Source organism: Dermacentor variabilis, chromosome 3 (genome assembly GCF_050947875.1).
Source record: "Dermacentor variabilis isolate Ectoservices chromosome 3, ASM5094787v1, whole genome shotgun sequence".
Taxonomy (NCBI): Eukaryota; Metazoa; Arthropoda; class Arachnida; order Ixodida; family Ixodidae; genus Dermacentor; species Dermacentor variabilis.
The window spans coordinates 180547935-180620023 of record NC_134570.1 but is presented as its reverse complement, the minus strand read 5'-3'; the positions used below and the strand labels follow the sequence as shown (position 1 = coordinate 180620023).

At 46.1% G+C, this 72089-nt stretch overlaps 1 long non-coding RNA gene across 1 annotated transcript; it reads right to left on the bottom strand.

Annotated features, from left to right (window-relative positions):
- Positions 1 to 30192: 30192 nt before the first annotated feature.
- On the bottom strand, positions 30193 to 43084 carry LOC142576554 (uncharacterized). Its single transcript, XR_012826870.1, has 4 exons — positions 42947 to 43084; positions 36852 to 36949; positions 31191 to 31271; positions 30193 to 30342 (listed from the first exon to the last, which is right to left on the bottom strand). It is a non-coding gene; the product is annotated as an uncharacterized LOC142576554 (long non-coding RNA).
- Between the last annotated feature and the right edge of the window lie 29005 nt (positions 43085 to 72089).

The window sequence follows — 72089 nt, the reverse complement described above, 5'->3', positions numbered from 1 at the left end:
GAACTGAAGTTCCTTGGTCATGTCGTGAGCGCGGCAGGTGTTCGGCCCGATCCCGAGAAGACTGATTCCGTAGCTGCTTTTCCCACTCCAACCGACAAGAAAAATGTCCGACGGTTTTTGGGCTTGTGTGCCTATTATCGACGCTTCATTGAAAATTTTTCGAAGATTGCAGAGCCGCTATTTCGCCTTACACGTGACGACGTGCCATTCCTCTGGACTGATGAACAACAGACTGCCTTTGCGGAGCTACAACGTCGATTGTCTTCTCCTCCCGTGCTCGGTCACTTTGAGGATGCTGACACAGAAGTACGCACTGACGCCAGCAATATCGGTCTCGGAGCTATCCTGGTGCAACGGAAAGACGGAACTGAACGAGTTATCGCCTACCCGAGCCGCACCCTGTCACGGGCAGAGTCCAATTATTCCACCACAGAGAAGGAGTGCCTCGCGGTTATTTGGGCTACTACAAAGTTTAGGCCGTATCTCTATGGGCGACCATTTAAAGTTGTGACCGATCATCACCCTTTGTGCTGGTTGACCAACCTCCGAGACCCCTCTGGACGATTGGCACGTTGGAGTCTGCGACTCCAGGAATTTCACGTCACCATCGTATACAAGTCCGGTAGGAAACATGAAGATGCTGACACGCTATCAAGAGCACCTGTTGAATCTCAGAATGCTGACGAGGAAGACGACAGCGCCTTCCTGGGAGCCCTCAGCAGACCGGACCTGCTCGCTAAACAACTATCGGACGCTGAGTTAAGGCCCATCATTGATTACTTAGAAGTCGGCATCGCGCCCATTCCTCGCCCACTTTCGCGACGGTTGTCGTCATTTTGCCTTCGAGAGGGCATCTTATACAAAAGAAACACAGGTGCCGGCGACAAACCACATCTTCTAGTAGTGCCTCAAGCCCTTCGCGACGACATCCTTTTAGCCTGCCACGACGAGCCGACATCTGGTCACTTGGGTTACTCAAGGACTCTGGACACGGTACGGCCACCGTACTACTGGCCTAGACTGACTGCTTGCGTCAAACGCTACGTGAAAGGATGCCGTGAATGCCAGCGCCGAAAGTCACCACCCTTCAAGCATGCAGGCCTTCTACGACCCATCGACCCTCCGCGTACGCCGTTTGATCAAGTTGGAATGGACCTACTTGGACCATTTCCCTTGTCTTCCTCCGGCAATAAGTGGATCATTGTCGCAACTGATTACTTAACGCATTACGCTGAGACGAAGGCACTACCACGCGGGACAGCATCTGAAGGTGCCCAGTTTTTTATGCATCACATTGCGCTTCGGCATGGTGCACCATTATTCATCATCACTGACCGAGGGACGGCATTTACGGCGAAGCTTCTGGACAACATCTTGAAGTTGAGTTACACGAGTCATCGAAAGACCACTGCATACCACCCTCAGACTAACGGCTTGACAGAAAGACTAAACAAAACACTGGCAGACATGCTCTCTATGTACGTCGATATGCAGCACAAAATGTGGGACGAAATCCTGCCCTACGTAACGTTTGCGTACAACACTGCCACACAGGAAACTACACGATTTACGCCGTTTTGCCTCGTTTATGGTCGAGATGTTGAAACTAGGCTAGACACCATGATTCCATATGAAGATATCGATCAGCTCGACAGTTAGCTCCTTACGTCGAGGAGTACATTCAGCGTGCGGAGGAAGCACGTCAACTGGCCCGTGTCCACATAAGACAGCAGCAGTGTACAGATGCCATAAGGTACGATGGTACGACGACCGAACCCATTTTTTTGCCTGGTGTGCATACCCGTATGAGTGCTAGCGCGTTTCCCCCCTTTCTTATGTCTTACCTAATGTGCGTACTTTCCGTGTACGTCTTGTGTTTGAGCATCGAGTCGATGCTTCCTAGGGTGGGGGAATAATGGCACCTGGTGTTTTGAGCCAGCGAACATTCAGCATTGCGTGCCCAGCAAAACGGCGAAGAAGACGACGAAGTGAAAGATCCCGCGCCAGCTGGCGAACCGTCACTCTGCGCTTGGCATTTTTCGTCTCTCGCTGATCTTACTTTCACTTACTCTTGTGTTAGCGCGTGACAATATCATTAACTCGCGTTTGTTCTCTCACCCGATCTGCTCTTTTCTTATCCCTTAACGTTACACCTATCATTCTTCTTTCCATAGCTCTTTGCATCGTCTTCAATTTAGGTAGAACCCTTTTCGTAAGCCTCCAGCTATCTGCTCCGTAAGTTACTACTGGTAAGACACAGCTGTTATATGCTTTTCTCTTGAGGGATAATGGCAACCTGCTGTTCATGATCTGAGAATGCCTGCCAAACGTACCCCAGCCCACTTATTTTTCTGATTATTTCCGTCTCATGATCCGGATCCGCAGTCACTACCTGTCCTAAGTAGATGTATTCCCTTGCCACTTCCAGTGCCTCGCTACCTATCGTAAACGGCTGTTCTCTTCCGAGACTGTTAAGCATTACTTTAGTTTTCTGCAGATTAATTTTTTGACCCACACTTCGGCTTTGCCTCGCCAGGTCAGTGAGCATGCATTGCGGCTGGTCCTCTGAGTTACTAAGCAAGGCAATATCATCAGCGAATCGCAAGTTACTAAGTTATTCTCCATTAACTCTTATCCCCAATTCTTCCCAATCAAGGTCTCTGAATACCTCCTGTAAACACGCTGTGAATAACATTGGAGAGATCGTATCTCCCTGCCTGACGCCTTTCTTTATTGGGAGCTTGTTGCTTTCTTTATTGACTACTGTAGCTGTGGAGCCGCTATAGATATCTTTCAGTATTTTTACATACGGCTCGTCCACACCCTCATTCCGCTGTGCCTCCATGACTGCGAAGGTTTCGACTGAATGAAATGCTTTCTCGTAATCAAGGAAAGCTATATATAAGGGTTGGTTATATTCGCACATTTCTCTATCACCTGATTGATAGCGTGAATATGGTCTATTGTTGAGCAGCCTTTACGGAATCCTGCCTCGTCCTTTGGTTGACGGAAGTCTAAGGTGTTCCTGATTCTATTTGCCATTACCTTAGTAAATACTGTGTAGGCAACGGACAGTAAGTTGATCTGTCTATATTTTTTGAAGTCTTTGGCATCCCCTTTCTTATGGATTTGAATTATGTTAGCGTTTTTCCAAGATTCAGGTATGCTCGAAGTCATGAGGCATTGCGTATTCAGGGTTGCCAGTTTTTCTAGAACAATCTGCCCACCATCCTTTAACAAATCTACTTTTACTTGATCCTCCCCAGCTGCCTTCCCCCTTTGCATAGCTCCCAAGGCTTTCTTGACTTGTTCCGGCGTTACTTGTGGGATTGCAAATTCCTCTAGACTATTATTGTTGTGGTTGCCACTGGTACTGCATAAATCTCTATAGAACTCTTCAGCCACTTGAACGATTTCCTCCATATCAGTAATGATATTGCCGGCTTTGTCTCTTAACGTATACATTTGATTCTTGCCTATTCCTAGCTTCTTCTTGACTGCTTTTAGGCTTCCTCCATTCCTTAGAACGTGCTCAATTATATCCATATTATACTTCCTTATGTCAGCTGGATTACACTTGTTGATTAACTTCGAAAGTTCTGCCAGTTGTATTCTACCTGTATGGTTAGAGGCTTTCATACATTGACGATTCTTGATCAGATCTTTCCTCTCCTGCGATAGCTTACTGATAATTCTTCCTAACGGAGTTGCCACCGACTTCTATTGCAGATTTTTTAGTGATGCCCATAAGGTTATCGTTCATATCTTCAACACTAAACTCCTCTTCCTGTGTTAAAGCCGAATACCGGTTCTGTAGCTTGATCTAGAGTTCCTCTATTGTCCCTCTTACCGCTAACTCATTGATCGGCTTCTTATGTACCAGTTTCTTCCGTTCCCTCCTGAAGTCTAGGCTAATTCGAATTCTTACCATCCTACGGTCCCTGCAGCTCACCTTGCCGAGCACGTCCACATCTTGTATGAACCCAGGGTTAGCGCAGAGGATAAGGTCTACTTCATTTCTAGTCTTATCATTCGGGCTCCTCCACGTCCACTTTCGGCTATCCCGCTTGCGGAAGAAGGCATTGATTATCCGCGTATTATTCTGTTCCGCAAACTCTATTAATTGCTCCCCCGTGCTATTTCTAGTGCCTATGCCATATTCCCGCACTGCCTTCTATCCAGCCTCCTTCTTGCCTACCTAGGCATTGAAGTCGCCTATCAGCATAGTGTATTTTAAGGCGATAGCGTTAAGGAGCTCGTGTCGCAGAAAACCCGGTGGTGTCGGCATCCGCGGCGTTGAACGTGAGTGATAAATCCCAGAAGGCACTTCATAACTAAAAGAACATCTTGCAAGATGGGCTGGTGGGAATCGAACCCGGGTCTCCGGAGTGTGAAACGGAGACGCTACCACTCAGCCACGAGTTCGTTCCTTCAAAACGGGACAAAATCGCCTCTAGTCAATGCGGTGTTGCCTTCGAAACGTGCAGTAGAAAGTTATACTGCGGTTTATATCGGTAATTATGACCATGTAACTTACAAGAGTCGCAGTTTCAGGAGTAGCGGAGTACGTTTCCGCCAAATTTCTTCTGCGCTCTGCGCACACGCAGAGCCATCTTGCTGCAAAAACCGAAGACCCCCTCCTCGCAATGTACGGCGCTGCCCCGACACGCGGCGCGCCAATCCCCCCATGATCGCTTCCGCTTTCATGGCGCGTCGGGGCCCGCCTATCTGTGCCGATCGCGACGTTTGGCTGGCGTAGCGCGTTTGAGTAGGCGGTGCGAACGGGGTGCGATAACACTATCGCGTTCCACTCTTGAAGGCGAAGCTTAAGCGTCCTCCAATTTTTGTTTTCACTCTACCCATCACCGATTCCACGTCTTCATAGAAGCTTTCGACTTCCTGGTCATCATGACTGGATGTAGGGGCGTACACCTGTACAACCTTCAATTTGTGCTTCTTATTTAGGTCCACAACAAGATCTGCCACTCTCTCGTTAATATTATAGAATTCCTGTACATTACCAGCTATATTCTTATTAATAAGCAGTCCGACACCTAGTTTTCACCTCTCCGCTAAACCCCGGTAGCATAGGACGTGCCCGCTTTTTAGCACTGTATATGCTTCATCTGCCCTTAACTGAGCCCTATTATATCCCATTTACTGCCCTCTAATTCCTCCAATAGCACTGCCACACTCGCCTCACTAGATAACGTTCTAGCGTGAAACATTGCCAGGTTCAGATTCCAATGGCGGCCTGTCCGGATCCAGGGATTCTTAGCACCCTCTGCTGCGTCGCAGGTCTGACCGTCGCCGTGGTGAGTTGCTTCGGAGCTGCTGCGGACTGAGGGCCGGGGTTTGAATGTTGGGTTCATATGGTAGGTTGTGGCCAAGTGCTGCACCAGGGTGGCCAATTCTGCTCTGGTGAGGCAGTGTATTGCCGGATCTGGTCAACGGGATCGTACAGCACTCCAGGCCTGTTTGTGCAATTTTATCAGCACGCGGATTTTTTTTATCCAGTGAAAAATAGCGCGGCACCGGGATTCGAACCACGGTCCTCTTGAACGCGAGGCGGATGCTCTACCTCCACGCCACCGCTGCACCCTGCACGTCGGGCTCTCTTTTGCCTGACGTGAAAGCCTTCATTCGTGAAGAGGTGGCGTGCCAGGTCTCCCTGCTGCCCCTCACCCAGGAGCCTGGTCAACCATTGTCTTAGGCGCAGTAGCAGGCCTACCGCGAGCAGGCTGCAGAGGTTCTCCCACCGTTCCACCACCAAGCTCATATTACCGCACCGTTCACTTACGAGGTAGTCGCGTCACGTCCTAGACTGACGACGCTTCCCTACTCGATGCCACAGCTACGCTGCTCGACGTCACTGCTTCCGGCTCTACTCTCAGCATTTCGAATGCCCCGTGACTACTTCTGGCCGCAATATCTCTGACGCACGCTGGACAACCGGTCAGCATGTTTCGCCTGTGGTTTGTCGGGCCATTCGGCAGGCTTTTAATGCAATAGCTTTGAGGAGCCGATTGAAGAAATGTTTACTTCGACAAGCCTAATGAGAAAAATACATGTGCACGTCGTGTACAAAGAGAACATCAAAAACAATGTCACATTACATCAGCAGCTAGGGCCCATTACGATGAAACAACAAACGTTGAGGTTACATAAAAGTCTGACAGGTGTCAGCTAATAGTGTGCATCACGAGTACTTTCGGTTGGCGGACCAGACAACTGAATTCCTATGGCAGCAACAACTACGTAGACTCCGAGAACAGCAGCCACAAAAGAAGCGGTCGGCCCCGCAGAACCTCGTCCATATTCCAGAGTCTGTTGCTTTGCCTGAAGAGATTCGAGAGGTCCTATCTCTCGGGCCAAAGTTTGCCGTCCAAACCAAAAGGCCCCCCAGAGAACTTCTGTCCTACGTTCGAGATGTCTCAAGGCTTGTCCCAGACCACGAGGTAGGCCGTATCGTATCGGAAGGTGTGGATGCACTTCAAAGGTGCAAGCAACCGAAGGCGAGGATTTCGGTGAAACGGGTGGCCTCTTCACTCGTGGACAGTTCGCTGTGTGTAATTCCTGCCGATAAAGAAGGCAGTTTTGCTGTGTTACCTGCTGTAGACTTTAACGCCAAGGCTCTAGAGGCCATCAGTGCCACGTTTAACTGTCATAGGGAGGTGTCGCTGGCCAAGGTAAAGGCTGTGGCAAAGCGCATGTGCAACAGACTTAATCTGCAAAAATTAACCAAGGCCTTTGAAAACAGCAAGCGAAATCATCTACAAGTTTTCTTCAGTGCCAAAACGCATAAACCCGGTGCTCCGTTACGCGTTATTGTGTCAGAAATCGATACTTGGCAAAAGCCGTTGGGGGTGTTTTTACAACAAAAGTTGGGCCTTCTGCCTGTCAGCGACCCTTTCCTCGTTAAGAGCTCAGATACTGTGATTGATTTTTTGAAGTCACATTCTGACCGTGGTCTTCAGGCGTTTTCTATTGATGTAAAGGAGCTTTATTATTCCTTGCCGCATAGAAGCGTACTGTCCTGTGTCGAGCAATGTATTGATAAGTATGGTGCTGTTTCCTTCCAGAATGAGGCCGGCATGTCTTGCAGTCAATTTTTAGAACTTTTACAGATTTATCTTAATTCCACCTTTATCACTTGGGATAACCAATGTTTTTTGTAGAAGAGCGGAGTTTGTTTTGGCTCTTGCATTGCTCCCATTCTTAGTGACTTGTTTTTATCCTGTTTAGACCGTGACATTTCTTTACAAGTGCAAGGCACTGCAGTTTTTAAAACATTTAGATACGTTGATGACTTTTTAATTTTCATTGACTGCTCTTCTGATGCCTTCATTCTGGAAAGTAAGAAAGCGTTAGAAACGTTTCAGAAGTGCTTACTCGTGAGATGCCGGTAGATAGGTCTCTTCGTTTTCTTGATCTTCGCCTGAACTTTCAGGACAGCCACACGTGTTGGTCGTATGAGCCGCGAGCCAACAAACCACTTCTGCCGTATACGTCCGCACATTCTAAGCTTGTTAAGCGGGCCATTATCAGCTTGTGCTTCAAGAATACCCTTAGCAAGTCTTGCTGTCATGTTGTGGACGCAAGCTTAGCAGCGCAAACTTTATGGTTGTCCCTGGCTGGATATCCTAGGGTGGTGCTAGTGTCTGTCGCGGAACGCATCTTAAGAGAAACGCGATCCAGCACGCAGAAGTCAGTTGCCGATGCCCCTTCTGGCATACGTCCTAAAGTAAGTGCCATACCATACATACACGGGATATCCCACAACTTGAAAAAGATTGCCCAAAGGGCGAACGTAAGAGTTGTTTTTTCTGCTCCCGATAAGCTCGGCAAGCTTTGCAGGCTGACTGATCCAAATGCCGTCCCTTCCGATAAGTGCAGAAAGCATCACCGAAAAAAGTATGTCGAGTGTGTACACCGGGTGGTGTACAACCTCCCGCTTTCATGTGGGAAGATATATATCGGACAAACTGGGCGTTGCCTCAATGATCGGCTCCGCGAACACAGCAACTATGTAAAAAACGGCTCAGGTGGTTTCTTGGCGATCCGCTGTCGCGATCATGGGTGCAAGCCTCTTGAGGATCAATGCACGATTGTTTCCCGTGGCAGAACGCAGCTCATCCGTGAGATATCTGAAGCGCAGATGATCGCGAAATTGGGTGATGCGTGTGTTAGCTTCCCGTCTCTGGCTCTCACAGAAAAAGAATTACGTTACTTGGACGCGGCGTCACATGACACGTAACCATGTTACATGACTTCGCACTTCATTTCCGTGTAAGCGCATGCGCGATCTACGTTGCCTGCCATGTATAAAATGACGCAGTGGCACAATAAACTTAGTTGAAAGTTTGCGCTTGGTGTGTCGTCTTCTTTCACGTCCGTGTCGTTTTTTATGTCGCGCAATATCATTTAAGCAATGGATTACCAACTTGCCCGGAATGCTGCTCTCATTAATTGGACTGGCATGCGAGTGCATATATCAGTAGTGCCCTAGCCCGTATCGCGCTCATCAGAAAATTGACTGATAACGTGCGGCCGTCTAAACCGTACGTACAGTGCGCTCCCTTCCTCAAACGATGGTTTAAAAACACCTCTCCCACGCCATAAAACACAGCATTTGTCAGGGAAAAGGCATCAAACGCAAAACTAGCCTTAAAATTTGACATGTCAAGGCATGACCAGAAATTACATTCTTTCAACAAAAGCAGGTCGACGCCCCGTGCTCGCGCGAACTGCAGCACCTCGTTCGGTTTGACGACAGACTGGAATTCTGCGAGAGGAAATTCTACGAGAGGAAATGCACCGTCTCCATGGTGCAAGCGTAAAATGTCATGTTTACAGGCCTAATTAAAGGGTTCCGCGCACGCTGGAACCTCATGCGTGCAACATTTTCGGGTGTTTTCATTTGCTCTCTTTATGCCAGCTGCTCCGGTCCGTTTCTGTCTCGTGCGCTCTCTTTATCTCCTGCTCATTAAGGTCCATTGCTACTGCCATGAGGAGAAGGTCGGCAGCTTGACTCACTGGATCCTTTAACAACGAGTCCGTTCTTCGCGGTATACGAAATCCGCTAGCTTGAGCAAGTAGTCTCTCGTGTGGTGCCCGGTGTCCGCATCTGCCGGAGCTGGGGGCGGTGGCCACGGTCTTCCGGATAATATAGCCATGCGGTGAGCTCTCCGCCTGGCACGCCGTCTTCGTGCGCTGCCAAATCCGCTGACTCGTCGATAAGGAGTTGTAGGCAATAGGCTGTGTCGCTTGAGCTTGCCTCGGTTGCGCGGACTTCGGTAGTGCTCTTCTCAGAAGAGGGGAGTGATGAAAACTGGTCATCTTCCTAGGATTCTGAAGCCTCCTAGGAAGACAAGGGTTCGGAACGTTCGTTGCGGCATGGTTCTTCAGGCGAAACCTGTAGATCGGGGTACCGGTAGCCTTGAATTGTACTTTTGGGAGCTTATCATGCTCTTGTTAGTCGCCGTCTTCTCCTTCGCTGCTGACAGAGGTGTTAGTGTTTCAGGGAACCGCGGCATAGCATCTGGGCAAGAAGCAGTACGTGGTGACGTGGTTCCCGGCGACAAGGGGACGTGCACTTGACTGTCTCGTGACCAAAGACTTCGCACCTTTCGCAACGTGGTGTCCGCATGCCTTTCCTAGGTGTCCTTCAGTCTGACACCATGAGCACACCTTCCAAATTTTTCGGTAGTCGAACATCATGCGATGGCCTTGTACTGACATAAAACTTCCCACTGGCTTCGCTATTTCCATGCGAATGACCCTTGCACCGGTAGTGATCTTGGGTGTTCCTTTGAACTGTGATTCTTGAATTCCAAGAACTATTCCATTCGGTGAGAGAACTGTCGCATGTGTGGCGCCTCCCCTGCACGGTGGGACACGGAAGCAGGAAATGTAGAGGGCTCGTGGTCCGACTTGGGCGACTGGGACCGAGGCGCCATTCAGAACGAAGGAGGCCCGGGACGATAGTTTGGCAGTGGCTTCTGCGAAAGCGACAGCTGCGCTGAACTTCACTTCTCCCATGTGTTGCAGGGTCTTAAAGTTCTGCGCCTACGGTTTCTTAGATGGCGCCGATTATTTCATCAATGCTGCTGCTCGTTGGCGCGCTCAAAGTGAAGCAGTGCGCCTTAGGTGGCCGTTTACGGAACGACATCCTGGTTGAGTTAGATGGCTAGGTGTAGCCCTGACTATAACGGCGGTACGCGCGACGCCTGTGTGTTGTTCACGTTGCTAGATCGCGCGAAAGTCACCCTCATCGTGCGCGAGCTTATCACTGGACAAAACTTTCGTCGCAGAAAATCCGGTATCGGTGTGGAACGTCGTTTCGGCAAAACGATTTTTGAACCACCCATACCGAGGCCTTCCATATGCCGCGAGAAATGGACTGGACTAATACACATTCTGACAATAATATGCGTGGAATGATCGTAAACTACGAATTACACACAACTTACAGACACGGTGGCTCCCGGATTGTAATTTGAATATATGAGAAAACATAATTTTGTTACGAAAAAACTCAAACAATCCCCTTTTCCAGCGTTTCTACCATGCATAGACCGCAGACGGCGACTGCCAATCGCGTCCGCCGGCGCTTCAATATCTCTGAGTCCACGGAGCGGCGCGCCCGCTTGCTTTATGCACTTCCAGATGGCGCTCGCCTCTGCCGCGTCGCGGCCGATGCAAGAGGCCGCATCTCTACCAGAAAGCCCGCCTTGTTACATAGCCTTCGCCGCGAGCGTTTCCCGGGAAACATTGCGCTTAAGCGCCCTCCAAATGTTTTGTCGCCGCCGCCATCCGCAATCGGACGTCATGACTGGACCGCATGTAACTGCAGCCCACTGCGATGCCGATTAGAACCAACCGCCGAACTTTCGGAACGCTCGTGAAAACTTCAGCAGCCGTGCTTCTACATTACCGCGTCAACGCTCGGTATCACCGCTGCGTCGTCGCCCTCCTTCAAACGGGAGAAACTGAGGGTTGCAGTTCCGGAAGCGCAAGCTGCAAGCTTTTCGAAGTGCCGAAGGCCTGCACACATGCCGCAAAATGTTATATGAGTCGAAGGAGTCGCTGTTTGCCTTAGTCGATACGAGCGCAGCAGTTCTTGTTATATGTGAGACGCTATGCCGACGACTCTGTGAGGTCATGACGGCTCTTACTGGCATTGTACTTCACACAACCAGCACTCAGCCCAACCAATCGTCTGCTGCTTCCACTGCAAGACTGATTATATAGACTATTCTCTATAACATCGAGTTTGTTCTGCTGCCTTCTTTCTCTCACGATGTAACTTAGGGTGGGACTTCTGTCGCATCATAGTGCTGTAATTGACTGCGCCCATGCTGAAGTCGCGCTGTGTGTCCTCTTACACACTGCACCGGATATTGTGGCCGCTAAAAGAAGGGATTGTTGGCACCACCAATGCGGGTCCCTACAGAAGGTGCGGTGCTCGTCGATTTGTCGTGTTCACCTGTGCTGATGCTCCTGTCCTGTTCACGCCGCTATCACTGTTAGTACTGCTCAGACTTTTGCCGCTTCCATTTCCCATTCTAAACGTTAGCCCTGGTTCCGCCACTATGCTCCTTCATGGTTAGTCTGTCTGTTGTATCTATGTCATTGATGTTCTTCAGGCACTGAAACTTCCTGGTTCCTCTTCTGCCGTACCGCTCAAGGTCACTTCTTTTGCATTGACATTGTAAATTTTGTTCTACTAGAGCAGCGTTTTCTTCTCATTATGTCTATTAGCTGGAAGTGCCTTTATTGTTTCTTAATTTTGCCTTTTTTCGTCCATAACAGACGTATTTTCTTGTATTGTTATGCGCTTGTTAGAGTTTCAAAACTGAAACAAATGAAAGTAATGTTCAGTGTACCACCTGCTTTATGCCCATTCCTGTGAAAGACTGAATGGAATTGACAGTATTGTGAAATAAATACGTAACTTCTCCTTCCACTGGCCATCTGTTGGTGCCGAAGTGTAATTCTTCTGTTGATGCCGTCCTTTCCACAGAACACCGCGAGCAGCTTCTTTTTCTACGTGACCAGTTCCCCACTTCCTGCGATTGTACCTCGCAGACCTTCGGTTGTCCTGGGCAATATTGACACTGGATCACCACGTCCGCTACGGCAACGCCCATATGCTGTCTCGGCAGCAGAACGGCGGCTAACCATTGACGAGGTGGTAGGCATGCTTCAACCTGCCGTCATTCAGCCGTCCCGTAGTCTGTGGTCGTCCCTAGTAGTTAGTGCTCGTGCGAAAAAAAGGTGGCTCTATTCAATTGCCCGTTGGTTACCGTCGCCTCAGTAAAATTACATTGAAGAAAGTCCATCCCTTCCACGTATTGACGATGCCCTTGATTTTTTTCCACCATTTGAATAATTTTTGCCGTTAAACGTGTGGTCTTGCAACTGATAAGTTCCTGTAGGCGCGTCTAAACATCCTAAGACTGCATTCGTAACACCTGACGGGTTCTATGAATTTGCCGTTACGCTGTTTGGTCTCTGCAATGCGCCTGCCACTATTGAGCACATGTTGAACAACACCCTTCGAGGCGTAAGGCGAAACGTCTGCCCATCCTATAACAATAACATCGTTGTATTTTCTCTGAATCTTCCGATTCTTCTTACCCGTCTCCATGAGACTGTGACGTGCGACAAAACGTCTGGCCTTCAGCTTACCAAGATGTGTTGCTATGCTGCCCGCAAATTAAGTCCATGCTCGCGCCAACTTCTTGAAACCAACGTCACTTTTATGCGGCCCTGTTCCTACATCCGTCGTTTTCTGCGCAATTTCGCCACCATCATTGCACCTTTGACGAAGCTTCTAAGCGCTGGCACCGACATCTCCACTTGGTCGTTTGAATGTTATGTCGCCTTCCAGACTCTTCGACACATGTTAACATCTCCTCCCATCCGCCGTCACTACGATCCCTAGGCCCCTGAGAAAGTACCTACTCATGCCAGTGGTGTCGGCCTTTGTGCAGTACTATGCAGACTATGTTGTCGCCAACGCGAGTCGCCCACTCGCAAAGGGCGATACCAAGTATTCTGTCACTGAAGAAGAGTGTCTGGCCATCGTATAGGCTCCAATGTAGTTGCAACCTTACCTCTATGGCCGTCCTCGCTACCTAATCACGGACCATCACGCTCTGTGCCGGTTGTCGTTCCTAAAGGATCCCTCTGGCCGTCTTCGCTCTGCACTTTGGCTGCAAGGGTATGATATACAAGTACTGTACAGAACTGGCCGGAAGCACACTGACACGGATGCCCTTTCTCGATTTGCGCTACTATATGATGCTTCGTCAGTCTCGGCGCTCGACTTCGATTCTATGTCGTCGAAGCAGCTGAAGGATTCCTGAATTGTTAGCGTCATTAATATCCTGTTCACCCCAACTGCCGCCTCGTCTTCCCTAGCGCTCTGCCGTCAAGCCGCTAATTTTCCTGCGCTCCAAAACTTGTTCTATTGCCGGAATTATGCTCATGCCGTCCAAAGTGGCTCTTGGTAGTACCGCGTCACATGTACGTGTGCTGCCAACCCACAGAGTAGTCAACCCACAGAGTGCTCATGCGAGAACGTTGAAGACATATGCGAGGTTGCACCGGTGCGTTTACTGGCGTGAACTGTACACCTTGGTTCGCAAGTACGTTCGTAGTTGCGCCGCTTCCAAGTGATGCAAGGCGCCTCCTAAGCTTTCGGCCGGCACACTAAAACCTCTACATTGCCCAGAACTTGCTTTCCACTGCTCGACATTGACATTATGGTCTACTTCCGCCCATTACCTCGGGGAACAGATGAATAATTAATGGTGCCGACTAGGTCACCCACTCTCTGAGACAGCATCCCCTCCTGCCGCAACAGCACGTGAGGTTGGTTTCATCGCTCTACGCAATTTCGTGCTTCGACGCGGTGCCCGTCGTGAACTTCCCAGGCCTTCTGTGTTTGCCTAAGTTATCGAAGCCCTCGTTATCGAGCGTACGTAACTCACCGCACGTTGACGGCCGACCACCCACAAACTAACGGGTTAACTGAGTTCTTCAATCGCAGTATTGGCGAAATACTCCCTACGTACGTCGCGTCCAACCATTTTAATTGCGACATGGTTCACCCTTTTGCACCGTGCGCTTATAACCCCGCAACGCAAGCGGCTACTGGCTTCTCACCATTTTTTTCTATTGTATGGAAGAGTACCATCGTGCACGTTGTACAATAAACTGCTATACCATCCTCATGCCTCCCAATGGCGGCCCATTTCAGAACTCGCCAAGTACGCAGAATAGTGTAGGGAACTTGCGCGCATTTTGGCAACGGAATATGAAGCACACACGACAATGGCTTAACCCCTACAACATTCCGCACCGGCTCTGTTGCTAAGCTATGAATTCCAACCAACGTCCTGGGCGTTCCGTGTAAACATTTGGCCCAGTGTCATAGACCCTACCGCATCATCTACCGTACGTCTCCAGTGAACTATACGATCGGGCCTCTCATGCCATTTGAAGACATGCGCCATCGTGGCCGGGACAGCGTACACGTCAGCTATCTCAAACCGTACTACTATGGTTAAAACACGTTGGCGGGTTAGTTGCTTAGAATCCATGGTAAAGTCCATAAGCGCGACAGAACGAGGACGTAGAAAGAAACAGATTCACAGTTTCTGTGTATCTGTTTCTTTCTACGTCCTCGTTCTGTCGCGCTTATACACTCTACCACGGATGCGTACTACTATCCCGTTATCATACCTTCGCCATAAATCGCCAGGACGGCTCCTTTTCTCTTCCAGGGCCATTTCAATGAATAACACCTTGACAATCTCTCCTGCGGCTTATCCACCGAAGAGTGCAAGGGCGCATGCAATGGCGCTGCAGCTGGCGCTTGCGTTCACCTGGGTCTGCTCAGCTGCTCTGCGCTGGACCCTACGTGGCTGTGCCTACGGCTTCCTAGTAACCGTCAATAAAACCAGCAGCGTTACCAATATTATCGCAAAACAGGAACAATTAGCAGCTAAATGCTTAAAAAGTGAATAACAAAGAAAATCCCAGACAATACAACAACGTTGAGAAGAAAACAGAAGCACTTCCAACAAAGGTATGTGAAACTACTGAACTGCAAGATCTTGTGCAGCAGGAGAAAGACAGACACGGCAGAAATTGCTGTATTAGAAAGAGGGAACCAAACTAGTAGTAGGACAATGAAACAAAGCACGCTATAGAATAGCGCAAGCAGGTGTCTAGGCATCGTTGTGAAGCCAAAAAGTCGGAATTACACACAAAGAACAAGTGCTTCTTAAATGGAACAAGCACCGAGAAAACAAAACAGTGGCGACCTAGCTCATGCCAGAAAAAAAAACATACAAGTGAAATATGGGTGCATAACATTCGCAAAAGCGACAGAGACGCACCAAAATGATTCTGCAACCATGTAATAACACGTGGAGCTCCAACCAGAAATTCGTCAACGGTTACAAGGGATGAAGTCGGTAACGTCTTCGAAAGCGGCTGTGCGCTGCGGAACTTCAGCGATGTCAAGACCGTTAACGTCGGCAAGAAACAACGCGCAGACCCTGATCAAACAGATCCAAGAATAACCGAGAACTATCATAGATAAAAGCTTATCGTAAGAAACCTTTACTGGAACGAAGCAAACGAAAATGTCCCTAACAATTTGGCTCCAGGGCCCGTTGAAGTGCCAATACATCTAAGAAGCTGCGCTCAAAGAGCGAGACCCTGCTTAATAGTGCCATAGCGCAAGAAATTAAAACAAAATAATTCGGTTACATAGGCGATGTTTATACAGTGCTGACTAACTCCCAGGTCCTCTGCCATAGAGGAATCCCAGATAAGAAGCAGTAGGATTCCAAACCCATTAGGGCATAGCGGGCAAGATTGGGGAATTGTGCAGCATCATAGAGAGCGTAGCAGCAGTCGTAACCAAACAATAAGAGGTAGTGATAAAGGTAGTACAAGCCTAGCCTCCAACATGTAGTCATGATAATAATGAATTATAAAGTTTTATGACGATGCTGTATAAGCGATGAGAAAAGTGCAAACTCAGTATACTGTAGTATTGGGCGACTTCAATGCAAACGTGGGGGAAAATCTGACTGGTGAACAACTAGTTGGCAACTACGGCGTCGATTTTAGGATAGCTAAAGGAGTTATGCTGGTACAATTTGCGGAAAAGGATAAGCTACGAATAATAAAAACATCTTGAGGAACCGTAGGAACAAAAAGTGGAGCTGGAAAAGCCTTAATGGTGAAACAAGAACTGAAATAGATTTCATACTTTCTGCCCATCCCAGTATAATGAAGGGTGCTCAATTGTCAGTTGAGTAAAATGCAGTGATCATAGGTTGCTGAAGTATGGGATTCACCTCAATTTGACGAAAGAAAGAGTAAAATTGGTCAGGAAGAAACAGGTCAACCTAGACGCTGTGGGGGTAAAAGCAGACCAATTCAGCCTGCTACTTGAAAAACAAATATGCAGCCCTAGAACAGAGAGATGAAGGTGACATTGAGGTAATTAATGAAACCGCAGCTAGGCTGACTTAAGAGATAGCAACTGAAGGGGGACGTAAGGCGCCAAGGCGATCAGTAGGCAAGTTCTCCCATGAAACGGACCTAATCAAGAAACAACAAAAAAGGAAAGTTTCCAACTGAACAGATAATATATATTTTTCGGAACTGTGAAAACTTATCAACATGAAAATAAGGCATATTCAAAATTATTACTTGAGAAAGACTGAGAAAGCCGTAAAACACAGACGCAGCATGAAATCAGCGAAAATCAAACTTGGCAAATGACAAAGATGTGTGCATTGAAACATAAGCAGGGTAATATCACAGCAATCTCTAAGATATTGTGAAAGCAGCGGAAGAATTCTATATTAACCTGTACAGGACCCAGAGGAGCAAGATACCTCCATTCAAAGCAGTAATGAACATGTTATGGATATTCCTTCTATATCTAGCGAATTGGTTAGACGGACCTTGCAAGACATGAAGCAGAGAAAAGTGGCCGGAGAACATGGACTACCAGTCGATTTAATCAAAGTTGGAGGCGACTTAATGCTTGAAAAACCAGCCGCTCTTTATACGAACTATCTATCGACTCCAAGGGTCCCAGAGAACTGGAAGAATAGCAACATTATACTAGTCCACAAAAATGAATGAATGTTTGATGTTTTATGGCGCAAGGGCCAAATATGGCCAAAGAGCGCCATGTCCGTGTTAATGAGTTTGCAGTGAAATCATGAGTTCGATGAAGTTGTTGTGACGTGGCTGCAGAGGGGCCTTAAAAATGGTCGCGCTAAAGTGCGCAAAATCTGTATAATAAGATTGTGTCGATGACTTATGACGTGTACTATGAACATTAAGATGCATTTAAATAGAATGATACGATGCGTAAAAAATATATAAGGTTATAAGATATGCTAGAGCACTACTGCCTCCTTAGAGCCCTTGAAAAACAAGGGCCTGGAGGCATGTTATCGTAGCGTTATCGTAGTTATCGTAGTTATATTAACTGTTATCGTAGCGGCATCCTCTGGAGCGAGGATGCTCTACAAATTTAATGGGCATATAACGTGTAGTATGACATCATTTAAGAAGGCAAGGACAGCCTTGGTGTCAAAAAGCGGTTCCTTACCAAGAAACATAGCCGGGTGTAGGGGGATGTGATGTTTGTAAGCAAGCGGAAAATGTTTCTTTCTCTCCGTTTCGGCTTCCCGACACTCCAGGAGCACGTGGAGGACGGTAAGCCTCTCACCGCATCTACCACAGATTGGAGGTTCACTTCCAGTAAGCAGATAATTATGGGTGCCAAATGTGTGTCCTATTCTGAGGCGACAGAATAGGACATCTGTTCGCCGAGATTTTGTTGGGGAGGGCCAAAAACCTAACTGTGGCTTTATAACGTGCAGTTTATTATTTATCTCTGCGTCCCACATGCGTTGCCAGTGGTTTCGCAGTTTCTTTCGTATGTAAGGTTTCAAATCTGTGAGAGGCACCAAAGCAGTATTATTAACAGCAGGGAGTGCAATTGACGTAGCCATCTGGTCTGCCAAAACGTTTCCTTCAATTCCCCTGTGGCCGGGTACCCAGCATATGATGATTTGCTGGTTAGATAGATAAGCTTTGCACATGTCGGAATAGACCTCAGTAAGTACAGGATTTTTATGTTTGTGGGGTGACATTAAGGCCTTCACCAGACTTAGGGAGTCTGTATATGTAACGGCTTTTTGGAGTTTTGCTTTCTTTATATGCTTTACAGCCGACCATATAGCGTAGGCCTCTGCCGTAAAGGTACTTGTTTCTGGATGCAGTACATCGGATTCCGAAAAAGAAGGACCGACGGCTGCATAGGATACTCCGGCATGTGACTTGGAAGCGTCCGCGTAGAACTCTGCACAGGAATGCTTGTGCTGGAGTTCTAGGAAATGCATTCTGATTTCGATCTCGGGTGCATGTTTTGTTACTTCTAGAAAGGATATGTCACATTCTACGATCTGCCACTTCCAAGGTGGTAACAACTTGGATGGATGCGTTATGCGAAGCTCGAGGAGTGGGACATGCATTTCATGACCAAGCTCCCTCAGACGAAGCGAGAAAGGTGGTCTTATGGAGGGACGACTGCTCAAAAGTGTAGCGCACGTCATATCGGTAACGGTATTAAAACATGGGTGTTCAGGAATGGAATGCCCTTTAAGGAAATAAGTAAAGTAAAGCCGACGTATGATCTCTGTAAGTGGAGCGGCCACTCATTCGATTCGGCATATAGGCTTTCGATCGGGCTTGTTCTGAAAGCACCAGTGGCTAGGCGGATACCTAGATGGTGGACAGGATCTAGCATCCTTAGCGCGCTCGGGGCGGCTGAGTTATACACTACGGCCCCATAATCCAATCGTGACCGTATTAGGCTCTTGTAGAGATTCATTAGACACTTTCTGTCACTACCCCACGTAGTCTTGGATAGAAGTTTCATTAGGTTCATTGTTTTTAGACATTTTTCTTTGAGATATTTGATGTGTGGAATGAAAGTGAGTCTATCGTCAAGTATAATACCTCGGAATTTGTGCTCTTTGTTGATAGGAATTTGTTGTCCACACAGTTCTAAGCAAGGATCCGGGACCAGGCATCTCTTTCTTGTAAACAAAACACCAGAACTCTTGTGAGGATTGATTTTAAATCCATATTTCTCTGCCCATCCTGACACCTTGTTCAAACCATGCTGTACCTGTCTCTCGCACACTGCGAGGTTACAGGATTTGGAACCTATTTGAATGTCGTCCACATAGACGGAATACAAATGGCCGGTGGTAAGGATGCACGAAGTGTTGTCATCTTAACAATAAAGAGTGTACAACTGAGCACGCCACCCTGGGCTACACCAGTTTCTTGTGTAAAAGGACGTGACAGAACATTACCAACTTTTACCCGGAAAGTGCGATTGGACAAGTCGCTTTTTATAAGGTTTAGCATGTTACCATGAATGCCCATTTCCGATAAGTCTCGCAAGATCCCGTATCGCCACGTTGTGTCATACGCCTTTTACATATCGAGAAATATCGATAAGAAGAACTGTTTATGTATAAAGGCGTCCCGGATATTTCCTTCAATACGTACTAGATGGTCAGTTGTGGAGCGCCCTTCTCGGAAGCCACACTGATAGGGATCAAGTATTTTGTTCTGTTCAAGGAAATGGATGAGTCGTCGATTTATCATTTTTTCAAATACCTTACACATGCAACTTGTGAGGGCTATCGGGCGGTAGCTTGCCACTGAGGAAGGATCTTGAGGAAGGCCTTGTTTTAAAACCGGGACCACAATGGCTTCTTTCCATGCGGTCGGGAGGTACCCTGCGTCCCAGATAGTGTTGAAAAGTGTAAGTAGTGTAACTTGCGTGTCATTGTGTAAGTTTTTAAGCATTTCATACATGATTCTATCAGATCCCTGTGCAGAGCTCTTGCATGCGCTCAAGGCAGCTCTCAACTCTGCAATAGTCCACAAAAAGGGAGACGTTAAAGAATTGAAAAATAATAGGCCATTAGCTTACTTCCAATATTATATAAAATATTCACCAAGGTAATCGCCATTAATATAAGGGAAACACCGGACTCTAGTCAACCAAGGTTAGGGGCAGGTTTCAGGAAGGGATACTCTACAATGAATCACAGCCATGTCATCGAAGAGGTAATCGAGAAATCCGAAGAGTACAATCAGCCTCTTTATATGGCTTTCATAGATTACGAAAAGGCATATGATTCAGTTGAGATACGAGCAGTCCTAGAGGCATTACGTAATCAAGGAGTACAGAACGCTCACGTAAATATCTTGGAAAATATCTACAGGTATTCCACAGCTGCCTCAAGTCTGCACAAGAAAAGTAGAAAGATAACTGTAAAGAAAGGTGTCACAGAAGGAGACAAACATCTATCCAATGTTATTCACTGCGTGCTTGGAAGATGTATGCAATCTAATGATGTGGGAAGGCTCAGGAACAAGGATCAACGGCGAATATCTCAGCAACCTTCTATTTGCAGATCACATTGGCCTGTTGAGCAACACTGTAGACGAGTTAGAACAAATGAATGAGCACCTTAACAGAGGAATTGTAAGAGTGGGGTTGAAGATTATTATGTAGAAGACAAAAATAATGAGGAATAGCCTGCCAAGGGAACAATAGTTCAGGACCACCAGCAAATCTCTAGAGTCTGTGAAGGAGTACGTTTTCCTAGGTCATGAACTCACAGGGATCCCTGATGAATAAAAGTAGATTTACAGAAGAATAAAAATGGGTTGGATCGCATACGGCATACATTTTCAGCTCTTCGCTGGACACTTACTATTATCATTGAAAAGGAAGGCGTTCAATCACTGCATTTTTCCGGCGCTGACTTGTAGGGCAGAAACTTAGAGCCTGACAAAGAAGCATAAACACAAGTTAAGGACCTGGCAAAAAGCGATGGAACGAAGAGTGGTAGGCATAACGTTAGCAGACAGAACAAAAGCAGTTTAGATCAGAGAGAAACGGGTATAGCCGATATTCGAATTGGCATTAAGAGAAAAATTAAAACCATTCTACTCTATGAAGATGGAATGGCAACAAAAACTGACGACAGTCGAAGCTCTCAAACGGCAAGCAAAGTTCTTTCGCTGCCACTAGATCTTGGCAATGGAATGGGTGTCATTTTTTACGTCTCGAGTGTGACGTCGTTGCCCGTTCGGAGGTGCCCGGGCTCGTGACTGTCGTTTTTACTCAGCATTGCGGAAACGTTCTTCATCGGTGGTCGTTTCGCGCCGCGCCCTTTACATTCTCGTTACTGATCCCTCCAGCGCTCCTCGTGCACATGTTGTTCTTCTGGTGTGCCAACTATACGTGTCCACTCCATCAATCACGCAGCTGTTTTTAGCGCCGATACCACTCTTGCTTATATACTGCCATAACCTTAACATCACGGCGAGCGATCTAATTTGTTCTATGTTTTGACATCTGCGCCGCCACACTACACCTGCATTAGTTTGTTAGAAATCACTGTCCATTTCTGTTTGCGAGGCGTCGAAAGAAATCTACAGAAGGGTATTCATATACAGCTTTTGCTGTACAAAATGGAGCTGGGCAAGTCATGCAATGCGTAAGTTATATAACAGGCGGACCATCAGAGTTACAGAATGGGACAGCAGAAGACTATGTGGGGCGATGAAATTAGTCAATTCGCGGACGCTAGTTGGAATCGGTTGGCGCACGACAGGGGTAATTGGAGATCACGGGGAGAGTCTTTTGTCCTGCAGTGGGCATAAAATAGACTGATGATGAGCATGATGAGCATGAAAGCAACATGAAGCTCATATACAGAGGGAAATGAGATAAGCTGAAGTCGCACGGGCCACTGACGGTAACGTCAGTGGCCCGTGCAAATGTGCAATATGCAAATGTCACGTAGCTGGAGAGAACCAAGGTAAAATACGTAGATAACTTCTTGCATTCTGCCTAACAATATAATTAGTCTTAATTTGTTATTACGCTTCCCAAATATCCGAATTGGATTAATATTGCAAAAGCGAAAATTATACAGCAGCATAAAAAACTCCTGAGAAAGCTTTTTGTCGCCCAATACGTCCTACATAAAAGTGTTTTTGCGTGCCTGATAGAAGCCGGCGCATGCACGCAGAATTGCCGCGTGACTACCCATACGGGGCACTTTGCGCGTATTCGCGGATGTCTTTCACGCTCGCAAAAACACAGTTATGTACCACGTATTGATCGACATAGTGGAAAAGTATAGTCTGAGTATCTCCAAGCGACGGAAAACAGCGTTATTTGGTTCTTTCGGGCTACGTGGTACATGCATATATCTAGGTCTTCGTGCATGATAGTTGGGATGCCCTGTAGGCAATGACAACGCAAGCCATAAAAGTAGAACTATCGAAGTGGGCAGGAAAAAATGAGAGGGAGAACTGCCGAATGCATTCAGGCCTGGCAGACGCTAAGAATTTAATATCGTTGTACAAAATCAGTGCATAGACATTTCAATAGCGAATAGACATTTATGGGTAGCATTTCTAGATATTAAAGGAGCATACAACATCGTAAGCACGGAATTATAAGATATTCGCAAGTTCGAAGGCAAAGATGACGATTTGCTACAGCTGCTTAGGAACATATATAGGGGAACCAGACTATAAATTTCATGGGAAGGCTGGACATGCATTTAGGATGTGGACACTCACCGAGGACCGAAGCAAGGATGTCCTCTGCCGCCGTTGTTAGCCGCGTATTATTTTAGGTGTATAGTAAGATGACTGACAAACAGTAAATTAGGCTTTCATTTGTCGACAAGGACTCGCGGATATGATGGGCAACGGAACGACAAATTTAGGCCACAAGTTTAGCGCAAAGGTATTGAGAATTATAAGCTTTAATAAAAATGCGAGTAATTAGGAAATATCAATTCATCAGTATGACATAGCCATAGCCAGGCAGTATAAATGTATGCGCATATATATAAAGGTGAGAAAGACTTACTCAAGCACCTATCAAGCAATATTAATATCAACGGCAAGAGGAATGTAGCAAAAGGAGACAGACAGCACAAACAGACAGATGTTAGGCCGCGGGTGGAATCTGCAAAGGAATAACGGCACCAGTACGAGCGTAAACGAATTCTATTATTTGGTTAAAGACGGATACCTTGTCATGGTTGCATGTTAATCAAAATATCGGTAGGCCGGTTGGTTTTGGGAGTCCTTGGCCAATCCATAAATGAGGCAGCACTGGTGACATGCGTTGGGCCTTATTTGAAGTAACAGAACTGCAGAGGAATGTTATTTATGGAGAAAGACGCAGGAACGTGGGTGAAAATATATGGGCATCGAAAGCGCACAAAGATATGTGCCTCAAAAGCATGGACAAATAATGGAGGGAGAGGTGAAGAACTTTGGCAACCAAGTTCAGGGTAATTGAAACTGTAAATACACGAAGAGTCATAAAAATAACGGGAGGGAAGCAGAGATAATAAAGTTGATACAAGAAATGGAAATAAAAACATAAGATAGACTTACAAGAACCTCAAGGAATAAATAATAAAGGAAAATCTGTTGATAACAAACAGGGAAGGGCCTTGTTATTTTAGGCTCGAGGTCGCAGCCTAAAGACGAAAACATACCCGAACAAACATTAGCAACAATATGAGTCATGCATCTGCTGCAGAGAAATACCGAAGGCCATTCAGCGCATCATAATGCAACGCGAAACTATTCACTCAGTCAGACCTAGAGCTACCGTAGGCCTCGCAGAAGCGCTTGCATTCAAAGTGGATGGAAGCATCAGCCCGCTAGCAGTCAAGGTAAACAAGAGCCACTTGGAATATTGTGGAAGAAATCCGAGAGAAGAGATTGATAAAACCGGGTTCTTAACAGTCACAGGTAGCAGTACAAGGTAGATATTGTTACGGTGGCAAAAGAGGAAAAGGTCGTCGATGGTGAAGACGAAGAAGTGGCAATAACCTCTCGGGATTCTCGGCTGCTGTTTGTAAATACATCTTGTAAATAGTTCTATACCCGCGACATTTTGGTGAAGGTGCGGGGTACGCGTCTTCGCCAAGGAGCTCCGCAGCGGACATCTCACCCATCCTGGGACCATGCTTCCAGTGGAAGGCACCGCGTCTGTAGCTGCAGTGCCGACTACGCATACCCAGTACGTGGTTCTACCTCAGCCGCAGGACCCCGACAAGTTCACTGGCCTCGATGGTGTTGACCTTGAAGAATGGTTGAAGATGTGTGAGCGCGTCAGCAAGGTGAACAGGTGGAATCCGACCCTAATGCTAACTAATGTCGTGTTCTACCTCGACGGAACACCGCGAATGTGGTTTTACACACATGTGGAAGAGCTAACCAGCTGGGACTTGTTCAACGAAAATCTGTATGACGTTTTTGGCAATCCGACCGGTCGACCACTAGCCGCCAAGCAACAACTCGCCACACGTGGCCAGACTGCTACCGAGACGCATGTCTCCTACATTCAGGATGTCCTAGCCCTCTGTCATAAAATAAACACGTGCATGCAAGAGGTGGAAAAGGTTGGACACATTATCAAAGGCATCACGGAGGACGCCTTCAACCTTCTGGTCTTTAGAAACTTTTCGACTGTCGGCGCCATCATGATGGAATCCCGCCGCTTCGAGCAGGCGAAGAGTCGCCGTATGGGGAACCAGCTCTGGATAGGCGGCGCGTCGAAAAGAGTGCGTTGCACGCCGCTCTGGTGACGAAACGCGGCATATTCAAGCCTCTCGACCAGACGACACACACGTGCGCGGCCGTATTATAGTTCGTATGTTTCCGTTTTCGCGCCGCTTCAAGTGGACAGTTTTCGTAAAGAAGCTAGCGCCATCAAGTGAAGAAATGACGAAAGAAGCTTTTTAAACTTTATATGTTTTTCACAGTGTGTCGCAGCGAGCACATCTGCTTCTTTAATGGTTGCGCGTGTGCCGTTGCCATGCGTGCGGGGCAGCGTGCCTCGAAAATCTAGTAGCTATGGCTCCGGTTGTGCTGCGCTATGGTTTCGGAAGTAGTAGTTGGCCTGAAGACTTTCCATATTTCTCTGGCTAGACATAAAAAATTCTGATGTTACTTCGCCACAGCAGTCAATGGAGGAGAAAGCTTTATCGCATCAGCTGACTCGCGCAAGCAAGGGTTTGAGTGCTCCGCTGCTGGATCCGTAACAACGCTGGCTACATTTAGCACTAATTACATAAATTTACCGGATGCATCTCAGCGCCGAGTCCTCATCCGCATGCGCATTTTAAAAAAACACATAGGCGGCTTAGTTGCGCGTGCGCCGGCAGTATGCGCACAACAACTCGTAGTACAAGGCAGCTTCCCTCCCACGTAATTCTTGGCAATGAATGAATAATATTTACTTTTCGTATCGTTCGCTTCGTGCGGTGGCATTGGAAGGGGCTTGGCGGTGGTATTGCGAAGGAAAAATGGTTGGTACATATGCCGGATGGTGCATGCTATTGCTCATTTTGTTTCCGACGAAATGCGACTGCACATTCTGCTGTTTGGAACTGGCTGCCACGGCTGACCGACTTCACTATCGAATAAACCAAGCACACACGCGAAATTCGGTTTAGAAACCAGCCCGACACCGCTTGACAGGGCGACAAGACGGGAACTTACTCCGCTTGCCTGACTGCCTGTATCCAACGCCGCCTCCGTTCTTGTTCGTAGGGTTTAGATGGAAAGACGCCGAAGGATACATCCTCCCTCATCCCGACGTAGTTGTGGCACTTGTATACGCAACAGTACCGTCGGCGTCCTTTTGTTTTCCTTCGACTTTCAGCGCACGCAACGCCACTACCAGTAGCAATTTTCGTCCGCGGGAGCGGCTGAGTTGTGAACTTTCTGACCGCCAGGGCGGCGCTGTAGGTGTCGTGAAAACTCCAGCGCTGGTTCTCCATATACAATCACTTTACACGGCTTCCAAATACTGCAGCGACGTCTTCCTGTACTGACTCCACCGACCAATCTAGCTTTCCACCACCAAGCGGAAACGCGACCCGAATTGTACGCCGGGAACTCGAAGCAGCGTTTCCTGCCTCGCCTCAACAGACGTCGTAGAACAGCACCGCTGAGGCGATATCACTCATCCAGTCCGTGGTTCGCCAGGAAATCGCTAATATTGGTATTCCCAGCCCCTGGTCCTTGAGTCGCCATCACACCCGCCCTGCTCCTATGCCTCGGCCCTATCGCAGTCCACCTCACAGTGTCCATTATTCTTACACTACCAGGAATCCATCGGACTGGCGTACACCTGGCGACAGGCCGCTCTCTTTCTGCTGCGGCCGAATCGGTCACGTTTTCCATCAATGCCGGAGCCGTTGGCCGTCCCCTGCTCGAAACACGTTCCCAAATTCAAATTCGCCCTGAAGTCGCTTCTACGACGCTTGCGATGCCACTACCTCGACTCGTCGCTATGCTCGCTCGCCCTCGCCTCAACGTAGCCAGTCACGTCCACCCCAGCTTCACCGCTCGCTGTTGCCGACCTACCCAGGACCATCCCAGCAGGAAAACTAGGCAATGCGGCCCTTCGAGGTAGGGCTGCACTGTCTGATTCGCTGCAAAATCCTCCTTTGACCCTGTTTACCAGAGATAACCTTCTTGACCTCCAAGTTGATACCTGACCCGTCACAGCCCTCATAGATACCGGAGCACACATATCAAATGTGACCAGCCGCCTAGGCCGCCATTTCAAGAATATTGTTACGCCTGCCGTTACTCGGTTCGTACGAATCGCCGATGGTAGCGCGGTGACTGTGGTCGGAATGTGTACTGCACGTGTTGGCATTTGCGGCCGCCATATTGCCGTCCTTTTCACTATGCTCGATCAATGAGCCCATGACTTCATCCTAGGCCTAGACTTCCACTCCGCCCATTCAGCGCTCATCGATTGTTCCTCATGTACTGTGCGTCTTGACCTGCCTCTACTGGGCGTTCCTGGAACACCACACGGAATTCGCCAAAACAGACTGATTTTGTCCATGTCGCATCACAGGTCTTGACATTCATCGAAGTGTCGCCTTCTGCACCAATTCCCCATGTTGATTACACCTCCGCTCCCATAACTACCATCATTCTCACCCACAGCGTTACTGTCCCGCATACCGTACCGAGAGTCACGGACAATCGCATGTACCTCCCTGTGCTGAATCTCGTGCTCGGTAAGCAAATTCTGCCTAAGAAAATCACCCTGGCTACAATCCCTGCTTTTGAAGTTAGTTGCGTTGAGACTTTTGCCGTCGACGCTTCGTGTGAGCCTTTCTAGTCTGCCAAGTGTACTGACAACGACATTCGGAAAATGATCGCCCCGAATCTCACTCCTGCGGAGACTGAACAGCTGTACAGTCTATTACTTTACTACAAGGATATATTCGACCTGCACAACTGACTCTTAGGCCAGACGTCACTTGCCACAAATCGTATACATACAGGCGATAATCCGCCTATCCATCGGAGACCCTACCGTGTTTAAGCTTCGGAGCGTCAGGCCATCAAAACGGAAGTAGACAAGATGCAAGCGAACGATGTCATAGAGCCATCTTCAAGTCGCTAGGCGCCCCCTGTCGTGCTGGTCAAAAAGAAGGACGGCTCATGGAGATTACGCGTTGACTACCGCCACCTCAACCGCATCACGAAGGAGGATATCGACCCACTGCCTCGTATCGATGACGCCCTCGATTGCCTATACGGTGCACAGCATTTTCGTCCATCGACCTACGGTCAGGATAGTGGCAAATCGGTGTCGATGATCCAGATCGTGCAAAAAACCGCTTTAATAGTGCCTGATGGTCTTTACCACTTCAAGGTCATCCCTTTTGGGCTATGTAACACTCCGGCTACCTTGGAGTGTATGATGGACTCATTACTCCAAGGATTTAAGTGTTTGACTTGTCTCTGCTACCTAGATGATGTTATTGTGTTCTCGCCCTCAATCAGCACGCCCATTCAGCGCCTTTCAGCTATACTATACGCCGGTCTACAGCTCAACTCCAAGAAATGTAACTTCGGTCATTGTTAGACTACTGTTCTTGGACATGTCGTCAGTGCAACTGGCATCCGACCGGACCCAGCGAAACTTCGCGCCGTGAGAGTTCGCTATTCCACGGTCCACAAAAGGATTGAGGAACAGTTTTGAGGAAGTTTTGAGGGAAAGAAAGAGAAATTAAGGAGATGCATATAAAATCTTAAACTGAAAAGTATGTGCAGCATACCCACTTAACTTAAGCACTCTAGGTGTCTTTGTCCACTGCCCCGTTTAAAGTGGACGCCTTGGCTATTGCCCACGGTGATCACCATCGCGGTCAATTGGTTACAAGGTTTCGGTACTTTGTACGAGTTTGGCCGCGTATGAAGGCACCTCGCTGAAATACTTTCAGATAGGCTAATTGGCTATTTTAGGCTACTTTTGGGGCATTATCTCTTGAGTACTAAAATTAACAAGTCCCAATATCCTCAAATATACCCCTATTAGCTCTTACAACACCCAATAGCAATCATTGTCCTGTGTACTTGTTTGATAAGAACATCGTCCCTACCAAACTGCTAGTTTAGGAGTGATGCTACAGTTTTTAATACTGAAGTCTTGTGTATTCTGTCAACAAAATTCGGAAAGTTTGTTGCACATATTTTGGGGCAGTATAAACTTTGTGGATGTGCGCGTGAAGTGGTAGGTGCGAGTGTCGTCAGAGACGATGTGCGAGGATACATGTGTTAGTGAGTAGAGCCGTGCTGCATACGGGGCGCTACGTGGTTGTCGGTGTAACAATAATCGCACTTATAGCAGTGAAGCGCTATCTGTCATGACTAAATTTCTAAAAGCTGGGCACATTGTCATTGGGCAAGAAATAAAATGTTGATGAGCAGAAAGCAGAAACCGTGAGACGGAGGCCGATATGTTTCCTTTCCGAAGAAAAAAAGGAGGAAGTTGATGCACTCTGGTTGGTGAGAAAAACCCCTTTTCATGCTTTGAGGCCTCGTGATAGCCGATCACAAGGCCTGCAGCAAGATTGTACCTACTTACCAGCTAAGTGCCGGTTGCCAGCTCTAGCCAGCTACCAACAGGTGCGGGTGATTCTCAGCACCGAGAATATCACTGGTTGGACCAGCAGCGCCCAGAAGCCGCACCTAAACGTTAACAGCGGCCTTCTTTCCAGATCCGAACCCCGCCCCCCCCCACCCCTAAAGAAGCACAAGGCGGGTGGACATCTGTACCCATCAGACAGCTGTTGGGTTCTTTGCAGCAATGTGTTTCGAGTTCAGTACGTGCCCCGCACGCAAAAGGCGATGCTCAACAACCAGGCCATCGTATCTGCTTTCTTCTAGTGAGAAAGAAAAAAGCACTGTTGCAAGAGTTAGAGAAAGCACTTCAATAATATTTAAAAATACAACTTCTGTGACACTTCTTGCGCTCGCACGACGCTGTATAGTAAACACATTTCTTTATACCACATTTATGGTGGGAAAAAAGGCAAATGCAGGTTGCTCCACACTTGTTAACTGTAAATAGCATGGTTATGACAATAGGAATAGACGTAAAAGAAATCAATTCTTTTCCGAAAATTGACACTATGATGAGCTCTTCGGCGCAAATGAAGTGCATGAAGCCGCTTCTCCAAAGTACACGCATCAGGCAGCCCCGTAATTAGGAACATCCGGGGTAACCCAGAAAAGGCAGTTAACACGGTTTCCACGAATGCCAGATCACTACTGCTGCGCATGTGCACATCGTTCACACCAAACAGCAGTGACTAGAAGGGCAGTAGTAGCGTTACACGTTGCTTATAGGTATATGGGAGTGTCCACTCTTGAGGTAAGTGTTCTGAGGATGGGCGAAGAAATGGAGGTAATAAATTGGTTGCTTAAAATCTGGGTGTGTGCTTACAGCATCGCATCCACGAGTAGTTGGTGTGGAAAACTTTTTTAGCGCGCAGAAGATACACACAGAAAAGAAATCAGACAGGCACAAGCTTCTGTGCCTGTGTTTGCTTTTTAGTATTCATGATTTCTGCTATCCAAAAAAGTTGTGTCATGGAATACCAACTAACCAGACTTCCCGCATCATTGACAAAGGCATTGATGTTGACAGTAATTCAATAATATTCGCATCGAATGTAATGTTATCAATTAGGTTATAAAAATATTTTATTTTCAGTCGTTCGGCAGGGTATTCTAGTATATACCGCAATTGGCGCCACCATCATGTATGCATCTTCCGTCCTTGCACTTTCCAACTACGCAGTGACGAAGCAGCGTTGTATGCTTATCGCTAGTGCCCTGTAAAGTGAAATTTGAAATATTGAGTATATGTATGTGTTGTTTATTCAGTTCAAACCGACTCTAAATAACATTGCCTGGAGCGTGCAGCGAAAGAAGGGCTTTCCACGATGAGTACTCAGTATGCTACACCTTCTAATATCCATCCTACTGTGAAATACAGCGCACACTGGGACAAGGGCAGTACAGACGACAACAAGCACTGACTTCCAACTTCCTTATTGCGATAGTAATTACATAAACACTGTAGGTGTATTTTTGCCATCGGCGTCGCCGTAATGTTTCGTATGAAGTCAAAGGGCGATAAAACTATCGCCGCGCTCCGTATGCTGTACGTGCGAGTGAAAGCACCCGACTGGAGCCGACGATGACGGCTCACTCTGGCGCTCGCGAGGGAGGAAAGCGTCTTCCATCGCCCGAAAAGACGTAGGGTGATGGAAGGGAGGGAAGCGCAGTTGTTTTCCGGCAGCAACTGTGCCTTTCGCGACAGGGCGCAAGGGGAACTGAAAGTCGAGGATCAATCTCGATCGTGAATGGAGGAAAGCAGCAGCATTTACCTCGCGAGCCGGCTACCACTGTCCTTGATTCGCCCTTCGAGTGAAAGTGTAATTAGTCAAACAACCCACACTCATGAAGACTCGTATGTGCACTTGTACTTTCGAGCTTGTACCGTACGGTATACTTTGGCCGCAACACTGAACAGCGTGCGTACTTGGTTTGTGTGTGTGTGGGGGGGGGGAGGGTATTTGCCTATTTTGCTTGGGTGTTCCCAGGTTACGCGAGGAAAGACAAACAATGATTTATAAATCCGGCTGTTTTAGGCCAAAAAAGATAGAATTGAGACTTACACCATAGAAGTAAAGCGCACAACCCTTCCCGTTTGCGTAAGGTTTGCCGTTGGCATCTTTGCAGCCGAGATAAAACCCCGCCTGTTGAAAAGCAAGAGGCAACTTGTAAGTATTATCAATAATTTTCGTAAATTCAGATAAATTAGTAGCACGAGAATGATTTTATCTGCAATAATGTTTTTTGTGCGACTTTCTTGCTTGGACAAGCCGATTATTGTATTTCAGGTTGCTAAACCATGTGAATGCATAAGAGCAAATGCTGAAGTTAAACTTGCCATTTTTTGACAGTCGTCAGCTAGCTGATTCTCAAGCTATGGGTTCTCCAGAATGCCTACAGTTGTCGAGTGGAAAAAAAATGAAGGTACGCCCTGCATATGCGGGAATTCATGATAAGCGAAGTTCTCATGTTTTTTCTAAATGTCTTCACTTGTGGTTCTTACGTTCTATGCAGGTCAACGCTTCTCACTCAATGCACCCTCTCGTTTAATTTTATTTTCTTCATTTTGTCGCAACTGTTAGCTGCATTTCTTCCCGAACTGTTCACTTATGGACACTCGTTGAATTTGTCTATTGGGGCACCCTACCCTAGCAATGGCATGTACCTTTCAGTTATTTAGTTATTTATTTATTTATTTATTTATTTATTCATTTCATTACCTTCAGCGCCAGTAGGGCGTTACATAAAGGAATGGGGACATCAAAGATCATAAGCACAAGTACAAATATCAGCTCGCAAGATTCTCTCCAAGCGATTCGAAAGCGCAAAGGCAGCCTTGCCGATAATCGTGAGGCCGCCTTTGACGATGCTGGGTCCACCTATCGAAAGATCGCCAGCCTTCAAGAGGCACGTTATCCTTGTTTGTGTGAATTCTACCGCATTAGTAACAAGAACAAAGGAAGTGGGCAAACGGTTGCAGTCACTATACGTTTGAAGAACGAAAGAACCAAATTGCTGGATAGTACGATAACGAGGAACAGATTATTTTCGGCGATGGTCGGTGATATGAGTAAAGGAGGGGAAAGTAATTGTTCCTTAAGTTAAGCACTGCGGTACTGAATCTTCTGAGATAAGGTCAGACGTGCTATCTTCCTACGTGGAGAAAGTGATGGGGGATAAAATTCGCCAGAACGTTACACTTCCGTAACACGTGAAGGCAAAAGCCTGCTGAACATTCGGTAATGCGCCGTCTCGCATCCTCTCCCGAGGGGATTGAAACGGTGGCAGTACTGTCTTGTACGGATGATTACAATGAATTTATGCACATTTAGCTTGACAGCATAACGCATGTAGCCTCAGCCTTACGGGATATGGGTCATTGCTTAGGGGGGTAAGTTGAGAAGGTCGCGTGTTTTTTTTTTTTACCACTCGACTAGACACCGCGCTTCTGTATGTTGTACGCGTGATCTGAATGAATGTAGGTACTGTACGCTTCACTATGCTGAGTGTTTCTTGCCTCGGAATTACGAGATTAATGAGTCCTTGCACTTTCTACTTGCTGAGGGGGGTGTGAGACATTGCTGATGATGACAGTTTTTGGACCATTGGACCAGACGATACGTTCTTTTTTCAAGGTCATCGGGCATAGGAGTCACTTAGGGCCTTCGCCTTAATAACTCTGTTCGCAATAATGAGACGCTGTAAAGACAGGTGCACTAAGTGAATGTGGAACATGGGCGTGTATTTTATGCACCTTCAATGTGACTAGCGAAATTTTTGATGAACGGACTCCATACAGATGATCTATATTTCAGTTCCGAACGACGAAAAGCTTTATAAAGAAGCAGTTTAGGAGAATAGGAGCGACTGAAAGTGACGACGCAGGTACCGTAGTACGCGGTTAGCATTAATACCACAATTATAATTTGCGGCTGATCCTCCGACAAGCAGTCAAATCACATTCACTACTTCCCAGTTTTGTTTTCCGGAAAGTATCTGTTAAATATATATTCAAAAACTTTTAAAGACCAATTAAACCAAGATAGCCTTCGCTTGCTTTGGATGACCCACAAGGGTAAATGTATGCTCACTAAGGAGTTCCTTTTTTAACACTAACCAGTTTTCGTGACCGTGAGTTTATATTAGCTGGGAATGAACACCTCCTTAAACGTTGGCAGGTCACCAATAAAACTGAAGCTTCGGCATTATAGCCTCTTACACACTTAGGTTCACATAAAGGCCATTTCATACCTGATTTAATTGAAAGGGTTGCAGTACAATGATCGCCCATTTCTGGTAAAACATGAACGAATGCCGTCTCTCGCATTTTTAACGATATCGCGCGAGCGTCGACCGCACCTGGTATCAGCGCCTTACAACGGGGATAGTGTGGGAGACCGACAATAGTGCGCGCAGGCGCACAAAGCACCGCTTGCGTAAGCGTCGTCTGTCACGTTGTTCCTTTGAGGACGAAACACATCATTTTTTGTTAAAGGTGCCTGAAATGCGCACAAGGGCAGATAGAAACGTCACGAACATTTTACATCTTCTTTTTATTTCCAGTTTGCGCTCAACAGCATGCACTGCTGTCAATGTTGGCACCTAATTTAGGTGGAACCAACCAACAGAGACCATGCAGTAGAAATAAAAATTGTTCATTAGGAAACTATCGTGTACAGCCTTGGAAAGTGAAGCTACAACTTGTTTCGTTTTCGACTTTGTAAGTTTTTCTGGCACATCCTGTGTTTATCAGTCCAAAAGAAAAGTTTACTGCAAGGCAAGTGTGACGTCAATAACCTTGAAATGCCGTCCCGATTGTTCAACGCGTGCGATGAGCATAGGCGCAAGGACGCATACACTGCGCGTAGCATGTCTACATCACCCCTGAGAATTTCTTCTTTGTCTTCCGCTACTTTCCTAAATTCGTCGGGTGATGCGCTGTCGTGGCTTATTTCTGAAAGATTAGATTTTAGGATTCCACAAAGATTTGCAAATATGTTCACATCTGCTACCAGGGTTGGCCAGGGCCGCGGAACACCTGCAAGAACGTTCTTTTGCACCGCGTGATGTTACACTTGCCATAGGTACTCCATCCTTAAGGGCCCGTCCAGGAGGGGAGGAAAAAGTTCGTTATCTATGATTTCGATGTAGGCTTTAGCACAGAAGCTGCGCTTTATCCGACAGAGGGGGCGGAGGCCGTGTTTAGTTGCGACTTCCTAGATGTTGATACTATTTCAGCTACTCGACCTCGAGAGTTTACTGAGGAGCAAACCTATAAGAGTAAAATGCATTTTTCAGGGCCCTAGTCAGTTGATCAAAAACACTTGCTTTTTTTGTTACAAAAAAAAAAGTGTAATTGTTTAAATAATGAAAATGCAATAGGTTTGCTTCATTTCATGAATTCATCAACGCACATTCAATGGTTTGCCGAACTCCACGCGCCTCCACGCAGCGACATGCGCCCACAATCGTATCATATTACCTAATTGTGCCTGTCATATCGTATCATTCTACTACCGTGATAAAATCCTGGGAACAAAGTTATGGGAAGAAGAGAAAAGACAGGCAATTATCAGCGATAGAGGAATAAAAAGAGCTTGGCTGGGATAGGTTAAGGAGAGATGTCGCACCGGTGTGCGTTTAATGACTTTACGTGCGCCGCAATGGTATCGTTTTGAGTAGTTTGCTCAGAACTGCTAAGGAGCTACATCCCTCTCATTCGCTACCGACAGCCTGGGATTCCTCCCACGCTCAACACTGCCAGAAATAATATTTACGCCTTGTAAGTACACAGACATGCACTTGTAGCTAAATTTGCGTCATGCCATTTACACGTCAAATATTTACGTATGTTACCAACGATCAGATTGTCACATTGCACTTCTTTCGTTAATATTCTCGTTTTAAACATCACAATGCTGTCAAGCTAAGAATACAAATTTCTAAGTAGCTTGTAAGCCCTGGCCAGTACTCTCTAAGCTTATGGCTCCATTTCGTGCAAATCGACGAGTCCTTTTGAAAACTACATCTTGCCAATCACCATTGCTCCACCAGAGATGATCGCGGGTCAACTGCAGCCTTTTCAAAGTAGAAGCCGTAGACATTTTCGTCTTCTGGGCAGCAGCTCGATTTCCCACACCACCTCCTCGATGCCGTCTCCGCACCGTGTCATGGCTCACACTGTACACCTACAACCTTTCTCAGTTGACCCGCGGTCATCAAGGGCGCATTGCAGGCCGCGGCTGCAAGAAGTCAGTCCTCAGTTTCGCTCGTTTTGCGATTCGAATTCCGAGGGGCGTCACCAATGTGGTGTTCCTCACGAAAAGCCTCAACTATTCTTGAGTTACAATACTTGAGTTATGTGAAGGCTCTCAGCTATTTCTCTTCGAAAATGGCCACAGCGCGACTTACTATGACGCGCTCTTTTTTGCTCTGTCGGCACCCGAGGAGGCATAATCGAATGCGCACTGTCGCGTCTGCCTGCCTCTGGCATTGGGGAAGTCCTTTCAGAAATAAACGTAACTGGTATATCCCGTCTTTTGTGCCGCCGAAGGCCGAGTCATCGGGTGTGAGAAAGGTGAGCTGGCATATGCATTTACCGAAATATATACCGAAATATGTACCGAAACTTTCCTCACGGGCATATCCTTCGAGTGTCGAGACCAGTACAAAGTGGTTCTGTGCCGCGCGTAATATAGGTGACCTTGAAAACGGCCTTTCTCAATGCTTGGACAGCGCTTATACGATGCCTGCATTAAGCTACTGGAAACGCGTCTGTGATCAGTTAGACATTGTTTATGTACTTTGCGCCGGGAACCCATCGACGTCCCTTTAACCGCCGCACTTTCAATACTTGCAATACAGCAGTTTCAAATATACACTCATGATTCACGGGAGCACGCGGAAACAAATGTAAGTGCGAACGCAGAAGAAAGAAACGGACGCAAAGTACGACCGTTTTTGACCGGACGAAAATCTGTATGTGGAGTTCACAACTGCTGTCGCTACATTATTCTTCCTCATTCTTTGCGTGATGATGCACAACGCCCTCATCACTTTTCTCTCTTCTTGCGCAACCATTTTTACATCACCTAAGAAAATACATTTCGGCATTGCGCTTCGGAAGTTGCTGGGGATAAGTTCTTGTGCCTTTATTATGTTCCAAGGTATTCTTAATATAACTGAAATGTGGTTTGTGATGCTTCTTGGCTTTACTTATCTTGTTGTGTACAATTAGTATTGTGTTGTCACAGTGCCTTGTCAAAACTATATCCGTTCTTATCCTATTCTTCTGCATTCATACGTATTTAATGATACCTTTGTGATCATTGCCTGCTTTACCGTCATAATAAGTTCCCTATGGTATGTTCACCATACTGTTCACCATAAGATATTAAAGTTTTTATTATACTATATAATATGATTTTACGTTCGTTTCTATATTTACGATAATGACGATATCATGAAACTACTGCAGCATCAGGGTCGCTAGCGCCGCGTCAAGCGGTTAAGCCAGCTTTTTGTTCTAGCATACAATTCCAATTTGTACTTGGGAAAAATATTATGCGATCTGATTGATCACGATTTAGCCAGTTTTCGCCAGAAATTCTGTTATGAGCCTCTACTCCGTGAGTTTGCCCAAACACAATTAATATTAACGGCACTCATTCTTGAATCGATGAATGCAAATGAGTTAGACAAAAAACTAATATAAGTGCACTCACGTTTCCATAGTGTAATGCATGCGAAACATCGTGTCCTTCACCTTCTTTTTTTCCTGGTTCTTTTTTCGGTGGTTCTTCTTTTTTTGGGCTTTCCGTTTCTGTTTATGGTGAAGACATTAAAAAGAGCGATAAGAAAGGGAAAAAGATGCTTGCTCATTTTACCATACATTTATGGGCTGTTTCGAACACAATGTTTTTACTAATAAGTATAGCTCAAATGCTGCAGCTGTGGGATATTACAAAACATGGGTTTTAAAGTCAGACAGTATGGCATACTTAAAAGCAACGTGCCACGTATTGTTATTCTCCTAACACATCACGTGCGCTCAGTTCAGAGCCCCATGGCAGTGGGTGCACTTTGGGCTACGGCGATGAGCTTTCGCTGATGCTCCAATGCCGAGCTGGTAAGCGCCATCTCCCACTTCTCGTGCGTTGAGTTTCGGTTTGGAGGAAGTTGAGGGGGGGCTATTATGGATATTTCGGCAGGTAGATGCGGTATAGTATAGGGTAGCTTACTCCGTATGCAAAAGAACAAAATTGTTTTAAAGGGTTGGGGAACGTCGCGTTGAGGAGTGTGAGTGGCCGACATGTGGTGGCCTGGAGTTGCCTCCAGGCCGTGGCTTCAGCTGTTTGTAGGCTTCTAACGATATGAAAAATAAAAATTGCGCCACACGGTGTCCTTTCTTCCCTTGAATTCTAGAATTATGTAGTTTTGCTTGCCGAAATGAGCATCTGAATATGAGGCATGCCGTAGAGGGAGACGTCGCAAAAGTTTTGACCGCCAGAGCATCTTCAACGTGTCCTCAATGCATTCTTTTTCTCGTTCATATATACACTTGTATGTATAAAAGGCAATCTGTACGTAAACATGATGCACGAAGATCATCTGAATAAAATATGATTAAATAGTACAAAGGTGAAACGTCTCGAGAGACAAAAAGAGCATCACCATAGGATTTTGGCCCGCCAGCTGTGAACAAAAAAGCTGTGAATATAAACAAATAAATCTACGGTTGTTAAACATGGAGATTTTGACAGTGCTAAAAATCTGATTCCACAAGGCGCACTACTATTTCATAAGGAAAGGAAGTTTCATGTATTACAAAAAAGCTAAGAACTGTTCTCTAATTCATAGTAGACTTCGTGAACTCTGATAGAGTTATATTATTTCTCACTGATGTCATGTTTTCATTCTTGATTTCTATTACAGTTTTCTACAACGCCGCCCTCGCCGCTAAATACCAGTCCTATATTGCTGGGTTGCTGTCTAGTTGGCCGTAGTGTGTGAGCACCATTATCTTACGAAGAAGTAGAAATGCAATAACGAGGTCGTTGCATTCACAGTGGAAGCATACTGGCAGGAAATGAGCTCACACTCCTAAGAATCACCAAAGCCTGTTGTTTTCATTGGTTCTTTTTTTTTAGAATTTTGCCCCCAGTATGTCCATTGATGGTCCAATGAACGCCATGAGTAACTGCCATAAGCAACTACTTAAGAGGAAAAAACGAAATCAAGAAAGAAAGCATTTATGATAACTCAAAGGGAAGCTCATTACTTATCGAAGCGAGATTGGGATGCCTTAGAACACGCACCTATTAGGCGAGATATAAGGAGGAAGAAGAAGCATGTGCTTGCCGCGGTAAAGCGAGGGAAACGATGGAGCATGTTTTATTAGAATGTGAAGATGTCTACCAAGCGGTCGATTTAGGCACCCCTGGCCTTCATGAAGCCCTTGGGTGATGCGGGAGCAGTGGTAAAGCAAACATGTTCGTAATAAGCATTAATAACAGGCGATTGGAGGATTGGTGCAAGAAAAGTAGGAAAACGACAAAAGGCGGACACGAACAATAGCACAGATCGCAATAGGTGATCAGAAAATTCGAGCGTGGTAGTTCACAGTGTTTTTTTCTTTTTTCATTGTTTAACCTAGGTAGGTCATTGGGCAGTATAATAGCAAGAGCTTGGTGGCGCAACCCAACGCCCCGTTTCAAAGGGGACGCTCATAACATCCATCCATCCATCCAGCGAGGCTGGCCATATCCTGAAAAGTAGCGACACTCATAGTGAGGGTCATCATCATCATCAGCCTGGTTATGCCCACTCCAGGTCAAAGGCCTCTCCCATACTTCTCCAACAACCCCGGTCATGTAGTAATTGTGGCCATGTCGTCCCTGCAAACTTCTTAATCTCATCCGCCCCCCTAAATTTCTGCCGCCCCCTGCTACGCTTCCCTTCCCTTGGAATCCAGTCCGTAACCCTTAATGACTATCGGTTATCTTCCGTCCTCATTACATGTCCTGCCCATGCCCCCCCCCATTTCTTTTTCTTGATTTCAACTAAGATGTCATTAACTCGCGGTTGTTCCCCCACCCAATATGCTCTTTTCATATCCCTTAACGTTACCCCCTCCATTCTACTTTCCATAGGTCGTTGCGTCGTCCTCAATTTAAGTAGAACCCTTTTCGTAAGCCTCCAGGTTTCTGCCCCGTAGGTGAGTACTGGTAAGACACAGCTATAATACACTTTTCTCTTGAGGCATAATGGCAACCTGCTGTTCATGTTCTGACAATGCCTGCCAAACGCACCCCAGCCCACTTATTTTTCTGATTATTTCCGTCTCATGATCCGGATCCGCCGTCATTACCTGCCCTAAGTCGATGTATTCCCTTACCACTTCCAGTGCCTCGCTACCTATTGTAAATTGCTGTTCTCTTCCGAGGCTGTTACACATTACTTTAGTATTCTGCAGATTAATTTTTAGACCCACTTCTGCTTTGCCTCTCCAGGTCAGTTAGCATGCATTGCAATTGGTCCCCTGAGTTACTAAGCAAGGCAATATCATCAGCGAATTGCAAGTTACTAAGGTATTCCCCATTAACTTTTATCCCCAATTCTTCCCAATCCAGGTCTCTGAATACCTCCTGTAAACACGCTGTGAATAGCATTGGAGAGATCGTATCTCCCTGCCTGACGCTTTTCTTTATTGGGATTTTGTTGCTTTCTTTATGGAGGACTACGGTGGCTGTGGAACCGCTATAGATATCTTTCAGTATTTTTACATACTCCTTGTCTACACCCCGAGTCCGTAATGCCTCCATGACTGCTGAGGTTTCGACAGAATCAAACGCTTTCTCGTAATCAATGAAAGCTATATATATATATATATAAGATTTGGTTATGTTGTGCACATTTCTCTATCACCTGATTGATAGTGTTCATATGGTCTATTGTTGAGTAGCCTTTACGGAATCCTGCGTGGTCCTTTGCTTGACAGAAGTCTAAGGTGTTCCTGATTCTATTTGCGATTACCTTAGTAAATAGTAATAACTAATAAGTCTCCCCTGCTATTCCTAGTGCCTATGCCCTATTGCCGCACTGCCTTGTCTCCAGCCTGCTTCTTGCCTACCTTGCCATTGAAGTCGCCCATTAGTATAGTGTATTTTGTTTTCATTCTACTCATCGCTGATTCCACGTCTTCATAGAAGCTTTCGACTTCCTGGTCATCATGACTGGATGTAGGGGCATAGACCTGTACGACCTTCATTTTGAACCTCTTATTAAGTTTCACAACAAGACCTGCCACCATTTCGTTAATGCTATAGAGTTCCTCTATGTTACCAGCTATATTCTTATTATTCAGGAATCCGACTCCTAGTTCTCGTCTCTCCGCTAAGCCCCGGTAGCACAGGACGTGCCCGCTTTTTAGCACTGTATATGCTTCTTTTGGCCTGCTAACTTCACTGAGCCCTATTATATCCCATTTACTGCCCACTAATTCCTCTAACAGCACTGCTAGATTCGCCTCACCAGATAACGTTCTAGCGTTAAACGTTGCCAGGTTGATATTCCTATGGTGGCTTGTCCGGAGCCAGGGATTCTTAGCACCCTCTGCTGCGTCGCAGGTCTGACCCCCGCAGTGGTCAGTTGCTTCGCAGCTGCTGGGGACTGAGGGCGGGGGTTTGATTGTTGTGCTCATATAGGAGGTTGTGGCCAAGTACTGCCCCAGGGTGGCCAATCCTGCTCTGGTGAGGGAGTGCATTACCGGTTCTGGTCACCGGGATCAGGGCATACTCCAGTCCTGTTTATGCAGTTTTATCAACACACAGATTTGTTTGTTTTTTTAATCCTGTGGAAAATTGCCTAGCACCGGAATTCGAACCACGGACCTCTTTCCACCCGAGGCGGGTGTTCTACCTCTACGCCACCGCTGCACTATTGCTGCAGGGTTAGAGGCTTTCTTCATACATTGGCGTTTCTTGATCAGATCTTTCGTCTCCTCCGATAGCTTACTGGTATCTTGTCTAACGGAGTTACCACCGACTTCTATTGCACACTCCTTAATGATGCCCACAAGATTGTGGTTCATTGCTTCAATACTAAGGTCCTCTTCCTTGTCACGGTGCGCGTCCGGAAAGATATTGTGCAGGAAGGCCGGGCATGGGTGGGTGCCCGTCTGAAGCCGCCTGTACGTGACTTCTTGTGCTTTATTGAGTGCTTCTTACGGTAGGGGCGAGGTTATCTTGAGTAATTTTTAATGCTGGGTGAGGTCGTTGTAAGCGACGAGCGGGTCGCGCTCGCTCTCCCATCCTGCCCAGAAGGAGTCCGGGCTCACACGGTGAGTTAGGCCTCGTGCGGCTTCGTGTGCCGTCTCCTTGAGATTAGGGAGCGGCCCCTCCAATGGTACCATATGTGCCGGGAAGCAATTGACGCCATGTGGGGTGAGGTGATAAATATGAAGTATTTTACTGATGGCCGGGGATATTCTCCCTGTTCCGAAGGACAGAATTGCCTTCTTTGAGTAGCAGTATATTAAGCTTTTGTCATCTTCATGGAGTGCAAGGCTGATGGACGCCTGCTCGGCGACCTCAGAACTATGAGTGTGGACTGTGCACGCGTGAGACGAGTGGCCAACCGGCATTGAGGCATCCCGACCTCGCTTCGAAAAGTAATGAGCTTCCCTTTGAGTTATCATCAATCGTTTTTTTTTTCCTGATTTCTTTTTTTCCTCTTAAGTAGTTACTCATGGCAGGCTTCTTTTCCATTACCGCCACCCACGAGATTATTTCAGCATCTCTGACTTTCCGCCTCAAGTTCCTTGGTTCTGTGTTGCCCACCCTACAGGCCGCGTACTTGATGTTAAGCTTCCTAGTTCTGTTACTCCACTGTGAATATTTTTCCTCTACAAAATACTTCGACAGTCTTCCAGCCCATTCATTTTCTTCCATATTACTCAGTCATGTCAGTATTAGCAGTCATGCGCAGCAGCACTTGTATTCGGACTCGCAGTAGAAAAAAATGAAGAGAGAGAAGGTCCAGTATCGCAGGAAAGGCGAAATAAGTGTTTAAGTATAAGGCGATGCTAAGTTTAGGGCAAACCGCATAAATTATTACCGAGTAAATCCGCAAGTGCCGCACCCCCAACTTGACAGCTAATAGAACAAAAAAGAAAGCCCGTCGCCAAAGAAATCGCCTTCGGTGCCCTGATTACTGTTCATATCGCTGTGTCTTATTTGTTTATTGATGCGTTTGATAATACTGTGGTTTATTTGTGCGCCTGATAAGTTCTTTTTCTATAATTGTTTAATCCGCCACCGGGAAATAAATTAAACCACTGGCATAAGGCATGCTTTGACAAGTAATGAAACTATGGCGTTGGAGGTCACCTGCCTTTATGCTAATAATTTTAGCAATAAGTTGTGTTCAAGAAATGGTATATATTGCGTAGCTTTATTTTATACGTTATGTCTCTACTTTTTAACTAACCATTCGTAAGTAAAATATTTCTTGATTTTATCTTAGTGTATTAAAGCTATCACAAGGGCTTACATGAATTTTTAATGTTACAGTTTAATACGGACAAAACACATATATCCCCCTAACGCGTTGCACTGAATCCTCCTGACGCGGGAAGCAAGTGCAATATGAAAGATGAACTGCTTCTAGTGCGTCGGAAACACCTCGTTACTCGCAGTCGCAATAGTCGTTCTCAGATCAACTCTCATAGGCACGTTCAAGGTGACTTCTTTATTTATTTAATATCTCCCAACAATCTGCACCACAATCTTACTGGATATTGAAGTCGAAGCTCCCTTACCTTGGGGTGTCGTTGTAGCCTCAGTGGTCGCCTCAGTGGTTAGCAGTTCTGGATCCTGAACCGCATCTTGAAGCCACCTGTTCGAGCAAGGAATATAGAATGCAGGGCACCAAGCCAGTGCACACGTTTCCTGGAAAGCTGCGCAATACAAATAGAAATTCCTCTTCCACTGTTCATTCTTAATCATCACTCATGGTACAAGATCTGGTGCATGTATTCAGCACAAATACCAAGAAGAAAGGTCAGGGAAGATTCGCATTGTGTGGCGTGGACACGACTCATTCTATTTTAACTTCCTTAAAGACGCCACATGGGTTTGTTTAGAAGGGGTGGAAACGTACAAGCAATGCAAGCTTATTACCACGTACTGTCACTTGGAAAAATCCCTAGATAAATTATAAGGAACCATTTAATCCAGTCGAGCTCGTGCTACGACGACGAAGAAGCAGCTGTGCGGCTGATGATCATAATTACAGATGAATAATTTGTACAAGTGATGATGTGTAGTGATGAAGAAGAATCAGTCATGGGTCGCGCTCACACCAATTGCCTCCCGCGGTGGAAGCAGCCTCCTGGTCGCGTGGCATTATGATGAAACGCGGCGAGTGTACGGTTTCAAGCGCAATACAGGCATAATTTCTGTACCATGCCAACGGTGGTTGGAAGAAATTCCAAGGGATCAGACGCGGTAATAACCGGAGATGTCTGGTCAATGACCCTGTAGGCCCTAATAAAATGACTGACGAGTTTTTAGCATAAACCGGGAACGCGCATAGGCGTCCATAGAACTTTGTTGCCAGGGTAAAGAAATTGGCTGGGGCTTAGCTTAGGTTAAGCCTGGATATCTTGAAGCGAAAAGGTTGGGTGATACTTATGGTTTAGCTTATGGTTATGCTTTCTGATTTAGCCTATGGTTATGCTTACAGTTTAGCTTATGGTTATGCTCTATGATTTAGCCTATGGGTATGCTTACAGTTTAACTTATGGATATGCTTATGGTTTAAGCTATGGATATTCTTATGGTTTAGTTTATGGTTATGCTTTATGATTTAGCCTATGGTTATGTTTACGGTTTCACTTATGCATATGCTTTGGTTAGCTTACGGTTATGCTATACGTATACCCAGCGTAGTTGTCATCATCATCATCAGCCTGGTTACGCCCACTGCAGGGCATCTCGCATACTTCTCCAACTACCCCAGTCATTTACTAATTGTGGCCATGTTGTCCCTGCAAACTTCTTAATGTCATCCGCCCACCTCACTTTCTGCCGTCCCCTGCTACGCTTCCCTTCAGTTGGAATCCAGTCCGTATCCTTAATGACCATCGGTTATCTTCCCTCCTCATTACATGTCCTGCCCATGCCCCCCCCCCATTTCTTTTTCTTGATTTCAACTAAGATGTTATTAACCCGCGTTCGTTCCCTCACCCAATCTGCTCTTTTCTTATCCCTTAACGTTACACCCATCGTTCCTCTTTCCATAGCTCGTTGCATCATACACAATTTCAGTAGAACCCTTTTCGTGAGCCTACAGGCTTCTGCCCCATATGTGAGTGCTCGTAAGACACAGCTGTTATACACTTTTCTCTTGAAGAATAATGGCAACCTGCTCTTCATGATCTGAGAATGGCTGCCAAACGCACCCCAGCCCATTCTTATTCTTCTGGTTATTTCAGACTCATGATCCGGATCCGTGGTCACTACCTGCCCTAAGAAGGTGTATTCCCTTTCCACTTCCAGTACCTCGCTACCTATCGTAAACTACTGTTCACTTCCGAGACTGTTAAACATTACTTTGGTATTCTGCAGGTTAATTTTCAGACCCACCCTTCTGCTTTGCCTCTCCAGGTCAGTGAGCATGCATTCCAATTGGTCCCTTCAGTTACTAAGCAAGGCAATATGAGCGAATCGCAAGTTACTCAGTTATTCTCCATTAACTGTTATCCCCAGTTCTTCCCAATCCAGGTCTCTGAATACCTCCTGTAAACACGCTGTGAACAGCATTGGAGCGATCGTATCTAACTGCATGACACCTTTCTTTATTGGGATTTTGTTGCTCTCTTTATGGCGGACTACAGTGGCTGTGGAGCCACTTTAGATATATTTCAGTATTTTTACATACGGCTCGTCTACATCCTGATTCCGCAATGCCTTCATGACTGCTGAGGTTTCGACTGAATCAAACACTTTCTTGTAATCAATGAAAGCTATATATAAGGGTATATTCCGCACATTTCTCTATCACCTGATTGATAGTGTAAATATGGTCTATTGTTGAGTAGCCTTTACGAAATCCTGCCTGATCTTTTGGTTGAAAAAGTCTAAGGTGTTCCTGACTCTATTTGCGATTACCTTAGTAAATACTTTGTAGCCAACGGACAGTAAGCTGATCGGTCTATTAATTTTCAATTCTTTGGCATCTCCTTTCTTGTGGATTATGATTCTGTTGGCGTTCCTCTAAGATTCGGTACCCTCGAGGTCATGAGACATTGCGTATACAGGGTGGCCAGTTTTTCTAAAAAAATCAGCCCACCATCCTTCAATAATTTTGCTGTTACCTGATCCTCCCCAGCTGCCTTCCCCCTTTGCATAGCTCCCAAGGCTTTCTTTACTTCTTCCGGCGTTACTTGTGGCATGTCAAATTTCTCTAGACTATTTTCTCATCCATTATTGTCGTGGGTGCCCCTGGTACTGTATAAATCTCTATAGAACTCCTCAGCCGTATAGCCCATTTGGGATGGCAAAAGCGGTTTTCTCTTTGTCGGACTCTGACACCAGTGTTTCCCAGTAGCCGTATCTCAGAACAACACTAGAAAAATAATCGGCACCCAGTAAAAAATCTAGTACATCATCGACACGTGGCAAAGGGTAAACATGCATGTGCGTGATTTTGTTGAGGAAACAGTAGTCCACATAAAAACGCACTGAACCGTATTTCTTCTACACTAGAACAACTGCATCGGACCAGGGGCTCGAGGAAGGTCGCATTATATTTCGTCGAAGCATGTCCAATACATTTTCCTTGATGATTTCGCGCAACTCGTGAGACACGCCATATGGCCGCCAGTGAACAATGAGTATAGCCGTCAATGTGTATGCGAGGACTCGCAGCAGTCGTCATACGGAGGGCTGGCTAATAGATGTCGAAGAAAGTATGGTATTTTTCTAATCGCGACTCTGGGCAGAGGTCAGGTCAGGGCTTATGTTTGCCGACAGCGGTGTGGAAGGGGCAGTGAGTGGCGACGACGTTTACTCTGGTAGCACAGTCTCAAGGGCAAAAACTGCGTTAGGCTGTGTATCAACAGCGCAAGTGACACTTGATGTACGGGGTAGTAGTCGAGGTTCTGTAGTTTGCTTTAGCATGGTGACGAATGCACAGCCATGAGAGAAGCGAACGAGGCCAGGTGTCATGAAAATTCTTCTAGATTGCGTATGACTGTAGGGAAGAACTAGAACGTCGGCATTCCGAATGTCGCTGGAGCTCACACTTACATATTTCTTCTCTTGATGGCCAAAAAACATAATTGGAGAAGGTGACGAAGCGAGACCGTTCTTCATAATCAGGAAGAGGGTAACCGGTTACATTCAGGTGTATGAGTTGCTCACGACAAGAGATATCAGTGGAAGCCAAAACCAAGAAATCCCATCCTAAAATAACTTCGTGGGAACACTCGGGAAACACAGCAAAAACAATGTGACCACGTATTCCGTCAATGAATACCTGAACTGTTCATTGCGCGATGGGTCGAAGAACAGCCTTGGTCGCTGCACTCAGAGACGGGCCGCAGTACGCCGTCATCACAGGAGGCGGGAACATATCTGCCCGAATAATCGAAATGGTGGCACCTGTGTCTATCAGTGCTTTGACGGACACACCTTCTACAACCACTGACAACAAGTTCGACGGTCACTCTGGAGGAGTCATGGGCTGTCCGGTGGATGTAGTTTCCCCTCCTAAAACTGTATCGGAGTGTGGTGCGAGTGAGCGTTGGAGACGTGAGAAGCAGGCAGGAGAGGCGATACGGAACGACGACGTGGAGAAGGCGACCTGTGTCGAGATTCTCGAGAATTCAAAGGCGCGTTGGTTGTTTACGAATGAGAAGGGGATCGTTGAAATTAAAGGCGGCACGAGGTTCTCTGGTAGCCCGTTGCTCGACCGACACCTGTTCACTCTTCGGGTGTATAACCACGTTGCTCATCCTGTTGACGCCATCGACATAACCGGGACGTATGCCCGCAGTAGCCAATATAGTAGCAAATCGGTCGAGCGGGAAGAGGAGCGGAGCGGTAAGGCTGTACGCGCACTGAGGCGACAGTGAAGCCACAGGGACGTAGTGGTCCTTCTGTAGGGGGGCCGCGGTAACCAGAGGGTAGCACCGCGACGACGGCGTATCTTGGCAGCTGTCCAGCGCAGGGGCCGTCGGGCACGTTAGACGTGACGCAGTGGCGATATCTTGTTTCACTATCTCGCGTAAGCCGGTCGGAGAAGGTGTGACGCCACGTTCTGGCACACAGTAACGGCACCACCCGTGAAGTTCCTCCCGAACAATATCACGTATAATCGTGCGCAATTCTACTGCTGAAGGCAAACAAAGTCTTCGCTAGCCGTGCATAGCCGTAGAGATTGAAGTTCTGCTAGGCGCAGGCAAATGGCTATTACATCTTGGATGGTGGCCGGCTTTTGTGTGGCGAGTGCGCTAAAGGCGACGGTTTTTATGCCTTATATAATATGCCGTATGCGGTCGGTCTGGGAAACGGTGGCGTGGACACGTTTGCACAATGCTAGCACACGCTTAATGTAGGATGTGTACGATACCGCGGGAAACTGAACGCGCTCACCGAGCCTCTTCTTCGCGACCTCACTGCCGACAGCGAAGGCGCCGAAGATCTGTCGAAGTTGCTGCGTGAATGCTTTCCAGCCGGGGAGATCAGGCTGATGGTTCCAAAACCAGGTTTTTGCGACATCCGTGATCTGGAATGGGACATTGTGCAACTTCTGTGAGGTATCCCACTCATTGCAGTCGCTTCCCAGGTTGTAGTTTTGGAACCTTTCCTCGACGTCATCTCCCCGCAGCCCAGCGAAAACTGGTGTGTCACGGTGGCGGTTGTGGATGGCCACGACGGATGGCTAAGGCTGTACTGGGGAGGTAGTAACGGACGTGCTCGAATTGTCTTGAGCAAGCATGGCAATAGGTGGTATGAGGCGCCCGAGCGCAGCTCCAGTGAGAAGGGCGAGAGTTCGCGGGGAACAATAAGCACCTCCACCATTTATAAGGGAATGTTTTAATCCAGCAGAGCTCGAGCTACGATGGAGAAGAAGAAACTGTGAGGCTGAAGATGATAACTACATGTAGAGATCTTGTACAAGTGATGATGTCGTGTAGACATGAAGAAGAGCTAGTCATGGGTAGTGCTCACAATATTTCAAATAAACAATAATAGACTGATGAGAAGTTCATGTGAAGTATCTTCGAACACGAAAATCCGGCCGCGAGGGAGATGTACCTGCTGTGCCCCCCCCCCACCCCGAACCGCGACTACACAGCTGCTTCCAAGTTTCCTGAGCCGGACGATGTTGCCCAGTATGAACACATTTATGCCGCGCTCAGCAAAGGCGCCAGGTACTCTAAAGCGAATAGCGAATTTCAGCTTTTCTGGCCGTTTTCGTGGTCGGTCGGTGGTCGCGGTGCCGGAGTCATCACGGCAAACGTTAATTGGGTCGCACTGTCTCCTTCTTTCGTTTGCTCCTTCTTCGGTATATTGGCTTACATTAACAATCACGTACCTAAGTACTGCATAGCTGCTGTTCTACCAAGTACTCTGGCGCATGAAATACCGGCCCTCATGGTGGGTGTGATCAACGGCAGAATAATGAGGTCTACGAAAGCTGCCTCTTTTACGAAGCCTTTTGAGGAATATTCAGCGTACACATCTCCACCCTAAGGATTTGATTCGAGAGATGCTCGCATACTTCTAACGACACAAAAATGAACTTCTATAAGCGGATAAAAAAAGTTATTTTGTTGTGATGTCCTCCCACGCGTTTAGTGAGGAAGCAACGCGAGCATTAGCTAACTTCCTACTAGCCAAAGCGAACGTCAACCAGGCAAAGCCCCAAGGCCATATCTCTGAGTGAAAGGCTTCATGCGAAATTATCGAAACCCGTCAGTGACTGGGAGAATGGCGCTCTGTCGGTGTTTTCCATTGTTAAGACGCATACACCACATACTCCTTGTAGGTACATAGAGGAAATGAGCTTTGCTAGAAGCATAAGTTAGTCGATTTCATAATATATTCCAATGTGCTTGAGTTGAACGATCCGGTAACTGGTTAGAATATGACAGGTGTTCTGACTTTCAGTGAATATAGAAGATTTCTTTTAGGCAGTCTTGGGGGTCATTCAAAACAAAATACAACTGTTAGGAGCTGCAGTGAACTAAATGATGTTCATGCTTTTTGTGAGGGCTTCAGGTATTTTGTTGACATTTTCATAACTTTGTTACAATATTAGGTATCCTCGGCATTGGTTTATTACAATCGTCAAATTTGCATTCGACGTAAAGACATCAGCAGTGGTTCGCGTGTCACGCTAGTTTGACGTAACATATTTTCTCCACTCTTGGTCCACAGATGGTTGAGGCCCTTGGCAATGCAGAGGCGCTTAGGATTGCTGAATCTTCATAACAAACCCTATATTGCCCACACTAACGCAGTGGGTGAAATTTTAAGGTTGTTTAGGCAACATCATAGAAATCTTTATTTTAAGTATTTGTTTCCTTGTAGTGACCAATTTCAGTGTTATATTGCGCATTTACAGTCAGCTGCACGTACACTTGCTCGGTCGTATTACGCACGTACGCGCAAGGAGCATCTGCCGTTTGACTCACCTGCTCTAATGATGTAAAGGGAGCTTAAGTAGCCGAATGGGGTCTTACCGTCTTCAAAACGCTGTATTCACACCATCGTCCTCCTTGTGTGACCACGTTCGTCATTCCAGCATCAGAGCTCACATCTTCTTGACGTAAGCATGTACGCTCGCGGCAGGCCCAATTAGACATCTAAGCAGTTTTCACCACGGGTTCATCGCTTGACGGCGATAAGCATTTATGGGCTTGGTATCGGCATCTCCCTGTAGCATGACCATCCCTTGTGTTAAGTGGTCTATCTTATGGGATTACCGAAAGGCCAACTCGGTGGACACGAACCGAACACCGAGTTCGAGCACGACCGGAAATGATGTGCCAAACGTTGAATTTATTGTGCTTCGCCAGTGCTCGTCGCCTTCGCTACGATTACTCTACGGAATAAAAAGGAGAATGAGTGTTTCGTGGTACGCAGGCAAATTTTGTGGGAGGCGATCGCAGTACGAGGCAGTAAACTCGTTCACACATGGGGAGTACTTTGGAACAGAGATCAATCGCGTTGGTAACGACCGACAGCCACATAAGCGCGCCAAGGAAAAAAGGGCCACTCAGGTGCAGTCGACAATGATGCTGCTTCTGCGCTCATAGTTAGTTGGAGCTGAAACAAGCTTGCGTGTAAAAAGGACAACAAGAGACATCCATGCACTACACTAAGGTGAACTAACATAACGGAGAAATGTGCCGCTGACTTGCTCGTTGTGGCGCGCCGTGGCAGATATGCGATACTGGCCTTGCCGCAGTGGCAGGTATTAAGCACTGTTTTCGTTGTGCGCAACAGTTGATGTGTGGTGCAGATAAAGTTGCGTGACATCAAAAGAACTCAATTCTTCTGAGATGCATAGAAGAAGGGAAATCTGAATAGGTCTAACAACTGCGAAGGCACATCGCTGGCCGCAGTGGCAGCGTGTCCTTCCAGCCGCGTTGATACGTTTTACGTGCACGCGGCATCATCATTGGAAGCCCGATTCTCTAAATTGTCTGCATTGGCACCGACATCCGCGTCGCTGCTGATAGCCTGCGCTGAGCGACCTGCGACCACTGCCCCATCCATCTTGACTGCCATATAAGCGGACGCATCGTGGAACGTCTCTGACGTCGCGGGCAGCAGTGGCAGCAGCGTGTCTCTCCGGCGCTGATACTGTCTTACGTGCACGCAGGTCAGTTTCAAATTTTGATTAACGTTGTTATTTTGCTGTGTTCCTACTGCCCTATATATATATAGCTGTTGGTTGTTTGTTCTCTGACACTGAGTGTTAGAAATGGCCTCCAAGGTAACTGATACCTGCCTCTCGTGTTACGAAGATTTCGTCAAAGGTGAAGAAGTTCTGACATGTTCTGAGTGCGCTCGATGATACCACCTGGGAAAATGCGCTGGCATGAGCGAACGCGTTTTGAAAACCAAAGATGAGGAAGCTAAAGAAAATATAAGATGCCCTAAATGTCGGCTTTCTCGTAATGCTGAAGGGTCGCACCAGATGCCCTCTACTTGACCCATTGACATAGATAAGCAACTAGCACAAATAAGTAAGGGTTTGGCTATCCTTACCACGAAAGTCTCAGAATTGGGAACCTTTAGAGAGACAGTAACTGCCGTAGAGGACTCTGTTCAGCACATGTCAGATAAGTTTGACGGACTACTGCAGACGTCATCCAAATATGAGAGCGAAATCAAAAAGCTTCGCAAGAGAGTTGAGACTCTTCAAAACAGCCAAGACCAAATAACTGTTTAAACTGAACAACTCCAGAACTGAACGATCTTCAACAGTACACTAGGCGCGAGAACATGGAAATTCATGGCTTACCATTTACAGAAAAAGAAAACCTGTTGGACAAAATTAACAACCTTGCGCAGAAGGTAGATCTCCCGCCCTTGTCAGATAGTGACGTTGTCAGTGTGCATCGCCTCCCGCCGCGCCAGAACGAGCTGCCGATCACGCTAATTCGATTTTCCAGGCGAACGGTGAAAGCAGCGTAGCTGGCAAAACGGGATAAACTGAAGGAGTTCGCAAGCGCTTTACATTTTTTTCTATAACCTTACTGCCATGAATAAGAGCCTCTGTGGCTTGCTAAGGCTAAGGCACGCGAATTGAACTACGCTTTTATGTGGTGTTCTCAGGGAAAGGTTTTCGCAAAGAAAGAGCAAGGCACTCGAGCCATACAGATTGCTTGTTAAAGTGATCTTGAAAAAATGGTTGGGTCAGTGTAGACACACTGCTTGCACACTTGTTTGCAAACTGTCGCTATCATGGGGTCCTATTTTACACCGAATTCAGTTATAACTTGATAAGCAGCAATAATTATTCTTCTGAACAAGCATTTCTTCTATATCACCTCAATGCGCCAAGTCTACGAAACAAAGTACATGAAATTGAAGCCGATCTTCAGCAAATAAGTTGCACATTTGACATTATTGGTTTTTCCGAAACTTGCTACTCCTCTGGTGCCGATGTTACGCGGTTTCCGGGCTATGAGAACATTTCTATGTTCAGAGAAGATAAACGTGGTGGAGTTACCTTATATGTCAAGAAAAGCCTGTCCTATGATGTTTTGTTTAATTTCACTGTCTTGCAGGAAGATCTTGAGGCTGTCGCGATATTAGACCACAATGTCGCAATACTTCTAATATACCATCCCCTAGTGGCATAACCGACGTAGGTTTTTGAATTCATACAGTCTTTTCTTGAACGCGCAAGGATTAATGAATGGGAAACATTAATCTTTGGTGATCTAAATATTGATCTCATGAAAAACAACTCTAAGCAGGTGAAGTTTCTTGCATTAATACTCTCATACGATTGTGAAAATGTCATTGATTGTCCCACGCGGGTTACAGAGCATTCGGAAACGTTAATCAACTTGTGTTTTACAAGTTTTCCCTCAGACAACATCTTATCCGGGGTATTTATTTTCCATTTTTTGCACAATTTCCACTAAAGAACATTTGAGTGAAAGCAATTATAAGCGACGAATCGTGAATGAGTTCAAAGTGGTCAGATTTTTTTCTTTGATAGCTGAGACTAACTGGGCTGAGGTGTACAGAGAAACGAATCCGTCTAAGGCGTATGATGTGTTCTTAGAAAAAATCCTCCATGATTATGACCAGGCATTTCCACACGTTTTATTCAAAACGCACAGAAAAGCGGAAAAGGCATGGATTACCAAAGATTTGTATATGCGTATTAATAAAAAAATCGATTATTCTCTCGGTTCCTAAAAACAAAAAACATCATCATCCAGTAGAATTTAAAAAATTTCGCAACAGGCTCAATATCGACCTCAAGAAAGCAAGGTCTGATTATTACGAAAACAAGTTTTCATTAGTAATGCACAACCCCAGATTGCTCTGGCAAGAATTTAATAAACTTGTGTCCAGAAGAAAAGCATCTTTGCCTTCTGAGTTATTCATAAATCGAACTGTTTGCTCTGGCCAATTTCTTGCCAACCAGTTTAACAAGCACTTCTTGGATGCCGGCGCTATCAATAACTCTGAATGTGTACAGTCATCGAAGTCTATCCAGTGGTATATTTTTCCAACTTACAGTGATTCGCTGTTTCTAACGCCTACATCTGAAGAAGAAATTACAGATCTAATAAAAGCGCTAAAAACGCTTGTTCGCCTGGAGACAACGGCATCAGTCCCATTCCGATCAAAGCCACTATTGATTTTATTGTCAGTCCACTTACCTATTTATGTAACAGAATGCTTCTTACTGGCATATTCCCCGAGAGATTCTCACTTGCACGTGTTGCAGTGATTTTCAAAGGTGGTAACAAAAACGATTTTAACAATTATAGACCAATTCCTCTATTGCCACTTTTTCTAAATTTGCTGAGAGAGTAATTTACAAAAAATCGAGTGCTTTTTAAGGGATAAAAACGTAATTTGTAAACAGCAGTACGGATATCAACCGGGAAAATCAATTAAAACAGCTGTATTAGATATTAGGGATAACATACTTTCAAACTTCGAAAAGAAGCTGTATACTCTTGGTATTTTTATTGATATTCGAAAAGCGTTTGATTCCATTAAACATGACATACTACCAAAAAAACAGAAATATCCGTTATTCGGGGACTGTCTGGCAAACTTGTAGAAAATTACTTGGTTGGACGAAAACAGTACACAAAACTTCACGAAACTCGGTCTGAGACCGGCAATATAAAATATGGTGTTCCTCAGGGAGCAATTCTTGGTCCTTTGCTCTTCATTATCTACATAAATGATATTGTAAATGTGCCTTTAACCCCAGATATCGTTATTTATGCAGACGGTACAAATGTGTTCTTTTCCGGACCTGATCTTGCCTTGCTGGAATCACAAGCTAATGCCTGACTTAGCGAGTTGTATGTGTGGCTCAATAATAATGAAATAGCACCTAATGTAAACAAAGCAAAATATATGATTTTCACTCCGAAAAATAAACCTATACACCATAATCTCAAATTACGCTTTAACAATTCGGAAATCATGTTAACAAATGGCCGTCGATTCCTTGGGGTTTGCTTCAAATCAGATTTAAGCTGGTCCGACCATGTCACCATATACGTCTGAAGGTATCTTGGTCCATAGGCTTGATGTGCCGGCTGAAACATCTTATACCGATGCGTTTGAAGAAACAATTGTATTTTTCACTAATTCATTCACACCTTGGGAAACTGTCACTTCCTTTGGGGATTAGGCAGCAAGACTGACTCGGACCGGCTCTTCGCACTCCAAAAATGAGCTTTGCGTTTAGTATGTTTTTCAATATCTGTACCAGACAGCTGTATATTCCATAGTCTAAAAATATTAGCTTACGCCGAGCTTCACAGTTTCTTCCATAATTTACGTACAAATATTTAAGTTGGATATAGATCCCGGACCAACTATGGTACCCAAACAATACATAATCAAATAATATCCCTTTCTAACAGACATCCTTCTATAATTTATCACGCTCTCAGCAGTAAAACTATTTGGCATTAATAAAAGAAAATAAAACTACTATTGTTAAAAATACCCGATCCTATCTGATTTTATTTGGTACTTGACCTGTGTGCAATAGGTAATGAAATTCATCGTTGTATGTAGTGCATATATGTAGTGCGTTCATCTCTTTATGTTCATATTTATATAGTGACACAATCGTATTGCACTACTTCGTATGACTTGTTACTATTTGTGTGTTATACACGTTCATTATAACTTATGTCAAGTGTACATTTGCTTGTGTTCCCTATGTATTATAATATGTTTTGTTGTACTTATTTGCTATCATATGATTGCACTGTATTTCACTTAGTGCATATGCTGTCTGATGTACACTCCCGAGGCGAAGACCCTTTCAGGAAATATACGTGTTTCCTTTTGCCACGCCTCAAGGACATACCTACTATATTGTATTTCTGTCTAGAAATAAAGATTGATTGATTGATTGATTGATTGATTGATTGATTGATTGATTGATTGATTGATTGATTGATTGATTGATTGATTGATTGACTGACTGAAAGCTTCAGTGATAGAGGGACCAAGCTCATCTGTAGACACCATATTATTTGTAGATATAACACTCAGCTTAGAGTTGCTCGCGGGCAGATTTTCGTTCGCCTAGTCTATGCTTTCCATGTCGTTAGTGGCTTCCACATCAATAGGGCACTTGACTCGAAGGAGGGTAACAGGTACGGAAGCTGGTTAGCTCCGTTAGCACAGTTAGCTCCTCCACACTGTGCTGTATGATGGAAACAGTGCTCGGACGCGAAAGCTAGCAGAAAAGCTTTCACAGTGTGGAGGAGGTCGAGATGGTGAAAACGGTGCAGTTGCGTTGTAGAAGCTGCTCCAGCACAAACGCAGAAGCGCTCAGGTGTTGGCACAAATGTTGCTATCTTTCTAGCGAGAATTTTACAGAAAATGTGGGTAACGTCGACGTCTGAGATTCGCAAATCTCGCATCATTACCTGCACAGGGGATGTTGGCATTGAGGCGCAGCAGAAAAACCAAATCGTGTAAAATGTCACCAGAGTCATGAAAAAATCACACTAAGCACGATGATGTATAGTGCATCGTCAATGATAACGCGCGCCGTAAACACAACTGAAGGGTCGCCATGCTGAGCGCTTACTCTGCGAAAGAACAATGAAAGGTTGCGTCTAGTCTTTCCCAGACAAGACACAATGGTTTCCTTCCATTACAAGCGTGGTCCCTGAAATATGCACGAGAGCGAATTCGCGAGCTCCTTCAGTGAGAGTTTTAATGATATTGGGTGGGCGAAGATGGTCAAATGTATTTCAATGGCGCATAGCCTATTCCTGCTGGATTGCGATAGTCACTGAATGGCCGATGTCGTGGCGCTTGCCACATAAATTTTTAGCCGTTGCTTTCACCTTCTACATTCCTTTCCATAGACCCTGCGCGGACTTGTATATTCCTGATCATGTCCTTTTAGTCCTGTTTGCCCCGGGTGACCGGTTACCCGAGGTTGACATATTTACATTTAGATAATTGTCTTTTTTCCTTTTCTGTTCCTTTTCCTCACTCTCTTTCTTTCTTTCTTACTCTTGTTTCTCTCTTTCCTTTTGCTTTTTCTCCTTCATCTCTTTTATTTCCTTTTCACATTTCTTGTCTTTTTGCATACTTTTCTTTCACATCACCTCTACTCTTCTCTCACCATTTACTACATGACTGCAATGGGAAGTGCCTACTTTGATTTCTGATATACCCTACAATTCTTTTTCTTTTTTGACAGTCCTGTTTCATGTTGAGCCTTATTGGTTCCGCCGGCCGGTTGGGCGTACGTGTGGGCTCGGGTGCTTCTTCTGCGATGACTATCCGATTGGCCTTTGTTTCCGCACCTGGCAGTCATCGCTTTGCCTCTGTAATTATTTTTACTTCATTTCACATCCCCGTTTACTGACTCCGGCTTGCCTCCATACCTGTCACCTCAACCTGCTCCTGTCAACCTTCACCCAGAGGCCTTCTCACTAGGATCGGGCATTTCCAGTCTCGGTCATTTGTCACTCACCCTCTTATTCTTTTATCTACTGTTGTCATGAATAAACGATCTGATCGAATGCTTTCTGTGCTCTCTTACCAGACCTTTAGGACGCCAGTAGTTACCGTGCCAAACTGTTGTTTTTCCAATTGGCTTGCTCTCCTAAATTACTGCTCTGGGTCGTTTCACACCCCTTTTCATTTATTTTTGTTTGGCTTTCATGACCGTTATTGCTTCAAGCAAGAGCGCGCTTGCCCCATCCCCCAACTTTCTTTTCCTTTCTTTTTAAATACAGGGTGGCGATGGAGTTTGGAGTGGGGCGACAATAGTGAAATGCATTTCAACGCGCCGCAGCACTTCCCTCGTGGAATGCAACATACACTTTTCCTTACTCCTTTTAGCTACAAAACGATGTCACATCGGTGATGGTGAGGGGTGACGTTGGAAACGTGTACACCGGTTAATGGACGTTAAGCGAATAGCTGCTGCTCAGGGCACGGAAGGCGGGTATCAAAAGCGATACAATGGACGTAGCGCAAATGTATCAAGTCTTGCGGCGAGTGATGCTGCGCCGGGAGATTGACCGTGCCGATAAAACTCGGTGCCGCTCCACTCTATGCAGGACGATGACCAGCGAAGCTGCGTATGGGGACCCCTTATTGGCGAATTGCACATCCGCCGCGGGTCGGGCCGATATTGCACTATCTTCGGCATTGGCCCACGTATGAGGAGCGATAATGCCTGCTTCACCTCCGCCGCGTGTCCACCTGACATTGCACCATCTCCGGGATCGGCCCACGTATGGGAAGTTTATTGCTTACCATGCCAACGACACGAAAATTTGCTTGGATGCTAGAGGTATACAGACTCGCTGTAATAGGTGGCGGTATGACCGACGTAGTGAACCGCGATGCATAGAGGCCTGTCGTCGAAGGCATCAGGTGAAACAAGTTGAAAGGTCTTGCGTCAGTACCGACTTACAATTTCACGGTAACTGAGATAAAGCGCTGCATAGAACGGTCAGAGCCTGTTATTGCATCGACAGAACTGAGAGATGCCACTACGGGGGAGCTGCTCGCAATGTTCAGGCAAAAGCATGGCTCTTTATTCTCATTTGGCTGATGGAGAGTGAGTACGAGATGCAGGTCAGGCTGGTGTGTCTGCTGCGGCTGAGCGAATGACAGCAAGAGTTCGCGGGCATCTTAGTCACAAAAACGCGTTGATCTATATGAGCAGCGTTGACTGATCGGAAGTGGACAAATCGCGCTGATTGTTTACCGTGTGAAGGAGGACCACGTATCAAGGGTGGCTGCTTGTGCCATTATTGGTGGCTTTGACACAGAGTAGTATTTTCCACCACAATGTGGCGGCTCTTTGTAAGCAGCATATGAAACACGCTGTCTAGTATTGTTTTCACAACATTCTTTATTTTGTGCACTGCCACATGCACATGTGGACTGTTTTGAACTGGTTGTCAATGTCTTTGATGAAGCTCGCGAATCATTCACCCAGTGGCGGTGCTAGCTCCACGGAATGCTGCTCTGCGTGCAGCTTGCGAAAAGCAATTCGGTGAAATACTCCTACGAAGCACGTCTTGAATGCTGACAACATCGGCATGCAAATCTTTTCATTCTTTCACTATACCTGCGAGATGGATGCTAAGGTTGTGCAGTGTCATTACATCGTCGCACCGTCAGTCTACGCCAACACTCTGGTTAGCCGCAAGCCAGTGCTTTGTGTCAATTTCATCCGCGCCGCTGATGCTAGAACGGTCATCTGGATGAGCATACCAGAGCAGACGAATGATAGGGAAGAGACGACTGCTGGGATACGTCCTTCGTTATAGTTGACGGTAGTACAGGTGAGGGTGTTTTCAAGCCACCCTGCACCTCAAGCAATTTCTAAGCGGTTTATTAAATGCAAGTTCCAAAATGCTAAAGCGACGACCCGCAGTACACCAAGTTCAAGTACTAGCGCGAATCTCCAGCCTAGCGTTGGACAATCATCCTTGGTCAGCGTTTGCTGTCTTCGCTAAACTTGTAACTTCACGGTTAGTTGTAAAACACCCGCTCGTAATAAAGTTCCGCTCGAGGACTCGGACACCACAGCAAAGTGTTTTCATGGACTTCTTTACCTGAGGCACAACAGTTATGACAGTGCACGGTGGCATTCAAGTAAAGGCCAATCTTGAGCTTTGTTTATGTAAATGTTCCTTTGGTTATGTGACTGGCATGTTATGCGAAGGGGTATATTGCAATGATCTGCTTGGAACTGCTAAGCCTGTACCTCGCTTTTAGACTGACAGGCGGCGGCCTCGAGTGGTTGAAGTCCTATGCAACAGTTAGACGTCGGACAGGCGTCCACAGCTATCGAGCATAACTGTTTCCAGATTTTACTCATAAACGAAAGATTTCTGTCAGCCTTCTGCTACCGAGCGTTGTAATGCATGTCGTTAATATGAACATAGGTATTACTTGCTTTTCTTTCTCTCCTCGAAAACCGCCAGAATCTCTGGATCAACAGTGGCAGTACTAATTGCTTCGTTGGTTGCTGGATCCTTAAGCGCTGGGCACCATTCCCGTAGGCAGGAATCCTTGCACGCTGCAAGAAACAATAAGAAATAAATTGCTGCGTCTTCTTTGCCTAGCCTCTCTCTTAATTGTATGGTAACTGTTATGATTACCGTTGCAAGATGAAGGCTTCTTCCATGAAATAATTGTCTGTCTAGGTTTAGATGACTCATTCACTTACCTGTGAATTCCCAGGACCCATCACACGAGTCGCCCACGACTGCATTTCACATTCCCTGTCACCAATTTCGTGCTTTAAGAGACTACAGATTAATAGAACGATGCGCTGCAAGGTTTGTCATCATTTGGGAGCTCCTGCAACGAGGGTTCTGACCTATTTTATGGGTATACAAATGCCCTCCTAAAACTTTGATCCTTCCATATTATTTGGCTTTCTTAAACGCAGTCCTGCCTAGGTCCAAGCAGCTTGTTAAGTGATATAGGCACGTAGGGATAAAAAAGCTCAGTGCCTTTCCACCTTGTGACGAAGGATGACCAGCTAAACTGCGTATGTTGGCTCCTTAATGGCTAACTACTGAACCGCCGCGGGTTAGCCCGGCATTACACCGTCTTTGGGATTCGCACATATGTAAAGAGTGCTTAACGCCTGCTTGGTGAATCATCGTGAGTATGCATGTCCACTATGATTCCCACATAAAACCCACATGTATAATGTCCCGGCTCACGAATACCTCTAAATAAAATAATACCGAATTCTATTTGATGGCCTCGTTGATTAAATTTATTTTGTTTGGTTTAGGCAGTGCGTATATGCCACGGTGGTGTAGCCGTTCTCGGCCAATTTTCCTTAATGAGTATTTCTCAAACACATCAGGTAGAAAATGCTTAATTGTTGTTCCTGGACACGTTCCTTTATCATTACCTCTCCTAGCTCGACATGCTTCATACGTCGCGCTTCTCCTTGTGGCATTGCTACCTATGCGTGTCGCACTGCACATCCGCCTAGTTTAGCGTTGGAATATAGGCATACCTTACGAAACGCACAAACGTAATAAAGTGCATGAAAATAAAGTTGTCGACTGTGGGGTGGATAAACATGCATAATCAGCGTTTATACGCTCGAAACGATGCAAGTGAAACTTGTGCACGCACAGGAATTACTTGTAGAGTGGTCAGTTAACTGCTTCACTAAAATGCTTCACGCCAGTGCCGTCAGCGCCTTTGCATAGGGAGGGGCAGTATGGTAACGCTAGCATGATTAACGTCATTGGAACCAGCTGTTGAAGACGACGACGAACGCGCGAGCAGTGGCACGAGCGCGTTCTCGCGGTTACGCCGCCGGACGCCGACGCTCAACCCTGGAGTGGGCGCCTAAGAGCTGCGCTGTAAAAACTAAGAAAGTAAGAAAGTGATAAACAAACACAAATTCGTGTACGATCCGGTGACATGATTACAGAGCAAAGCTTGCTGAAAATCATCTGCATGGGATGCATCAGAAGGTAGATTATTTGACTGAATAATACGCTGGCAGAAAGAATTCTTGAGCATGTTGTTATAAAAAGTGTTTGGCAGAGGGGTAGGTTCGTGACAATGCCTACACAGGCACTATATAAACGATCCCAACTTATCAATGCGTACTCGTATTTCACTTTTTATTTTCCCTACAATGTAACAATTTCAGGTCGGACGCCCGATTTTCAGGCAACATTAGAGCAGTAGAATGCTTGGAAAGATGCTTGCAATAGATAGGAATGACCTCAGTGTGAGAATTTTGACTTCCCGTGTCGCCTTGGTTCTCTTTCGTCGTGCCTAGGGACTTGCTAAGTTGTGTTAAATGAGTACTGTAGCATTCTTTTGCGTACGTATATTACGTCAGCCCACCGTCAATTTCGTCTTCAACTGCCAGCGCATTACATTCATAATAATATGTGCGAACATCGCTGCCATTATACGGTATTCTCAAGCCCTGGAGGCGTTCATTTTCTAGGAGAGTTTACGGCGTGACTGCTAAAAAAATACGCTGGCAACCACTCGCACTTACTCGCCCCCTTCATGGGATGGACCGTGTGTCTATTGGTCGTAGCACCTCTGTTTATTTGTTTGGAAATCTCGTTTCTCGCTGGGGTCTCTTCTCAAATCCTGCTGGGTTTCGCGCTACTCTCCTCGGCGCATAATTCTCGAGACTAGAGCGCAAGTAAAATATTTTATCGAACCCTACAAAGCTGAAGCATGTTCAAGCACTCGCACTAATGCTACTAATGCTTCTTCGTCACAAGGACTTGGCAATTTGGCCCGCTTTGCCGTTTGTTACCAAAAACGCAGATCTCCTGAGAGGCTGGATCCGACCATTCTTCCGTTATATGCTCTTCACAAAGTCGACGCCATCTGCGCGATCACTGCGACTCAATGCTCATGACTTCCCGTAGGCAATTCTGTTCTCATTATCCTTGCGACAACCGGCACAGAGCTCTCTCCTTGCTTTCACAATTCTCTTTCCACGCAGACCACTTACAGTTCTTCAAGGTGTCGGGCGATAAGCTATCGCCATGAATGCCACATAATTCTGCCGAAGGATTCGCCGCGTTACCACTGCGTCCGGTGAGGCATCGCTTGCACGGCTGCGCACCACAATGGTCTCAATAACGGCCACTAAAGGATATTTCCCGTGCTTCGAGGGTGTATGATGCACTTACAGGGAGCCTCAGGCATGGTGCCTTGAGTTAAAAAATGTACATGGACCATTCAACGCGAATATAACACCAATACTGCTTCATTGCGCCGCTATTTGGTGTGCACAGAGGAGCAGTCGCCATAGCCGTGTCATCGAAGCAACAAATAAATATATTTCGCCAGGCCAGCATACTGTCACGTGGTGGTGACATTGAAAAACACAGTAGCAATACTGTGAAAGACAAAACTAACTTGTCTTGGGCGAACCTGTGCCCACAAAAGCAGGCTACACTTATAGCGCAACAATAGCAGCGAATACAGTCGGCCATCTTCGAAAATCTGATCAGCGGGTCAAGCGCGTCGGCTTTTATACATCATTCGTTAAATGTTCCACAGTAACCGCGGGGACCCGCGTGCCTTCCACAAAGTTCTACATCATTCGCATCGCGCATACATGTAATCACATTACACAAGGCTCGGCGACAACAGACAGCGGATACAATCATTGATAACATTCTAGAAACTTCCAATACATGTAGCCGCGTCCTGTGTTGAGCGATAACATTTGCTAGGCCGTGAAACGACTCGGCCAATGAAGACAAACAAATACACGTGTCAATACGATCACCAATCAACCCAGCGGTAAAATTCTCACCGCGAAAAATTCATTGCCGTACTAAGTCAATCTCACCGATTTTCCTGACCTTACTTATCTCAGCGAGTTTCCATGGCAACTGCGTGATAAGATTGTCCGCAAGAAATAACCCAGCACGCGCCCTACGATTTTCTTCCGCGCCCGTAGGCCTACGTCCGGATCACCTTTACATCAAGCAAGCTAATATTGTATCCTGTGTGCACGTAGCAATTGCACGCCACTCAGAGGGACCATGGGCATCACCGCTTCATCTATCATCGAAGAAGACCGATAGCTGACCACAATGCAGGGCTTTGCGTGCCATGAACGCCTGCACCAATTCAGAAAGCTTCTCCGTCTCTCACATACAGGACTTCGCCCTCCATTACACGGCTGACATTCGTTCTTTATGCTTCATCTGGTCGAGGTGCAATTGCAAATTCCTGCCAACCCGGACAACGCCTCAAATAACGCAATCATGTGCTTTGGTTTGTGCGAGTAGGAAAGGGGTGCAACAACCTTCCAATGCTTTAGTGATTAGGTCGCCCGCATCCTCGACTTGTGCTTCGTCTATCTCGCCTAAATACTGGTTTCCTCTTAGAAAGCTCAAGTCCAGAAGCAGCTTCATCGCCTGTTGTTCAATCCCCTCGATGTCCATACAAAATTCTGGAACGTACTTAACATACCGGGGCACCATACGTAACATTTGTAGGCTACCATGACTCAGCAGAAGGGATTCAAACTTCGTCTGACCCCGTCTTGGCCCTGGAAGATTAACCTCAGGTAATCACAACGATGGGCCTCCATCGTTTCTTCTACCTCTGAACTTCGAAGATTGCACCTTTCTCAAAGCTCTGATGCGCCACGTTCTTTGATAACACGCCTCGATTGCTCTACCAGATAACCAAGACATTACCTGGCCAGCAGCTTTAGCAAAAGCCCTCTAGGACTGCAAAACTTCTGCCCTAGACGCCACTCTGTTGTATGATTCAGTACCAGATGCTGTCTTGGGGCTCTTCACGATGTGACGCCTCCATCATGCAGCGCTTGGGGCAATTTGGGCCCCTTGAGGCTCTTCTGCAGAATACGCGCTGCCCAGGAATCGCGCTTTCCACCGTTATAAGTTCATCAACACTACTATTAACTGGGCCCAGATGACTAGCCTGATCACCACAGAACGCTTTTTGTAATCGACGAAGCGGTTGGGGACTTTCCCTACACCCTCGATGAACAGTGCTGTACCAGCTGTAATTACCACAAATTCCTATACTAATTCTTCTCACAGAGCGAGGATAAGTTTCCACCAGTCCATCAAAACCAGTTGTCGTTCATCGGCCAGTCTAACATTGACACCCAGCGTGCCACCCAACGTGTCGACAACCTCTCCCGTGTCTGCCATTAAGTTGTCGCGCGTCAGTAATGACCTCATGTAATGTGCAAAGACATTGCCAATTCAATCAAGACACCTGAAGCTTTTGAACGTTAAGAACGGACAGCTATCACGATAATGCGATAAGTACTCAGTGATGAGATGGCTGCAATACTTAGCGTGGTAAACAACTTTTGCGGCGTTTCTTCCCGCAAGGGCGGAAGTGGGGTGGTACAAGAAAACTGAATTGACCTTTTCAATGTCCCAGTATCTAAACAAAGCATTGGCCATAATGGGCGTCAGCACAGCCCCTAAATACAGGAGCTCCCGTGCCAGTAGGATTTTCAGTGGGATAATTCACTGAAGCATACAAAGAAAAACTATCATGTGCGTTAGTTTAACGGCAGCACCGGAAAAGACTTGATATAAAATCACACCAATGAGCTAATAACATGGAACGGTGAACAAAATTACTCTTGGGTCAAAGTAGCAATAATAATACGGTCGAAATATCCACAGTAAAGCGCGCTTCATCCGAACTATGTCACTTAAAATTTGAACTTCATCACAAGATTGCTTACAGAGTAGTAGTGTTTCAGAAGATGAAAGCTCCTCTGGTTTCTGGCTTGAGCTTATTGGACGGCTGTTCTTCTGCTCGTGTTATCGTCAAATTATTTAATCAATCAGATTTATGCGGTGCTTAGGTGTTATCGGTGCGCATCCTGTTTGAAAGAGATTACAAGCTAACATACATAAAATATAATATTTAACGTGCTCCTCTTCATCCGCTGACGGTGTTCGGGAACATTGGTAAAGTGCGAACAAAGATTCATTAGTTAGGCTTACGTTCAAATCTACGGTGTTGCAGGAAGCGTGCTCAAGACAAATCATGAACAAAATTATACACCACATAGAAAAACTGACAACCATTCCACTCTGTGAAGATAAAATGGCAGCGAAGGCGGACGCCATTCAAAGCTCTCGAATGAAAACAAATGGGCCTCCCCTCCGTCGTGTTTCGGCCCTAAGATAGTGCAATATCAGGCCGACGCGCGGCGGAGGTAAAGCAGGCGTTAAGCACACTGCGTACGTTGGCCGATCCCGAAGGTGGTGCAATGCCGGGCCGACACTCGACAAAGGTGAAGCAGGCATTAAACACTCCTGAAACGTGGTCCATGCCGAAGATTTCGCAGGGCGTGTTACCCAGCCCACAGGGGTGTGTGCCATTGAGATTGGAGCCTATCTGTACTATCACCAATGTCGGCCCAATGATAATTTTTTTCTGTTGACGGACGCCGAAAAACCTACGGAAGGTTAGTCATATACAGCTTTTGCTGTAAAAGTATATAGATGAGAGGGGTGAGATGTTTCAAAAATGGCCACTTACGTGTTGTGCAAGAGGCGAAGTGCGCCCATGCGATAAAAAGAAATGCTCTGAAAAGCGGGAGCTTCATTCTGTATTGTCAGAACCGGGTGTGTGAATTTCTAGAAAAGAGATAAAGAAAAATCACAACACTAATGCCAAAACAGAAAGCACATACATATAGATATAGAAAACATGAATTCCTTCTAAAGGAAAAGGTACAGAGCTTTCACCTATTGCGGATATCTATGTTAGACTACCGCGATGCCTGAAATTCTGCACAATCCGTGGAATTTCGCGTAGCCTCCTTTTCGGGAATCGCGCCGGACCTTTCAGGGGCTCGGGGAGAAAACAAAACTGATTTGAGCATCGTAACATGTGAAAGGTGAATTTTCATGGCGCAAATACCACGAAAGAATTGCCCAAAGGCTCATAAGCGCACAGTTATGAAACTGTAAGCTATAAGTTTCATAAGCGCACAGTTATGTCGCAGGTAAACTGGATCACATCCAAAACAGTATGTCAGTTCCGATAATATACTGTTTATGGTACAGTGTTTGCAAAGTCAAAGTGACGGCAAAACATTTATTCATGCGATGTCAGTTATGCGGGCGCTCCGGTTGCATTCACGCTCTTGGAGCCGTCGCCGCCATGCTGCCTCGCTATCGCTGACGCAGAGAGTCTCTCAATGCGCCGTCTCTCTATACACGTTGTAAATGAGATACAACCGAAATGGGCTCTTATTTACTTCACCAGAACACCGACAATACCAAAACAATGGAGAAAGCGTGCATATAGTAGAGTGGTCTGTTACGTGAGCGAGCCAAGTGCAATACTATGCAGTGTAAGAAACAATTAGGCTATATGCTGGTTTGTAAAAGGTGATAAGGCATATGAAGTTCTCCAGTCCTTCATAATTTCTCCACTGTTGGGCACCGATAGAGCAACAAACCATTCCACTCCACTCGTTACCTGCGGGGCAAGAAAAGCGACTTGACATGATTTATCCCCATTTTTAAAATCTAGTAGCCACCCACAGCGAATTTTCAAAGACGCCGACGCCAAAACGCCACGTCAACGCTGTTCGTAAGCATCAACTGGGCGTAGGCATTCGGCGGCAGTCAGCAGGACTCATGGTTGACAGTTTGTTTGCTCTGTGAACTGCTTTTCGCCCTAGCGTTTCATCAGATTTTTTCAATGGGAAGCATTTTTCACGAATGCAGACCGGTTTTTTTCCTGCGGAGTTCAGACCATTTTCGATACCAACTTCTATCCCACTTAGGGCCTAGAGCTCCTGTAGAGCGCCCAATACACAATGTGGAATCGCTTAGCACTTGACACATCCCCTCTGGGATGTGTCATCCCCTCTGGATCCCCTCTGACACATCCCCTCTGGATGTGACGGCTAGCTGGCCAGCTAGCCGTCTTCTTCCATAATAAGTAATGCAGTGAAGCCCACGGAATTTCTGACCGGCGTGCAATTGTTACATGGAACCCGGATACACCTTTAGCCTGAGTGATGCACAGGTGGGGCGGAGCTATATCTTCGGACATGGAAGAAACTCGTAGGGTTCCGCGGGTTTATATTTTATGGGCAGTTTTGTGCAGCCGCGCTCAAGAATCTCGTTCATAGAATCTCGCTCAGCGTAATGGGAACGTTGTGAGATAGTTCCGCACCTGCGTTAAGTTGTTTTATCATCCACTTTCATTTCCATTAATTTATCTTCTCTTTATTTCATTTATTGACCACAAGCAATGTCCCCTATGTTCTCTTTGGTGTCAATGTTTGTTTGCTTCTTATGATATCACTAATAAAATGGGGCCCCTTGGTTAACCCCCTTTCTATTGCGCACTGTAGTCACACATCTGTCTCTATAAAACAAATTCATCAAAACACTTTACCGTAGCTTCCGAGTCTTCGAGCTGCAATTTATTAGGGGCCGGTGCTTTACAACTAACCGTGGAGTTACAAGTGTAGCGAAGAGAGTAAACGCTGACGAAGGATCGTTATACAGCGCGATGCAGGAGATTACCACAAATGATTGGGCTTGTTGTGTTGTTCCTTTTAAGCCGTTGAACACTTCCATTAATAAATAGCTGAAGAATTAGGGTAGGTGCAGGGTACCTTGAAAACACTCTTAGCTCTACTGCCATCAATCATGCCGAGAACGCATCCCGGCAAATTATTCCTTCCCCATTCTTCGTATGCTGCCGTATCCTCATCCAAATCGACGATGCCGGCTTCAGCGGCATGGATTAAAATAGCGTGGAGGACTAGTTTTTGTGACGAACGAGAGGATAATCGCGCACAAACGGTCGGAGGATCCAGAACACTGAAGAATTAAGGGACTTGTATTACGACGTTGCCAGCATTCAAAACCTGGTTCTAGTAGCATTTCGCCGACTGGCTCTTCGCAAGCAGCGCGCAGATCAGTATTTGTGGAAACAAGTACAGCCACCGGGTGAATGATTCACGAACCACATCGAGTACATTCTCGACCAGTGCAAGACAGTCAACATGCCTATGTCGAAGTGTACAAAAGCAAGACTTTTCTAAAGTGAATACAAGACAACGTTTTTATAGGCTGCTTGTGAAGATCCCGCACAATGTTGTGAAAAACACTACATCACGAGAAAACTACAAACAATGGAACTAGCAGTCACCCTTGACATGTGGCCCTTCTACACGATAAACAATTAGGTGGATTGGCAGCCCCTTCCAATCAGTCAACGCTGCTCGCATATATGTAGGCGTTTGTGTGCGACGAAGGTGCCCGCCAGCTCTCCTAAGTGCCATTTGCTCAGCCGCAGCATACCCAGCTGCGTGCACTGTATTTCGAACTCTGTCATCAAATTGAGTAATAAAGAGCCGTGGTAATGCCTGAACATCACGAGCAGCTCCCCGCAGCAGCGTCACTCAGGTACGTCGATGCTGTCACAGGCTCGGACCGTTCCATCCAGCACTAGTTCTCAGTTATCGCCAACTCTTAAGACGGTACCGACCACAAGACGCTGTCCCATTGTTTAAGCAGATGCGTCCGAGAACGTGCCTATATGCTTTGCGGGTGACTACGTCTTCCTTACCGCCAGCTATTATCGACACGCTCAACCTTCTGTCGCAGCATCACCCGCGACAAGCCTTGCAGTTGCGCTACGTCCGCTTCACCTCTCTTAAGACACGCCTTCGGTTCCATGAGCAGTTGTTCGCCCAACGTCCGTTAACCGGCGTTCACGTTACCGACGCTGCCGCTCATCATTAGCTATGTGACTTCGTGCTGTAGTTCCACAAATTGAACAGTGTTTTTCGCTATCCACGAGGCAAGGGCTGCGGCGCTGCTAAGATAAAAGTCAGCATTGTCGCCCATTCTATGTCATTGAAGCTCTTGTTGAAGGGCTGCGCGCCTTCGCTCAAGCGCATATTGGAGTGGCCAACGTTGTAATTGAAGCGAAACTCTCGCCTGCGGGGAAAGACAGGAGGCAAATTTCATTGTTGTTCTTCCACACAGCCAACGCTCAGCATCTCGCCCTTTAGTGGTGTATCCGGTGCGCATTGTCATTGAGGACACCCTGTAGACCATCGTGCCTGTGTGATTTCTTCATGGCTGTGATGACATTCCACAGGATTGGGGTTTCTTCTGGTACAATAGTTCCGTCATCTACTATGCACGCACTGATGCAAAATTTGCCAATGTCTGGCGTGATATTCGCCACCGTCACCCGCCTTTTCTGCAAAATTCTCGGTAAATAAGATATCGACATTCCTCCCAACGCCCTACCGTTGGTGCCCTTGTGCTTGAGCAGTTTCTCCAACGCAAATGCACTGTTCTCACCATCTCGACCTGTTCCTCATTCTGAAGGCTATTCCGCTAACTTTTGCGCCCCACCACTGTCTCCATCCAACACCACAGTCTTTCTAACCTCATTACGTAATTGTTACGCTGCTTCGAATGTGTTGCCCTGGTGATGTGAACGCCCGAAACAACATGCAAATCATGTACTAGCCGAATGGAAATTCTTGCGTCAGCTACCCTGCGCTGAGTGTTCCATCTGCAGCTGACACGTTGTCCACAGTTGAGTTCGCTCCCTCCATCACCGAATATGTTACACCGGTAAATCGTTCCCAGCTTCTATGCATCTCAGAAGAATTGAGATTTTTCTATGTCCGACAACTTTCTCTGGGCCGCTCATCAACGGTCACTCTTAACGTAAACATTGCCTAACACCTGCTACTCTTACAACACCCGAATCACATATCTGCGACAGAGCGTCTTAATATCAAAGAGCAAATCAACGGCATGCTTCTCCGTATTGAGATTACCGCTTCATATGGTCTAGCGAGGTCGCTTATTCTCGTTGTTACATGCAAGGTAGTTTGTGGTCCCACTAACCGTGAGCGCCAGAGGAGCATCAGTGTTAACACCTGAGTGGCCATTTCCTTCCTGGCGCGCTTGTGTGGCTGTCACTCCTATCCAATGCTCCTAGCTTCTGTTCGAAACTACTCCCCATGTATCAAGGACCCTACCCCGTTTTACTGCGAGCGTCTCCCGTAAGCTTCGCCATCGATCCCGCTGCGCCGTCTAGGGAAACATTGTCAATACCTAGGGCCGCAAGACATACAACGAACCACTTATTATCGCAAGCTGTTAGGTCAGTAGCATAACCTTCTTTTCGTTCCCGAGGGTAATCGCAGCAAATACGACGAACGCTGGCGAAGCACAACCAATCCAACGTTAGATACAATATTTCCGGTCGTGCTCGAACTCGGTGTTGGGTTCTTGACCACCGAGTTGGCCTTTCGGTACTCTTAAAAAACAGACCGCTTAACCTAAGGAACAGTAATGCCACAGGGATATTTCGATACCTCGCCCATAAAGGTTTATCACAATCAAACGAAATCTCCGTGTTGAAAATTGCTTAGATGTCTAATTGGGTCTGATGCGAGCCTACATGTTTACGAGAGCAAGTTGTGAGCAGCGACGTTGTAATGACGACAGCAGTCACGGGAAGACGACAATGTTGTGAATACAGCATTTTGACGGTGGTAAGATCTCTTTTGACGACTCAAGCTATCTTTGCAACTTTAGAGTAGGCGGACAGAAACGGCAGATGCTCCTTATCTTGGCGTAGGGCTCAGAGAAGGTCAGCCTAAGGTCTAAACACTGCAATTTGGGAGTACAGGAAAACAAATACGCAAAAGAAACCTTTCTAATTTCTTGTCCAAGCAACGCGGTTGTAATTTATAATTATTGTAAAATTAATGGTTGCCTGCTTGGGGGCTGCAGTGAAATGCTAAGGAAAGCAACCCTTAGCTCTCTTTATCTATTGCAAAAAAAGACAAAAGCTGGCTGCAATAACCTATAATAAAGGCTAAAGAATGAGCTAGACCAAAATTGAGGTAATAAATTATTGTTTTCTACATTTACTTCACCCGCCATGTTGGCGCAGTGGCTTTGATGTTGTGTTGGAGGCGGAATGCAGTAACACCAGTGTATCGTGCAATCTGTCAACGTTAAACAATCCCAAGCTGTCAAAATTATTCCGGCATTCCCAACTGTGGCGTGCCTCATAATCTAACGGTGCTTATGGCACATAAGACCCTATAGTTCATTTTCTACATTTATTGATTTCTTGAAAGAACGCTGAGGCTCCTAGTGCATTTTATAAACATTTAGCGGAAGGTAACAATGCACGAGACGTGGCACTGGAGAATTTGTGGCAAATTAAATGTCAAAGGACAAGAAAGTGGTGTCAGTGGTGTTCATGTTACAATATCTGAAGAAACAATGTTATCATTGAAAAGTCTGCTGCCAAGGAAGAGTCGTGCGCAGTTAATTCTTAGCAGTATTCTGCAGTTAGAGAAGCAGTAACAAAGTGCGCAAGTATCACTTATTAAACTAAACACAGACATACGCGCCCGTTCAATGAGAAGTGCTGCTAAATAGACCGGCCTCAGCCGTCGTAAACACGATGAAACATGTGTTACTCGTCCCGGCTGCTTGCACTTATTTGCTGATCGATTGTGCGTAGCGTAGAAAAGATACTTGAATGGTTGTAATGGCCTGATAATACAGTTTGATTTAACTACTGGCGTTGTTGATGGACAGCACTTTGCCTGCAGGACTACGGGTGCATATTACCAAACACATATCATTGCATGAAAAACACAAACTCATTGCCGCAAAAAAATACTATTAACGATTGGGTGCTCGTATAACATTGGCCGAAATATTTAGTTGGGCATTTCTACAATTTATACACCGAAAACAATATTGTTCAGAAGAACACGTAAAAAGCAGAGAATGTGTGACCACCGGTTACGGCAGGCACGTGCTTGCGATACAGAGGCATGACGGCGACGGTGGCGGCGGCGTCAATAGCGTGAAAGCGCCTTGAGTGCTGTTATACTTGTTACCACAGTGTAATGCCCAATCGTATTACTTCCGATGACGCTGTCGCCCTAACAGCCTATGCCGAGCCCCTCCGAAATAAAGGCTTCTTCTTTTTTGCTGCACCAAATTTTATTTGAAATAGCTGTGGCAAATACGACAACTCTATCCTTTGAGGTATATCACTCAATGATAGAGTCATTTCTTTTAAGAAAAATCAGCATATTTAAATAAATAATAATTTAATTGCACTACTTGTCGTCCTAAATAAATTCTTTACGGCATATGCTCAACT